Genomic DNA, 72,089 nt, shown 5'->3' on the forward strand with positions numbered 1-72,089 from the left:
AGGTCAGAAAATGTCATTCTGGGGAACTGTAGCAAATAAGAAGAAGTGGCAAATGAATGGGGTGAGCACCCTCAGAGGTGGTTTGTCAATCAATGGATGGTTGAACTAAAAGACTTTAAAACTGATTACTGCAGCGGTCCATCATGACTTTAAAAGGCTAATGGCAAGGCTTGCAGAGAGGGGGTAGACTAGTGGTACAAAATGGGACAGACATTTTCACCAGTGTGTTAATTTCTTGTGTTCCATTTTATATTTATTTGTTATGAGAGGATTCTACTGGAAGTGACAAAAACGAAAAGCATGCCAATAAACTATTTCAAAACAAATGAATATCTGTTATTGAACAAGCATTTATTAAACTCCTCAGTCAGTGGACTAAGTGGGGATGTGTGGTTGAAAAAAATCAAAGTTCTCCTAAAATCTGAGCAAGTGGCTTAAAGTACTTCATCATAAGTAATTTGTGACAATTAGTGTGTGCACATGGGCATGCATGCACACGTATGTGTGTATGCGTGTGTGTGTATGTGTGTGTGTGTGTTTGTAAACTTTAAGGCTGATAAAGCACTTTACAAATATAAACTCATTTACTCTCACAATAATCCTGGGAAGTAAGAGCTATTTTTATTCCTATTTTACAGATGAGAAAACTGAGGCAGACAAAAGTTAAGGGTCACACAGCTGAAAATTGTACAAGACTGTAAGACTGGATTTGGACTCAGGTCTTTCTGGCTCGAAGCTTAGCACTCTATCAACTGGATCTCCTAACTACCATTAGCCAGTTAGCACCCACTAATTATCTATAAGGCCGTTTATAATATCAGCCCTGAAGGTAATGATAAAGGTGGTTAGTAAGAAATGATGAAAAAGAAGAGTTGGATATTCGTCAGCTTGTTTCTTACAACTTTCCAGGGAAAAGTATGCTTTGGGGGGCGGAGCCAAGATGGTGAGGTAGAAAGACGCACATACACATAGCTCCGAACACACAAACCACAGAACGGATAGAGGGGACCAAGCCAGGGCGAATTCTGCACCCAGAGACCACGGAGTATTGAAGCGAGGGAGATTTCTGCTCCTGAGAGACCTGCGGACCTCTCGCAGGGAGTCCTTCGCGCCGCAGACTGGGCGCCGGGACGGGGAGTGGAGTGCGGCCCTGCCAGGGCCACGACACTGAGGGGAGGAGATCCGAGAGGGCTACGGGGACAGGATATCCAGCGGCCACGCGGGTCCCCCCACCCACAGAGGGACCTGCAAACCTCTCGCAAAAGGTCCGTTGCGCTGCAGACGCGGAGCCCAGCCCGGACCTGCGGCGGCGGCAGCAGTGGCCACGGCTCCGAGAGGCACAGATCTGAGAGGGCTCCGGAGGCGGGATCTTCAGCGGCGGCACTGGCCCCCCCACCAACAGGTGACTGACGGGGGTGGGTGAGAGAGTCTCTTTGGCGGGCTGAGAGGGGAGTGGGGTGCCCCAAAGGCTCGGGCCCCCCCGGGAGGTGGGGGCTGAGAGGCGGCTGCGGACGGGGGCTCCCCAAACGGGCAGGAGCCTGGATCCATTGTGGAAGGTCTGTGCATAAACCCCCAGAGGGAACTATGCCTGAGAGGCGGCCCTGCCCCTGACCACCTGAACTTACTTCTCACACTGAAAAGCAGTCCTGCCCCCGCCAAAAATCCTAAGGCGGGAAGCAGCATTTGAATCTCAGTCCCCAAACACTGGCTGGGAGGACCAGGAGGCGAGGTGGGTGTGAGGAGAACATTCAGAGGTCAGGCCACTGGTTGGAGAAAATGCCAAGAAAAGGGAAAAGAAATAAAACTATTGAAGGGTACTTTATCAGAGAAAAGACACTTCCTCCCTTCCTTTCTGATGGGGAGGAACAATGCTTGCCATCAGGCAAAGACACAGAAATTGAGGATTCTGTGTCCCAGCCCACCCAATGGGCTCGGGCCATGGAAGAGCTCAAGAGGAATTTTGAAAATCAAGTTAGAGAGGTGGAGGAAAGACTGGGAAGGGAAATGAGAGGGATGAGGGAGAAGCATGAAAAGCAGATCAGCTCCCTGCTAAAGGAGAACCAAAAAAATCTTGAAGAAATTGGCACCTTGAGAACTAGCCTAACTCAGCTGGCAAGGGAGGTGCAAGGGGCCAATGAGGAGAAGAATGCTTTCAAAAGCAAAATTAACCAAATGGAAAAGGAGATTCAAAAGCTCACTGAAGAAAATAGATCTTTCAAAACTGGAATGGTACGGATGGACGCTTTGGACTTTTCGAGAAAGACAGATATCTCAGAACATACCGTGCAGATTCGAAAAATGGAAGATAATCTGAAATATCTTATTGGAAAAACAACTGACCTGGAAAATAGAATCAGGAGAGACAATGTAAAAATTCTGGGACTACCTGAAAACTATGATCAAAAGAAGAGCCTAGACATCATCTTCCATGAAATTATCAAGGAAAACTGCCCTGAGATTCTAGAACCAGAAGGCAAAATAAATATTCAAGGAATCCGCAGAACACCGCATGAAAGAGATCCAAAAAGAGAAACTCCTAGGAACATTGTGGCCAAATTCCAGAGTTCCCAGATCAAGGAGAAAATATTGCAAGCAGCTAGAAAGAAACAATTCAAGTATTGTGGAAATACAATCAGGATAGCACAAGATCTGGCACCCTCTACATTGAGGGATAGAAGGGAATGGAATAGGATATTCCAGAAGTCAAAGGAACTAGGACTGAAGCCAAGAATCACCTACCCAGCAAAACTGAGTATAATACTTCAGGAGAAAAAATGGTCTTTCAATGAAATAGAAGACTTTCAAATTTTCCTGATGAAAAGACCAGAGCTGGAAAGAAAATTTGACTTTCTAACACAAGAATGAAAAGAACCATGAAAAGGTGAACAGCAAAGAGAAATCATAAGGGACTTACTAAAGTTGAACTGTTTACATTCCTACATGGAAAGACAATATTTATAACTCTTGAAACATTTCAGTATCTGGGTACTGGGTGGGAGTACACACACACACACATGCACACACGCACACATACATAGAGACAGAGTACACAGAGTGAATTGAAGAGGATGGGATCATATATTAAAAAAAAAATGAAATCAAGCAGTGAGAGAGAAATATTGGGAGGAGAAAGGGAGAAGTTATATGGGGCAAATTATCTCTCATAAAAGAGGCAAGCAAAAGACTTATTAGTGGTGGGATAAAGAGGGGAGGCAAGAGAAAAACATGAGGTCTACTCTCATCACATTCCACTAAAGGAAAGAATATAATGCACACTCATTTTGATAGGAAAACCTATCTCATTATACAGGAGAGTGGGGGACAGGGGCACAAGCAGGGTGGGGGGGAGGATGGAGGGGAGGGCATGGGGAGGAGAATGCAATACGAGGTCGACACTCATGGGGAGGGAAAGGACCATAAGAAAATAGAAGTAAAGGGGGACAGGATAGGATGGAGGGAAATACAATTGGTCCTATACAACACAACTAGTATGGAAATCATTTGCAAAACTAAACAGATATGGCCTATATTGAATTGCCTGTCTTTCAAGGGGAAGGGGTGGAGAGGGAGGGAGCTAAGGAGGTTAGAACTCAAAGTGTTAGGACCAAATGTAATGTTCTTACCACTGGGTAACAAGAAATACAGGTTAAGGGGTCAAGGAAGCTATCTGGTCCTACAAGACAAAAGAGAAGACGGAGACAAGGGCAGGGAGGGAGGATAGAGGAGAGAGCAGATAGGTCACAGGGGCAATTAGAAAGCTCGGGTTTGGGGGGGGGGAGGGGATAAAAGGGGAGAAAATTTGTAACCCAAAATTGTGTGAAAATAAATGTAAAAAATTAATAAAAAAAATTAAAAAAAAAAGAAAAGTATGCTTTGATTCTAGATAAATAACATTTATTATTTTATTCAGAAATATCCCTAAAGTGGAAAAGGATAATTAATCATCATGGAGGTGAGGGGAAGAGGATGGAAAGAGTACTGACCCTAGAATTAGGGTACCTGGTTTCAAATCTCACAGAATACCCATGTGACCTTTGCCAAGGGTCTTGGCCCAAGGCTCTTCACTTCAGTAGACCTTAATTTCCTTAAATTTAAAATGGGTTGCACTAGACAGTCTCTCATATCTCTTTCTATGGCTAGATCTATGATCCTATGATAAAATTACCTTAGTTTCATGGACCAATGCATTTAAATGGAAATGAGTATTGGATCAGGTGACTGAGGTTAGCTATATAAGTCCTTTCCACACTCTTGTTCTCAGTTTCCTTATCTGTGAGAAAAGTGGATTAGATTTGATCTCTAAGGTTTTTTCTAGTGCTAACGTTCTGGGAAGTTCTGTTGTTAAGAACAGAAAACTTCCTTGTCTTTGACTCTGTAATCACGAAACAACCTTTTGATGCTGTAATCTGGTCTCCTGTAATGGACTTCCCCTTCAGAAAGAAGTGCCCCATACAGATGGCCAGTACTAGTGGTGTTGCCAAACATCTCTCCCATTATTCAACAAATCAGCACATTTCATCTAATTTATCAGTATAATCCTAGTGAGTTTGGTTAACGTACATCAATTCCTTGGAGCCTGCTGACTCTCCCCTGAAACATATGAGCTGGAAAGATCAATATTCTCCACCTGCAAAACTGATGATTAAGTTTTGGGCTCATGGTGACCTTATCAAATCTCAAGAAGCCTTGCCTGAGCAGCTGGCCAGTTGGTTTCTCCACTTAAACACAATCTCTTTATTGTAACCCAGAATGGCTCAAGTGAGAGCTTTGGGATATTTTTAGGTCTACTCCATTAAAAGAGGTTTTTGACCTTCAAAGATTGGTCTGTATTGCCTCCTCCCACTCATAGATCAGAGGTCCTGGTATGCAAACAATAGGCTGCTTACAACCATTTGGGGATAGGGCAATGTGCTTGAAGCAAATATATGCAAAGAGGTGTACCACACACGCACATAGCAATGGGATCAGAAGAAAGAATTAAGGAGACAAGCATTTATTTAGCACGTAAAATGTACCAGGTACCATGTTAGGCACTTAAATATTACCTCAGTTTATTCTTACAACTCTGGAAGGTATGTGCTGTTATTAACCCTGTTTGATATTTGAAGAAACTAAGGCAGACTGAGGTTAAGTGACTCCCCCAGGGTCACACAGCTAGTGTGTGTTCATCCTTCATTGCTGAAGAAGACCATGCCATCAGAGAAATAATGACATGACTTGCACTTGACCTTGTTTTTTTTGTGTGTGTGTGTGAGGGAGGGCTGTGCAGGTCACCAGCCTCAATTCTCCTCCAGAACCATCTGAATCCAGTGACTAGATATTCATCAGGATGACTGGAGATGACCCAGGATGAGGCAATTGGGGTTAAGTAACTTTCCCAAGGTCGCACAGCAAGTGAGTGTCAAGTGTCTGAGGTGAGATTTGAACTCGGGTCCTCCTGACTCCTGCACTGGTGCTCTATACACTGCAACAGCCAGCTGTTCTATAAGGGCTGGTTTTGAACTCAGTTCCTTTTGACCCCAAACCCAGCACTGTATTCACTGCACCACCTAGTTGCCTTTGTCAGAGTCATAATTACCAACCTCTGTCCTTGGGACAAGCACCATAAAATTCTGATGACAGAGAGGAGTTGCTCACCTGAGGGAGATAGCTCTAGGGAAAAGAAACTCCTGTAGCTTCCTATTTTAGGTAATTATTCTTGCTAACTAGTTTAACCTCCACCTTAGCTACCATTCTGCATAGACATAATGGAGAAGGCGTGAGCAAAAGGGAGGCAGGAATTAAAAGATGGTGACTCCCCTCATGCAACAGGCATTGACTTCTAATGATGGAGAATTTCTGTTCCCATAGGCCCATTCCTGCTAAATCCATTCTGACTCTTAGAACCTCCCTGGATTCTGATGAGCAAGTTTTTCACTTTATTGTACCTGAATCAGGCCTCCCTTCCTTCCTTCCTCCCTTCATTGGTTCCTTGCACAGCCCTTCTCAAAACAAAGTCAAGTGCAAGTCATGTCATCATTTCTCTAATGGCAAGGTCTTTTTTGTCAATGAAGGACATACACAATCCTGTGAGTAGACTCAGCTCCTCCTCTCCTGTCTGCTTCCCCCTCCCCTACCTTCTCCTCTACAAAAGAAGGTAAATTTGGATGGCCAAAAGATGCCCATATGACTTGGGTTTTACTGGCTACTTTCCCTTCCCTTTCACATTGCCCTTCTCCCTCCCTTTCCCTTCTCAGAACCTTAAACCTACTGCGCTGTGAAGCTCAGACATCATGGGGCCCCTGCCCTCTGCCCCCTACCTAAAGGCTTTACAGTGATTATGTAGTAGCTGTTTTTGTTTCCCTCCCTACCTGATGTCTTTCTTTTCTTTGCCTCAGTAAAGGGGCCATGCCCTGGCTACCTCTTAAACAGGCCTATTCAATGAATAGGGGTTACCTTACCCTAAGTGAGTACCTGCATAGAACTTGGCCCCTTTAGGCCAAGGTCTCCCAGTGTATCCTGGGTCATCGCCAGTCATCCTGATGAATGTCTGGTCACTGGACTCAGATGGCTCTGGAGGAGAAGTGAGGCTGGTGACCTGCATAGCCCTCCCTCACTCAAAACAAAGTGAAGTGCAAATCATGTCATCATTCTCTGATGGCATGGTCTCCTTCGGCAATGAAGAACAAACACAACCCACTGGTTCCAGCCTCCTTCCCTTCCTCCTTTTCTTTTATCCCTCTTTCTCCCTTCATCTATTTATCTTTAATTCTGCTCTTGGAATTTAATTGTCTGCTCCCTCCTTCCTTTTCTTCCTTCCTTCTTTCCTTCCTTCCTTTCTTTCTCCCTCCCTTCATTGGTTCCACCCTCCATCCCTTCCTCCTTTCCTTTTTTCTTTCTTCCTCTCTTCATCTATCATCTATTATCTATCATCTATCTACCTATTTATCTCTCTCTCTCTCTCTTTTTAATTCCACTCTTTTTTAACCTTCCTTATCCTGGCAGATAGCTGTTGGATACCTTCTGGAGAGCTATATCTTGGAGCTATGGAACCAGAATTAATTTTTAAAAGTATTGCTATGTTTGACGAGGTAAACATTGTTCTTCTCATTAGCTAGAAGACTGAAGTGAGGCCACAGAGGAGCTAGGGGATATGTTGGGACCACACAGCATCTCAGGGAACAAGCCAGGTCTTCTGTTTTCTAGTAAACATTCATAGTTGCTTTGTGTTGTATAGAGAGTAAGGGAGCACAAAGGGCTAGGGCAATATAGAGAAACAGCCTTGAGGATTTTACTTTTTTTATTTGAATGTATTCACTTCAATCTGACTGTCACCTCGCTTTATTTCGTTGGTAAATCCAGTCCGCTACCATTTCTCTGGTTTATCATCTCACTCTCCATCTCTTTTACACGCTCCAAGTCACTTTATGTTGTATAGTGCCATTGACTTATCCCATGACAAATACATGGCATCAGGTCACTGAGATTTCTGTAAACAGTGGCTTACAGTGACTCCAGACTGAATTACCATCAGTCAGGTGATAAAACTTACTCCAATCAATACCTGTGTAAGTCTTTTTTTAAAAGTCTTCCATTTTTAATTTAGTGAAATTCCAATTGGTGATTACTTTGCAAGGCCAACGAGTGTGACTCTGTCTCCAATTAAAGTCTGAGTAAATGAAGTCTAATAACTCACCCTATTAAAGCAGACCTACAGCTTCCCTGGGGTACTTCTCTAGTGATGAGAATCTGGACTGTGATGAACTGTTTCCCCAAGTTATCCTTCAACCTGGTAGCGGTGATCAATTAGCCACAGGAGCTCATGCATTACTAGCATTCTTAACGATGCCTTTTCACAGTGAGTTACGCATAGTAGGCATTCAATAAATGTTTGTTGCCTGTTGTGGATGTTGCACGAGCTGTCCAACTTTGGTGTTGACCTTTTCACACAGCCTATTAAAAGGTCTTTTGCCAAAGACCCCAAATCCGCTCTTTAAGAAGTAGTCAGGACATGGCCCCTTTAATGAGGCAAAGAAAAGAAAGACATCAGGCTGGGAGGGAAACAGCAACAGTTAATATTGATAATCACTCTAAAGCCAAGAGGGTCCAGAAGAGCGCCTTTAGGCAGGGAGAAGAAGGCAGGGGGCAGGGGCCCCACAGTGTCTGAGCTTCACAGTGCCGTAGGTTTAAGGTTGAGGGAAGGAAAGGGGAAGGGAAGGGGGAAGGGCAATGGGAAAGGGAAGGGAAAGTAGCCAGTAAAACCCGTTACGTGAGCATCTTTTGGCCATCCAAACTTACCTTCTTTTGTAGAAGAGAAGGGAGGGGAGGGGGAGACAGACAGGAGAGGAGGAACTGAATCTACCCACAGGGTAGACTTCCTTTGTTGAGGAAGAAGATCATGCCATCAGAGAAATGATGCCATGACTTGGACTTAACTTTGTTTTGATTGAGAGAGGGCTCCTGAGGAATATCAGGTTACTGGATTCAGATGGATCTGGAGGAGAAGTGAGGCTGATGACCTTGCACAGCCCTCCCTCATTCAAAACAAAGTGAAGTGCAAATCATGTCATCATTTGTCTGATGGCATGGTCTACTTTGGCAACGGAGGATGAACACAACACCTCCAGTATCCCCCTCAAATCTGTTAGCTAGAAGCTGGATGGTCTCTGTGTTAAGCTGTACTTGTAGAGTGAAATAAGAAACACAGAATCTCAAGAGATGGTAAGAGTTTAGAGTTTAAGTAGAATCGCAACATTGTTCTATCAGGGCCATCCATTTTAATTGGTATCTGAATAGTAATTCCTTCCACAATGTCCAGTTCAATCCAATACAGTCCAACAAACATTTATAAAGAACCTAAGGAAAGTTTGTGGCAACATAGTATGGTAGAAAAATAAAAAACACTGGCTTTGTAGTCTGAGGATATGGATTCAAACCCTACAGCTGTCACTTACTACTTATGTAATCTTTGCCAAGTCACTTAACATCTCTGTACCTCAGTTTCACCAAATACAATATGAGGAGGTTGAATTAGATGGCTTCTAAGGTCCTTTCCAACTCAGGATGTCTATGGTTCTATTATTTGCCAAGTGCTGTGTTAGTTGCTGTGGAATAGAACTATCTTCCTTCCAAAGGGGTTATAGTCTACTCGTGGAATAAAGCACGTGTGCAGATAAACATGTGAACAATAATTCAAAGAGGAGAGAGCATTAATAATTAGGGAATGAGGCAATGTTTTCCATGGAAGATGAGCTTTAAAGGAGCTAGGGATTTTAAGAGGTAGGGATAAGGAGAGAGTGTGTTCTAGGAATGAGGGGAAACTTATGTGAAAATACTGAAGTAGGAGATAGTATATCCCATTTGGGAAACAGCAAAGAGGCCAGTTTGCCTAGGATTATTTGGGCGAAGGGGAGTAACGTGGAATAAGCATGGAAGGTAGGCCAGAGCCAAATTCTCTAGGACTTTAAACTTTAAAGAAGAGAATATATTTTATCCTAGAAGGAATAGGGAGCCACTGAAGGTTGTTGAGGAAGAGAGTGGCTTGGGCAGGTGTGTTTTCAGATGATCATTTTGGTAGCTGTGTGCACAAAGAATTGGGGAAGAAAGAATAAAATCTTATTAGAAAAAAGTCATCAATCTTATTAAGAAACTCTTGAAACATTTCCATGATGAAACATTTCATACTCAAAGACCTTCAATGAAGAGGGACCTTGCAAGGGAGCCTGTTCTATTCTACAACACTGATTGTTAGGATTTTTTCTATTCATCAGATGTAAGTCTGACTCTCTCCATCTTCCACCCAAAGCTCCTGGTTCCCTAGTTCTGACTTCCAGGGCCAAACAGAATAAGTATAATATTTCTTCCACCTGAGATCCCTTTAAGCACTCTTTGAACTACCCCCTTTGGGGTTTTCTTGGCAAAGATACTGGAGTGGTTTGTCATCCTCTCCTCCAGTCCATTTTACACATGAGAAAACTGAGGAAAACAGGGTTAAGTGACTTGCCCAGGGTTACGCAGCTGGTAAGTGTCTGAGGCCAGATTTGAACTAAGGAAGATGAGTCTTCCTGACTCCAGGCCCAGCATTCTATCCACTGTGCCACCTGTCTTCATCCCCAAAATAAACACTTGTCATTTCTTTGATAGTCCACTTGGCGCTGTCTCTGGTCTCTTCACTATTCTGATTGCCTTTCACCATTGCTGCTACAGGTGGTCCATGTACTAAAAATATAACTCCCTGAACAAAGCATAATATTCCAGATGTTATTTGACTGGGGCAGAGTACCATGGACCTAGCATTTCCTTTACTCTGAACACTTTGGCTTCATTTATGTAGCTGAAGGTGGTGGTCATCCTTTTGGTCATCATATTTCACTCTTTACTCACTTAGAACTCACAGGCTACTAAAATCCTCCAGATCTTAGACTACTACTGATAAATAATATGGAGAACTCATAATTCCCTCATACTAACATAACTAAACATAATATTAACTCCAGTACTACTTTCTATAATAAGACATTCTTACATCTTCAAGGTTTGCAAAGTCCTTCACATTCTTCTACGTATTTGATAACTCATAACAATATTGTGAAGTGTCTCAGATATTAATCCAAAATTTATAGATGAAAACACCAAACAAAGTTCAGACAAGTTAAATAACTTGGCCTTGATCACATACCTGGTGGTGTCTGTGGTGGAGCTTAGAACAGAATGCTGTCCTGATTCTGAATCTCTTTCTTCCTAACACATACCATACTACTTCTCATAAGGTACTATCTAGCCACATTCTGGTGCAGTTGTATTTTTGAACCCCAGAGTAGGACTTTCTATTCATCTCTATTTAGTTTCATAGCCAAGTTTGCCAGCCTGTCAAGATCTTTTGGGTTCCTAACTCTTTCATCTACTACATTAGCTACCAATTCCCTGCTTTGTGTCATCTAGAAGTTTTATATGCATACGCTCACACCATGACTTCCACTTACCTTTCCAAGCTTATTATATGTTACTTCCTTTCATGCAGTCTTTGCTACAGCTGAACAGGTCCTCCTGCTGTTCCTGATATGTGGCATCCTATCTTCAATTGCTGTGACTTTGTATACGCTGTCCCCAATGGCTGGAATGCACCCCTTTCTCACATCTGTGTCTTCACATCCCTAGCTACCTTCAAAATTCAGCCCAGGTCTCCCATATGAACTCTTTCCAGATCTCCCCAGCTGCTGTTATCTACCCTTCCTCTAAAAAATGCATTGTATTTGTAGATATCTGTGTATGTATTCATAAAGTGGGAGTCTGGCACATGCCTTAATCCTCTGAGATGGTATCTTTCAGATGAAGAGATTGGAAACCCATTCAACTCACACGTTTACATATCTCTTCCCCTGATAAAATATAAGGTTCTTGAGGACAGGGATTATTTCACTTTATACTTGTATTTCCAGGGCCTAGTATAGTGCCTTCACATAGTAGGCACTTATATAAATACTTGCTAATTAAATTTTTGATATATGATTTTATCTAAATATTCTTGAGGAAAAAGTTTTATTATAGATCTCTACACTCCTAGATAAAGTTATAAAGGATCAGATTTGTGTGTAGCTTCTCTTTAATAGAGATAGCGGATTAAGGACAGAACTGGGAAGCTGATTTATGATCCTACATTAACTTGTGTGATCTCAGTTAGGCCATGGAATTCTATCTCTGACATCCTCAGTTTTATGAGAGGATGCTAAGTAGCACAGGGAATAAATAGTGCTGGACCTAGAGTCAGGAAGACCTAGGTTAAAATTGGATCTCAAACATTTATTAGTTGCGTGACCTTGGGCAAGTCACTTAAGTACTTGTCATCTATGAATTGGGTATAGTAATAGCTCCTACCTCTGAGGGTCACTTTTAGGATAAAAATGAGATAATATTTTGAAAGTGTGTTGCAACCTTTGAAAACTCTATAACTGATGACATCATTATGACACCAATCAGTCAATCAATGTTTGTCCACTATGTGTCAGGCACCATGCTAAGCACTGCAAAAAGAAGCAAATTAGAGTCAGTGCCCTAAAGGAGCTTATAATCTTTTTTTTAATTGAATTTTATTTTTATCATTTACATGTAAAACAATTTTTTGCATTCATTTAAAAATTTTTCAGTTCCAAATTCTATCCCTCTCTCCTTTTCATGCCCTCCCCTGCCAGGAGAAAGTAAACAATTTGCTGTAGATTATACATATACATCCAGTCAAACAAAACATATGATAGCCATGTTACAGGAGAAAATAGACAAAACATTCAAGAAAAATAAATAAAATTTTTAAAAGTATAATTTTGATTTTTATTCATATTCCTTCAGTCACTTCCATGGTAGTGGAGAGCATTTTTCATCATAATTCCTTTGGAATTGTCTTAGATCATTGTAATGCTATGAATAGCTAAGTTCACAGTTGATCATCATGCAATACTGCTATTACTACACACAGTGTTCTTCTGGTTCTGCTCACCTCATTTTGCATCAGTTTCTAAAAGTCTTCCCAGTTTTATCTAAAGCCATCCTGTTTGTGATTTATTTTAGCACAATAGTATTCCATCACAATCATATACCACAATTTGTTCAGCTATTCCCCAATTGATGGACATCCCCTCAATTTCCAATTCTTTATTAACACAAAAAAAGAGCTGCTATAAATATTTTTGTACATATAGGTCATTTCCCTTTTTCTTTGATCTCTTTGGGAAGCAGATCTGGTAGCGATATTGCTGGGTTAAATGATATACACAGTTTTATAGACCTTTGGGCATAGTTCCAAATTGCTCTCCAGAATGGTTGGATCAGTTCACAATTCCAGTAACAATGGATATATGATTTTTTTAATATCTCCTCCAAGATTTGTCATTTTGCCTTTTTGTCATGTTAGCAATATGATAGATGTGATGTAGTGCCACAGGCTTGTTTTAATTTGCATTTCTCTAATCAATAGCTATTTAGAGTATATATATATATAATATATATAAATTTTAATTTCTTCTTTTGAAACTTCTTATTCATATTTGTTGACAATTTATCAATTGGGGAATGACTCATCTTCTTACAAATTTGACTCAGTTCTAATTACATTTGAAAAATGAAGCAATTTTCAGAGAAATTTTAAAAATTCTCAATTTTCAGCTTTTCTTATATTGGCTACACTGATCTTATTGGGAAATCTTCTAGCTTATCCCCATTATAGACAGTGCTTGGTGATGGTTTTAGATAGATACTCTGTGTGTGTGTGTGTGTGTGTGTGTGTGTGTGTGTGTGTTCATCCTTTGTTGCCAAAGAAGACCATGCCATCAGAGAAATAATGACATGACTTGCATTTAACTTTGTTTTTTGAGTGAGGGAGGGTCACCAGCAGGTCACCAGCCTCACTTCTCCTCCAGAGCCATCTGAATCCAGTGACCAGATATTCATCAGGATGACTGGAGATGACCCAGGATGAGGCAATTGGGGTTAAGTGACTTGCCCAAGGTCACACAGCTAGTGAATGTCAAGTGTCTGAGGTGAGATTTGAATTCAGGTCCTCCTGACTCCTGCACTGGTGCTGTATCCACTGCACCACCTAGCTGTCCCAAGATAGATACTACTTATCATTTCAAAGAAAGCTTCAGTTATTACTCTGCTTTCCAGTATTTTTTATAAGAATGAGTGTTGTATTTTGTCAAAAAAGTTTTTTTCTGTTGTTTTTGTTGCTTTGGCTACATCACATACTATTTATTGTTTCTACAATTTGTTCTTTTACTCATTTATTCTTTAGGATTAGTTATTTAGTTTCCAATGAGTTTTCAATCCATGTTTCTATGACCCTTTATTTAACATTATTTTGTTGCATTATAATATGAAAAGGATGCATTCAATATTTGTGCTTTTCTGCATTTGATTGTGAGGTTTTTATGCCCTAATACTTGGTGAATTTTTGTGAAGGTGCCGTGTACAGCTAAAAAAAAGCAAACTTCTTTTTATCCCCCCAGAGGCTTATCATTTCTAATTTTTCTAAAATTCTATTGATCTCCTTAACTTCTTTCATTTAGTTTATGATTAGATGTATCTAGTTCTAAGGGAAGAAAGTTGAAGTCCCCTACTAGTATACTTTCACTGTCTATTTCCTCATTTAACTTTTCCTTTAAGTAATTGAATGCTGTAGCATTTGGTGTATATATGTTTTGTATTGATACAATCTCATTGTCCATGGTCTTTTTTAGTATAATGTTGTTTCACCACTTATTTCTTTTAATTAGATATATTTTTGCTTTTGCTTTGTCTAAGATCGTGATTGCTACCTCTGATTTTTTTTTATTTTCCTTTAGGTGATGCATTTTGCCCTAGCCCCTTATTTTTTATTTATGTATGTCTCTTTTTATAGTCAGGTTCTTAATTTCCCGTCTATTTTTTGACTTATAGTTTTATGTAAAAGTTGGACTCTTCTCCTGCGGTATAAGGGTTACTAGTAGCGCCCTGCTTCAGGTTTTTCATGCTGCTGTTTTCAGAGCTAGTTCTGGAGGTTAATAAGTTTTTGGTTCTTCCAAGATAGTGTGAGGTGAGGTCACAGTTGTCCTTGCCTGTTCTCTGGTTTCTGAATGACTACAAACACTCTTCTCTACCCTGGGACTGTAACTAGGGCCCTTGCTCCCCTGGGGCCACAAGCACTAGTGTAATAGTGTGTTCTTCTTTGCCCTGGGATTGTGTCCTGGAACTGTGTATGGGAAATGTAACAGGATCTTGAACACAGTACCAACAACCTGTGTCTTTCTGGCCAGTTACCCAATCCCTTTACTATCTGTGGGTGAGTGCTGCTATCACTGGTGTAGCTGCCTTCAAGGCCTGAGGCCGACTGCACTCCAGGCCATCATGTGAGTCAGACCTTTCCTGTCAAACTCCTGACTTGTCTTGGGCTAGAAAATTGTTTCACCTAGAGCTTTTGATGTTTCTCAAACTCTAGAATTCAATTTGCTGCACTATTTTAAAGTTTGCTGGAGGGAAATTTGAGAGAGTTCAGGTAAGTTCCTGCTTTTACTCTGCTATCTTGACTCTACCCACTGAGCTTACAATTTAATGGAGGAAATAACATGCCCAAAAAGGTTGGAACAAGCTATAAGCAGGAAAAATAGGAAGTAATTAACAGAAAGAAGGTACTGGAATTAAGAGGGCTTAGGGAAGGCTTCCTGTAAAAGAAGGGGATGCTTAAGAAATGATTGTGGATTGATTGATTGTGCCATCACTAAGGTCCATTTTAGCTCTAAAGAACTTTGCTCAGAATGAAGCTTGTGAGCAAAGATAAAATGCTTGTGGTGCCTATGGATATTTTCTTTGGATTTTTCTCTCAGTCACTGTATTCGAACTGCAGTCAAGCCAGAGCCACTGACCATGGTCATCATTATACCACATCATTTACACTGACCATCCCCTTAATCTCTATTCCCCAGCCCCCTCTCCTAGCCTTGCTCCCCTCCGCTGGAACACCCAGCTCTGATTAGGTTTTTGCCAAATCTTGCCCTGAACCATACTACTTCCTGGCTTTTCCTTACTATGTTGCCAATACCCTAGGCATCAATCTCATTCTCCTTCTAGGAACAGAATCCAAGGTCTCCCAGATAACATAGGTGAGACTTGATCATATATTTCTGGGAACTAAGTCTTGATCCTACTTTATAGATCATCTCCACACCCATGCTATCATGCATGTATATACCCCTTATTTTTTCTCCTTTTTATGTCTTGTCTTCCCCCATTAAAATATAAGCTTCTCAAAGAAACTATCCTGCTTGCTTGAATTTTTATCCACAGTGCTTAGCATAGAACCTAGAAATAGTCAACTCTTAATAAATCTCTATCTATCTATCTGTCTATCTATCTATCTATCTATCTATCTATCTATCTATCTATCTATCTATCTGTCTGTCTGTCTGTCTGTCTGTCTGTCTGTCTGTCTGTCTGTCTGTCTGTCTGTCTGTCTGTCTATACATCCATCCATCTATCTTAGAAATGGAATGAATAATGAGTTTACTAATCATCTTGTTTTCTCCCTTATTATCCAGGAGAGGCTGAAATAACCTGAGAATCAATATCAGCCAGTCAGGAAGCAGAATGAGTGTTGTTGAAATTTGACGTATCAGTGATCCTTTGTAATGTCCCCTGGGTGAACCTGGAACACCTCTGTTATGACAGCAACCACAAGGCTGGCTCAGACTGGTTCATACCAGCCCCAAATGAACAGAACTTGAACAAACATCCTGGTCCCAGGTACGCTGTATTCCTACATATTCTCCTGCCTTCTTTTATTGTAAAACCATATAAACCACTCTCTAAACTTTCAATATTTAGAAGAGTAGACTAAATTATTCTGGGTGCTGTACTCGCCCAACAAACTCTTCCAGCTTTGCACTTGAGTTATGCCTTCTTCATGCCCTTTGTTTAGGCAGACACTGTATCCCAAGTAATCAAATAGCCAATTAATATCTATCTATCAGTCTGTGTTTGTCTGTCTGTCTGTCTTTCTATCTCTGTCTTTGTCCATCTATCTGTCTGTCTGCAAATTTAGAAATATCTGTTTATCAGTCTTGTCTGTCTGTATTTGCCTATCTGTGTCTCTGTCTCTGTCTGTCCCTCTGTCTGTTTGTCTGTCTGTCTCTATCTATTTGTTTATCTATCTGTCCATCCATCCATCCATCCATCCATCCACCTATCCATCCATCCATCCATCTATTCATTCATCTATCTATCCATCATTCTGAAGCCAGGAGTGTCCTCAAAGGAGCTCTCAAGTGGAGTTTGGACAAGGACCTATCAGATTGATTATCAGTAGTAACTTTTGCTCTATTCCTCCCAGTCCACTTGCTTATTTTTGTTCTTTCTTTTGCTCATTAAAGGGGCCATTCCCTGTTTGCTTCTTAAAGGGGTCTATTCACTGAATGAGCATTACCTCACCCTAAGGGAGTACCTGAATAGTCTAAGGTCTCCCAGTGCATCCTGGGTCTTCTCCAGTCATCCTGATGAATATCTCGTCACCGGATCTAGATGGCCCAGGAGGGGAAGTGAGGCTGGTGACCTTGCACAGCCCTCCCTCACTCAAAACAAAGTGAAATGCAAGTCATGTCATCATTTCTCTGATGTCATGGTCCTCTTTGAAAATGAAGGATGAACACAGACCTGTGAGTATCTATCCATATATCCATCTATCTTCTAAATCTCTAAATATAGCATCAGCAGACCATTGTAAACATTCTGATCTCATTGAGGTTACACTCACTGTTTGTATAGTGACCATTACCCTGTCTGTCCCCTTTGTCCAAGATGCTCAGCACTACAATTTTAGAAATTCTCAGAATCCAAGAGTAACTATCTATTTTTACTCAGAACTTGCCTGCTGATTTGGCAAGTGTATGGAGACTTAGCAGGGTACTAAAGAACTCTGTAGGATACAGAGTAATGTGTCTCCTCCCTTAGGAGCTGACAATGTAATTTAGCTAAGGAAGCTGAAAGTAGTATTTCATATCTTCAAAGGCAAAAGAGGGATAAGAAGAGAAATAGGCTATTCTTTTCAGAAAAAAAAATATCGTGGGTAGTGGTCGTTAGTTATGAAGGTGTCTAACTCTCAGTTCTAAGTTTCAGCCCCTTTAGAGGCAGCTGGTGGTATGGAGAGAGTACTGGGCCTGGAGTCACAGAGGAACTGAGCTCAAATCTGGCTTCAGGTATTTGCTAACTGTGTGACCCTGTGCAAGTCACCTAACTGCTGTTTGCCTCTAATTCTCCTCAACTGTAAAATTTGGGGTCATAGTAATACCTACCTCACAGAGTTGTTTTTTTTTTTTTTGTGAGAATCAAATAATATTTATAAGTGTTTAGTGTCTGGCAGACAACAAGTCCAATTTAAATGCTTATTTCCTTCCGTTTGATTCTCATTTTGGGTGAGCTGTGGGAAAATCTCCAAGGATAGACTCTAAGTAATACTTAGGCTCCATTCAGATTATGTATCCATTCTAGATTTTCATTACTTTCAAGTACAGCTAGCATTTAACTAGCATTTATATACCACTTTAAAGGTTGCAAAACAAAATTACATATGTTATCTCATTTGAATATAGGCAAATCACACCTCTTCCCTTACAAGTGATGCACAGAGGAATGGAATCATTGGTCTGAGATTTCACAGTGCATCATCAATTGAGTTCTAACCACTCTCACTTCGCTAATCTTCCACATCCAAATGGTTCCCCAGAGAGCCGAGGATTTAGGAAGGTTGATTAAAAATTTCTCTATGTTATTGTCAGGAAGCCAGGTCAAGTCTAGTGTTCCCAAGGAGCTGATACTCTTTGTAGATCTGGTGTATGGAAAACTTTGAACTCTTCTTCAAAGGGCTCTTTTAACTTAAAAAATAAAGAAGGTAAAAGAAGACAGTGAGCAGGAGAAAGAGAAATGTCTTTGTTTATATCACTTTCCCCTCTTTGCCTTCACATTTACTCCTTTTCTTGAGTACGTCTTTCCTCTGTCCAAACATGGTCTCTAACAGGCCAGAGACATTCAGTGGCTGCTTGAAATTCTGCACCCATGGCCAGTCCTTGGCAGCATTGTAAAGCAGACGGGGCTTCTCTGGTAGAAGAGAATACTTCGGTATATCCTTTCTTCCCTTTCTCTGTTCATGGTTGAACTTGAAGGAAACAAGGCAGCAGCAGGAGCTCTCTAAAATAAAAAGCTCTAAATTTAAAAAGTCAATCTAAGGCTTGGCCCTGCACAATTGCTTTTTTCCTACTTTGTTCAATGTGATTCCACCAGAGTATTTCCCCATTGCAGTGAGGGCTCTAAGAAACCTCTTGATTCCTAATGAAATAAGATTACTACTTATATGGCCTTGGATAAGTCATTTCACTTTCCTGGGCCTCAGTTTCCTCATTTGTAAAATAAGACTGGACTATCTGGCTTCTGAGGTGCCAAGATCCTTTGAATTTTGTGTTCTCTTCACCCACCTCTTATGAAATTTGGCCAATAAAGAGAGATTCTGTTCTTCTCTCAAATACATTCACATGCTGGTCTTCTTCACCTCGTGAAGCGTACAATATAGTGATGAGTCAGTTTGAAGAATGAACAGCGTACTGACTTGGAATCAGGACAACCTAGGTTCAAATCCCACCTCAGATATTTACTATCTTTGTAACCCTGAGCAAGTAAAATGAAGAGGCTTTCATCTAAGGTCTCTTCCCAGTTCCAAATCTATTATCCATATGGTTCATTTTGCCCAGTAGAATAGAAGTTCCTTAAGGACAGGGGCTGACTTTCATTTTGCCTTTTTATCCTCAGTGCCTAAAACAGTGTTTTGCACATGGTAAGTGCCTAAGGTAGCATCTTTACCAACGTTTATATATTACTTTAAGGTTTGCAAAGGACCTTAAACTATTATAATATTATCTCACCTATTCTTTGCAAGAACCCTGGGAGGTAGGTGTTCCTATTGCCCCCATTTTACAGATGAAAAAACTGAGGCAGAGAGAGGTTAAGTAAATTAAGTGCCCGAGGCCATAGGATCATGGGATTATAGGATTTAAAGCTAAGAGGGTCTGTGTTATTGTTGGCCAGTCATGTCCTACTCTTCTGACCCCATTTGGGGCTTTCCTGACAAAGATACTGGGGTGGTTTGCCATTTCCTTCTCCAGCTCATTTTACAGATGAGTAACTGAGGCAAAGAGGGTTAAGTGACTTGCCCAAGGCTACACAGTCAGTAAGTGAGGATGGATTTGAATTTAGGTCTTTCTGACTCTAGGTCCAGCCCTCTATCCACTGAATCACCTAGCTGCCTAAAAGAGGGTCTATGTCATCCGTTAATTAAATTCCTTTATTTTTTTACAGAGAAAGACTGAGAACCAGAGGTGATATTTGTTCCAAATCCCACAATTGGGACTAGAACTCAGGTTCTTTGAATGAGTCGGTATTATACAGTTTATAATGATTTTAATAGGCCTTTAAGGCGAGTGATGGAGTGGCTAGAATGCTTTATTTGAAGTCAGAAACACCTGGGTTTAAATCTTATCTCATATATTTACTAGCTATATGATCCTGCTTCTACTAACCTTAGTTTCCTCATCTGTAAAATGGAGATAATGATAGAACCTTCCTGAGAAGGTGTTGTTTTGAGAGTCAGATAGCATAATATATATATAAAGGCTTTAAACCTTAAAGCCCTTTATAAATGTTAATAATTATCATTAATATAATGGATTAATACAATGGATAACAAAGGCTCATCACACATAATTCAAGAAATGGTCCTTGGCCATCTATCACATTATCTAAATGTCATAACCCAGTATTCAAAGGCCTGTTATATGTATGAAAAGTCATTTTCTACTTGTTTCTCTTTCTGGACCAGGTTGGAATTTCTTCTTAAAAATTCAGTTTATAAACCAATAATCCCTTTGCAAATACTAGGTGCTTTAGAAATGGGTTGAACTAAATTGAAAAATTGCATTAAAAATTATGGAATGAACACACCTGGTACCCATTTTTCATCATGAATGGATGTTGGAGCTCAATACCCTGACAATTAGTATTGAAGGTCCTTCCTTGAGGCTTTTCCAAAATTCATATTAACATTCCCTCCTTCCAACCCCAAAGGGCTCTCAACTGGTAGAATTCATTATTCACTTGAGTAATACTTCTATCCCTGTCCAATTCCCAGTTTTGAAGTTTATGTCCAATAAGTGTACCTGAATATAGCCCAGAATTCCTCCTCAAGGCATCCATAGTCCTCTAACAACAATTACCTATTTTTCTTCAAAGTTACTAGCTGATCAAATGCAGTGCTTTCTAGTTTCCCAATAATGAAAGCCAGTTATACTTGAGTTGATGAAAAGGTATGAGTCTGAGGTTATCAAATACTCTTCCTTCTACTGGAAAAATGGCAGGGATATGCTTCTTGGCTCTTGTAGGGAAACCAGAGTAGGTCTGTCATCGAAATTTAGTTTGAATCCTCAGTCAGTGCCTGTAACAGTTTTTAATTGTTTTCCCAGGCTCTGCACCATCCCAACAAAACTACTTATTTTTAAAAATTATTTGATTTGATTTCAGTGTTGTACAATCACTTCTATATAACTTAGATTTCTCCCCTCCTCATTCTCCTCTCCCTCCACCCTCACTCCCTGAGACGGTATACAATTTTATATAGGTTCTACACATACATTTTCACCTTAGTCATGTTGCATAGAAGAATTAAAATGAATAGGAGAAATCATAAGACAACCCAAAATACAATACAAAAGAAAATGATCTGCTACATTCTGCGATTGATTTCCATAGTTCTTTCTCTGGATGTGGAAGGCATTTTGCCTTAAGAGACCACTGGGAGTTTTTTCAGTCCTTGCATTGCAATGAAGTTCTAAGACTACAGAAAAAATTCTCACATGCTGTGGTTGTTGCTGTGTATAAAGTTTGCCTGGTTCTACTCCTTTCACTCAGCATCAGTTCGTATAAGTCTTTCCAGGACTCTCTGAAGCCTTCATCATTTCTTATAGCTCAGTAATATTCCATTACATTCATATACCACAATTTATTCAACCATTCCCCAATTGATGGACATCCCCTTGATTTCAAAACTACTCATTTTGAAAGAAGGAGGCAAAGTTGTCTCTATAATCAAGTAGAAACAACCATTAAGTTACCTCAGTGTCTTCAGATGTCCTCTTAAAAAGGGAACTAGGAGGATACTCAAATCATGCCATTCAGATGAGCAATACTTGACTAGACCTCATGTCATAGACTCATAAAACCTCAGTTTCTATACAGGTATACATACTGATGTGGTAAACCCAAAGTAATCCCAGGCAGAAACTAAGATATCATTATTGAATTTCATATCTATACCCGGTTATGGGAAGGGATGGATGGGAATGGCCAAAAACAAGGCTAAGACTGGGAGGATAGATTTTGCTTTATGAGTTCAGATTCAAGACCACAAGCAAGGTTTAGAGTACAAGTTTGTCTTCTAGGACCAGCACTCAAATATCTAAACATGAAGGTGCTAGGTTAAATATATGGTCAAAGTCCTGAGGCCCAAAATATGAGGCACCAATAGGCACAGGTTCAAATATATAAAAAAAGTTATAGATCAGAGGTCAAACTAGGGAAAAAACCCAGGAATATTGAACAGGTATATTAGGAGAAAAGCAGATGGGTGATGTTACCAGCTCAAAATTATAATAGTTCTCAACAGAAAAAGATCCTCTGGCCTTAGAATGAAGACACCTATCCGGTACACACACACATACATACACACATACACACACATACACACACATGCCATATCCAATATATCATCACTCTCAATAACACTGTCCATCATAGCAAAGAAGGAACAAGGGCACAGACTTAGAGTAGGTGACAAGTAGGCATACAGATGGCTCAGTTAGAATCAAGGTCTAATCAATGATCACTTAATCCCAAGGCAAATAACCTAGAAATACATATATTTCCTAGAGTTGAAGGCTTTCCCATGCTGATGATTTGAACAATCATCTTTCTTAGCTTTCAAAGAGGCATAATTACAGAGTTACAGACTGTAGGTCTCCACAACCAGTAGCTCACTTGTATAGTATTATATGCTCCAGGGAGTACTATTCCTGTAGTGCCTGTGATTCTGTAGTTGGTGCTTTGGGTAGGCTATATGTACTTTTATTGGCTTTGTATTTTGACCAACAGAGCTGGAATTACTGGAAAAGTGAAGATTAACGTGAGCATCCCAGTACTTATTTGACAGAGTAGTAATACTATAGTAAATACAGAATAATTCTAATTAGGCTTTATGAGTAATGAGGGAAAAAAACAAAACAAGTAATTGACCTAAACTAATGGGACTGATGACACCTACTGATGAAAAATTGTTCCTAAACAAGATCAATTAGGTTCATTTCTGAGAACGTGGCTGTGGAACTCTCCTAGTTCTGCTGGGTTTTCCTGGCAGAAAACAGAGGCAGTGGACTCTCTGTGTCAGGCAGGTAGATAGAACGAATAATTCTAGAATAGTGGTTGATCCCAGAACAAGGACTGCCTGCCTTCTACCCTAACTTTAAATAGTCTTCCAGGTGTGAGTATCTTATTGAAACAAGTATAGTTTCTCTAGATTTTGTTCATTGTTATGAGATCTAGGCACTCTCACTGTTATATCAGCTTGTTTGATTGAAACAAGTGTGACCTTGATGTAAAGTTGGTGGAATTTTAATTGTAATCTAACTTGAGTAAAAGTTCACCTTACGGATTTGAAGGAGCAAATAAATCAGGATAGGATACAGGAACTTGCTGAAGGACAAAGTGATGTGACGGTCAAGAATGCTTCCAGAACTTGATGAGGGCCAGAGATGCATGAGGTTCAGTAGATGTCTCCATCCAGTACGGCTGTGAGGTGACTTTTGAGAATAGCTGTAACCTACATTTGGAGGCTGCAGGTGGCACCTAGCCATAAAAAAGAACAAGATTTAATATGCTTTAGGGACCAGGAGCTAAGGAAAGAGTATAAACCATACTTGGGCTTGTAACAGATAAGGCTGGAAAATCCAGTCATATGTTAAATTGTGTCAAAATGGAATCAGAGATTAAGGTGAGTATTTCTACGTATTCTAGTTTGTTCTTGAAGGTATTTTTGTAGTAAAATAGATTTGCTTTTTAAAGTGATGAGTATTACAATTTGAATGACTCTGTATAGAAAATAGGAGTATGGCAATGGGTTGCAGAGTGGAACAAAAGAGAACTTATATTTGGAACAACCTTTGGTTGTTTCACTGTAATAGCAACCTTTTTTTAGTTTTTTTTTTTCTGGATCTGAGCCTGACGTTTTCCATCTAGAAGAGGAGACAGTGTTACTTATTTATATTCTTAATACACAGCTAAAGAGGCAATGAAAAACAGATTTCTAAAAAGATGGTTAAGTAGATGATGATGTTTATACCCAGATGTCTCCTCATCATCCCGAAATAAGAAATACACTAAATAATTTTTTAAACCAACTATGATATTTCAATGGATCTTTGGTTCATATAGTATGGAGTAATAGCCACAGAGTTTTGTTCTAACAGTACAATTATAGGATTCTTGAGTTTCATCAAGATAGGTACTCCCTCAAACACTGAAAATCACAAGACATCTATGCCTGCCAACTTCTTTTTTTTTATTTCACTGCTTTCCTATAAATAATACATAGAAGTTCTATTAAATATAATGGAAGTATTTATCTAGACTTCCTTAGATTGGAGGAACCATGAATTATCTCTTGCTTTAGTAATGGGACCATCCCCTTTTTATATGTTCATATATCTTTTTCACCATTCCTCCTGAATTTTTCTTTATTTGTATCATTTTACATCCTGTAATGCCAACTGTGCATCTCTCCATTGTCCTTTGCATGATCCTCAACTTTAACTCTTTAGAAATGTTAGAGACTTTGTGATGCCCAGCAATGCAACTAGGATATTATGTAAAAGAGAGGTCTTTGTTTACAGGGGTGCCGTTGGGGACATTGCAAAATATAAGATAATAGGCAAAAAGAAGAGAGAAAAGAAAAAAGTTCTCACAAAGAAATATGAAAAGAAATAAAATGTAACAAAAGCTAAACTTGAGTGAACAAACATTAGGTACTAACACAATAAATAATTACTATAGGTTAAGTAGATAGATAGATAAAGAATATCTACAAATAGATAGAGATAAAGAAATAGTATTGTCAGAACAATAAAATGAAATGAGGATATGACAACTATAAAACTCCACAGAGTTTTTTAGAAGCAATGAAATAATTGAAAGAAGGTATAAGGACTGTAGAGCTCTTACTTAATATTGTGTAAAAACTGATTATTTTTTAAATGAAAATTATAACAAAGCAGTGAGCATACTGACAGAAAAGAATGACAAAGAGACAACATGAAAATTAACATGCCAAACAAGAAATTTCAGCAAAAAAGAGAGTCAGAAATATGAAACATTTGAGATCTTTACAAACCAAAGAAGCTGGTCTTAAAAACAAAGACTAACAAGATAATCTGAAAATCATTGGCCTTCAAGAAATCTCTAATACAACAAAAGATCTAAATGTTACTTTTCAAAAAATGATACAAAAATTACCTGAAATTATTGCTAAGAAAGGGGTAAGTGAGGGGTAAATGCACTTTGCTAGATTCCATAGGATGTCATAATAGGAAACCAAAAATCTGAATCACTCAAAAATGTAGTTTTCAAGTTCCAGGGCTTTAGGATAGAAGAAAGAAGTTTTTCAAGATATTAGAGCATAAGAAGTTCAGATATCAAGTAACTCCCAATTTAAATAACTCATAATCACTCAACCATGACAAGAAAGGGATCAAATGGAATATGGTAAATCAAAAGCAAATAACACTTTCCAGATAATAACATATCATACAGCACTGAATATATACCTCCATGAAAACTAAGAATCTCAAAAAGACACAGATATTTCATCATTTCATCAAACAAACGCAAAAGTGAGAAGGAGGTTTCAAGTAGAAACTCCAAAAACCAAAAAAAAAAAAAAAGCAAGTCTTTATACTATGAAAAAACTAGGTAATGATTCCATTTTAAAATGCTGCCAAGTAGACACAAGACTTTTACGAATCTCATCTTCTGATACGGCCATTGACTGAACAATGAACACCAAAGAAATAATCCCATGAAGAATGATTTGTCAGAGAACTCTGAATGATTGAAGGATGAAAACCAAAGAAGAAATTCCTCAAAATGGAGGCATCACAAATGAAGTTTGGTCAACCAAAAAGGTGAAGAAATATAGGTGTTTAAATAATGATTGAGTGAAAAACATTTTGTAGAAGTGATAAAAAACATATTAAAGAGGACAAACGCTTACTAGCTGTGTGACCCTGGAAAAGTCACTAACCCAATTCACCTCAGTTCCTCAGATATAAAATGTCTTTGGGAAGGAAATGCCAACGCACTCTAAAATCTTTGCCAAGAAATTCCCAAATGGGGTCACTAAGAGTCAGACATGATTGAACAACAACTAAAAGAGAATGAAAATAACAAAATAATGTGCCAACATTTATGAAATACAGCTTAAGATATCTTTGGTATTGGACACATTAAAAGAAGATTAAACTACAGGACTAATATAGGACAACGCAACTGAAAAAACCCTCAAAAAGAAAAATAATATCAAAATAAATTTAATTCAATTTTAAGAGTTAAATAAATGAGAAAACAAAAGAAACACTAATTTTATGATTAATATAACAAACTTATTTAAAAAAGAATAAGAAAAAATTCATTACCTACTTTGAAATGAAAAAGATAGAAGTAAGCCAAGTTATCGAGATAAAATGAGAAAGCAGTTAAAAAATAAAAACAAAGAGGAAATAACATTATCAGAAGTTAATGGACCTAATCATATGCCACCAAAACTGAAATTTTTAAATGGATGAACATTTACCTAAAGATAAAATACACAAATTAACAAAATAAGAGATTGGAAATGGAAACAATCTAATCTAGACACATTGGACAAGTAACATATCAACTCTACATACACACCCCCAAAAATAGTCCAGATGTATTTACTTAAATTTGAATTCTATTAAATGTTTTAAAAAAACAAGCAATCTTTATACAATTTGAATTGCTCTTTAAAAACAAAGACAGCAACCTACAAAGAATTTTTCCTCCATGAAACAAATCAGATTCTGAAATATCCCAAACCAGTGGCAAAATAAAGCAGAGAATGGGACCTTACATTTATCCCTACTGAATTTTTTTCCTTTCCTTTGGATTCAGTCCATTGTTCTAATCTGTCAAAACATTTTTTGATCTAAATACTGTCCTTCAATGTACCACCTACTCTTCCTATTTTCATACCATCTATAAACTTTGTAAGTATTCATGTCTTTATTTAAGCTACTGACAAAAATGTTAAACAATACAAGTCCAAGAATAGATCCCTGGGATGCTCTAGTACAGTCTTCCTACCAGGTATATATCTACCTCAATGAATTATTTTCTGACTGATATTTCTCCATCTCGATAGTGTAAGGAAGGACTACCTAACCCTCTCCTTATAAGTATCTTCAGAGTGCTGCTAATATAATTTTTCGTGTGAAGGAATCTGGGGAAACCAGTTTCAGGAGAACTGTGGTAACATTTGATACAAATATCTTGAAGGAACTTGGGAGCATGCACAGATAGTCTATAACTGGTTCTAGTTCACTTTCCATATGATGAAGAAAATCTTTGATTGGCTATGCAGTTGGAACTGAGAGTGCATACGCGAGGCACTATTCATTCTAATGCCCATTTCCTGGTTTGACTTCTCTTTTTTGTCTAATCCTTTGTTGTTTTTAGCATTCTGATGAGAAAAGTGATACAATATGGTAAAGAGAGAGAACTTGAGCCCCTACTAGCCCCGACTGTCATGTGGTCCATAAAATGGCCCCAGTTTTGTGGCTTGATATTTGTCCTTTAGTTTAGCATGGTGAAGAGTTAATGTAGAGGCTATAACGTTGTGATTTTCAAAAAAGTCAGGAGAGTGAGTCATCCTAACAGTGGGGTCTACACTAGTTTTTGAAATGTCAACTCCCTGAGGCACAGTAAGTAACCATTGATCTTTAGGATCCAATCTGGTGGCAGCTTGTATGAGGAATCTATCAGCAGAAGGTGCATTTGGCAGACTTAATATTATAAAATGTGTTAAGGCTGAATTCACCGAACCCCAAGATCAAACTTGTTTAGGTTCCCTCAAAGGGGGTGTTGTGCTTTCATGCTTGATGTATTTTTAAAGTAATTATTCCATTGAAACAGGGAATTGATGTTCTATAGTTGAATAAAATTGGAGAGTTAGTCACTGACAGCTAACAGCAGGGGGAATGCACTGGTATGAGGGCTCAAGCAAATGACTTTACAGAAAGACTCACAAATCCTCAAGGGTACCACGAGAACATTGCAGATGTTTCCACCCTAGTTCTGGAATTGTGAGACCAACAAGTATTTACTTCATTAACAAGCATAGCATGAAAGACTTTATCAGATGTCTTGCTAACGAGATCTATAACATTCTTCTGATCTACCAGTCTAGCAATCATGCCAAAATGAAAATTAGCTTAGGCTGGCACTTACTTAGAATTTGGCTAAAAACTAAAGTGAAGGTCATTGGGCTATAGTCTAACTTCAATTTTTTCATATTTTTGAAACCAGGACAACATATGTCCCCCCATCTTTCACTACTTCTCCTATTCTTCTTGAGCAATTAAAGTTCACTGACCTCTGGTTAAGTAAAAATCTCTATAAGGTTGTTATATTTTTAAATTGCATTGTGTGAACTTGTGACTTGTAGCCATTAAGAGTCACTAGATATTCTCTTACAGTTTCCCTAGTTATCTTGGGAATTAAATTATTGTCTAGAAATTTTGCTCCATTCTTTCCACTTCAAAGATCTGAGTTATACTTCCTTCTCTCTTGCATTAACCTATCCACTCCAAGTAGTGGTCCTAGCCCTTCTTTGATACTTTTTTCCTTTTCTCCCATCCCCAACATAGTTCAACAGCAGTAGCAGCAGCAAAATAAAAGCCTTTCTGTTTGTTTTATCATGCCTTGACATTTTGTATTTTTAGCGTTAACAGTCCTGAAACTGCCATGCTTTTATATTCATTCTTTCTTATCTTCTATTGCTTACATCTTCTTTATATGTCTTTTTAAAAAATCTAAATTGTTTGGTGATTTCCTTTTAACTCCAAATTGTTCTTGATTAAAAGCTTCTTGGGGGCAGAGCCAAGATGGTAGAGTAAAAGCAGGGACTTTCTATAGATCTCCCTCCAAACCCAGCCAAATACCTGTAAAAATGACTCTAAACGAATTCTAGAGCTGCTGAACACACAGAATGACAGAGTGAAGCAAATCTCCAACCCAAGACAACCTGGAAGGTCAACAGGAAACATCTATCATGCTGCATTGAGAGAAGAATGCAGTCCAGCATGGGCCCCACCAGCACAGCTGAGACAGGTCCCAAGCAAGTCTCAGGTGGACTGAATCTCTGGCACCTGTGGTTGTTTCCAGGCTTCACAACCCCCAAAAGCCAAGGAAAAATTTGAAGGTCAGTGGAAAAAAACCTGCTGGACCTGTGTGAGAGAGTAGAGTGGTTGGGCCCAGCTCCAGGGTGGCAGAAGGGTTGAAAGAGCCTGCCAAGGCAGCAGCACCAGGGGCAGCTGCAGTGACTGTTTCTGGAGCTCTAGGCCCATAGGCTGTGGGGGAATCAAGGAGCTGACAGTACACTTTCCCACTCCCACTGGAAGGAGAGAACTACCTTGACAAAGAGCTCAAATGTTAAGTAAATGACTGGGGAAATGAGCAAAAACTGGAAAAAGAGTCAGACTGTAGAATCTTACTTTGGTTACAGGGAAGACTAAAATATACAAACAGAAGAAGACAATAAAGTCAAAACTCCTATGTTCAAAGCCTCCAAGGAAAATATAATTTGGTCTCAGGCCATGGAAGAGCTCAAAGAGGATTTTGAAAATCAAGTAAGCGAAGCAGAGAAAAAATTGGGAAAAGAAATGAGAGTGATGCAAGAAAATCATGGAAAATGAGTCAACTACTCGCTAAAGGGGACCCAAAAAATTCTGAAGAAAATAACAGCTTAAAAATAGACCTACCCAAATGGAAAAAGAGATCCAAAAATCCAATGAGGAGAATGTCTTAAAAATCAGAACTGGTTAGATGGAAAAGGAGATCCAAAAGCTCACTGAAGAAAATAATTTCTTAAAGATTAGAATGGAGCAGATGGAAGCTAATGACTTTATGAAAAATCAAGAAATTATCAAGCAAAACCAAAGGAATGAAAAAAATAGCAGGCAATATGAAATATCTCACAGGAAAAACAACTGACCTGGAAAATGAATCCAGGAGAGACAATTTTAAAATTATTGGACTACCTCAAAGCCATGATCAAAAAGAAAGAGCCTAGATATCATCTTTCAAGAAATTATTAAGAAAAAAATGCCCTGATATTTTAGAACCAGAGAGTAAAATAAATATTGAAAGAATCCACTGATCACATCCTGAAAGAGATCCTCAAAGGAAAACTATTAGGAATATTATAGCCAAAGTCCAGATTTCCCAGGTCAAGGAGAAAATATTGCAAGCAGCCAGAAAGAAGCAATTCAAGTATTGCAGAAACACAATCAGGATAACATAAGATCCAGTAGCTTCTACATTAAGAGATTGGAGGGTTTGAAATAAGATATTCCAGAGGTCAAAAGAGCAAGGATTAAAACCAAAAAATCACCTACTCAGCAAAACTGAGTATAATACTTCAGATGAAAAAATGGTCATTCAGTGAAACAGAGGACGGAAAGCATTCTTGATGTAAAGACCAGAACTGAATAGAAAATTTGACTTTCAAACACAAGAATCAAGAGAAGCATGAAAAGATAAATGGGAAAGAAATTTCAAGGGACTTAATAAAGTTGAACTGTTTACATTCCTACATGGAAACATTATATTTGTAACTCTTGAGACTTTTCTCAGTATTAGGGTTGTTGGAGGAATTATATACATATAGACAGAGGGTACAGGGTGAGTTGAATAGGAAGGGATGATATCTAAGAAAATTAAAATAAATAAATAAAGGGGTAAAAGAGGAATATATTGGGAGAAATAGAATGGGGTAAATTATCTCTCACATGAAAGAGGCAAGAAAAAGCTTTTTCAATAAAGGGAAAGAGGGGTGACAGGAGAAAGAAAGAGTGAACCTTACTCTCATCAGATTTAACTTAAGGAGGGAATAGCATGCACATTCAATTTGGTTTGAAAATCCATCTTACACTACAGGAAAGTAGGGGGAAAGAGGATAAGTGTAGGTTGGGCGGATGATAGAAGAGAGGGCACATGGGAGGAGGGGGTAATTAGAAGTAAACACTTTTGAGGAGGGACAGAGCCAAAGAGAGAAGAGAATAAATGGAGGACAGGATAGGATGGAGGGGAATACAGTTAGTCTTTCGCAACATGACTGTTTATGGAAGTGTTTTGCATGGCTACATATGTATAACCTATGTCAAATTGCTTGCCTTCTCACTGTGGATGGGTGGGGAGGGAGGAAGGGAGAGAAGTTGGAGCTCAATGTTTTAAAAATTAATGTTTAAAATTGTTTTTACATACAACTTGGAAATAATACATACAGGCAATAGGGTATAGAATTGTATCTTACCCTACAAGAAAATAGAGAGGAGGGAGATAAGGGAAGGGAGAGGTGTGATAGAGGGGAAGGCAGATTTGGGGAAGGGGTAATTGTAATGCATGCTGTCTTGGGGTTGGGGAGGGGAGAGATGGGGAGAAAATTTGGAACTCAAAATCTTGTGGAAGTGAATGTTGAAAACTAAAAATAAATAAATAAATAATTTTTAAAAAGCTTCTCATTTTCTTCCTCATTGGAAATAGGTTTTGTGTGTGTGTGTGTGTGTGTGTGTGTGTGTGTCTTCAGAAATTCATTATTTAGTGTTTTGCAACCCTGCTAGATTTACTTTACCTTCAGAATTTTAGTCAATGGGATCCTACGTCTTTTTCCTCTTAATGTTAGGAAATCTCTCCTAAATTCAAGTACATGTCAGACTATTCCATTTTCCCTGTCCTCTACCAATTATTCTAAGATGGACTGGTCACTTCCCTAAAATATTTTTATTACTGTTACCCCAGGACCAGTTCCCTGATTTTGGCTAAAAATCAAATCCAGGATGGAGGTCTGCTTAGTTGGTTCCTTCAACTTTTGAAGGATAAAATAACCACTAATGGCAGTCAGGAAACTGTTACATCCTCTTCTTGAAGTAGTATGAAATTGTCATTGAATGTCCAGATAATTGAATTCTCTTATCACCACTATGTTGTTCCCCTGTGCTATGCTTTTAATCTCTTTCCTCAACTTGTCTAGTTCTTTGTTCTGTTTTAGTGATCTATCAAGGAATGGAAGGGGGAAATAATTTATTAAACACCTACTGTGTGCCAAGCATTGTAGTAAGTGCTTCCACACAAATCTTATTTCATTTAATATTCACAATTTGTGACTTCAGTTGCAGCTTTCTTCCCTACTTTTATGGTTGAGGAAACTGGAGCAAACAGAGCTTGAGGAACTTGCACACTGTCCAATGTCCATTGGATGTTATTGTCAGAGGCTATATTTGAAGTCAGGCATCTTCCTGACTCTAGGTCCAGAATTCTACCCACTGTGCTACCTAGCTGCCTATTATATATCAATAACAGTATTGATTCATCTGCTTTAGTTTATCTTCAGCCAAATGCTCTTCACCAGAGGCATCAATCTCAAATAGATATGAAAGCTACTAAAACCTACGTAAGGATTCCCAGCTACCACACACTGACTTAGCTTTAAAATGTAATGCTATCTATATTTTATTTTATTTTAAAATTATTTTGTTCAATATTTCTCCATTACATTTTAATCTCATACTGGCCACACGTAGGAGTTTCCTATCTACATGTAGCTGTGTATTTGTCACCTCTGCTCTTCAAGTTTTCCCCTTTGATTTCTGTATTTTTTTTACTTGAGTTTGTTATTTTCCTGCATATTTTATCTATTCCATCTTTTTAAAATAAGACATTCTTTTCTAGGACTGTATTCCTCTCCTATTCTTAGACTATACAGGAAGGCTATGTTTTTCTTTTCGTTTTTACAACTATAGATAGAAAACAAATACAAAGCCAGACATCAGATGATGAGATTTCTAAAAAACACAATCTAATTTATAGAAAATTAAAAGCTTTTTCACAAAAAATCAATGCACTTAAAATAAAAACATATATAGATTGCAGAAAAATCTTTTCATTATCTCTGAAAATATGATAGCTAAACTCTATAAGGAATTTGTATAAATATATCAGATTGATAGTCATTTCACTTTAATTCTGGAGTGGAAGTCATAATACTTCTTTGACTTCCTTTGAAGTCAGCAATATCAAAATTTTCCATCCAATCCAGATAACAGTTACCATTTTATACCAGTCTCTATGTGTTTCTTCCTCTTTTCTCAAGGAGTTTAGCATCTGGCTTGGAACTTTCTTCTCCAACTCTTCCCTTATTCTATAGGACTTCAAGATCCAAACTTCCTAAACTCTTAATTACTCATCTTCTTTACATCTTTTAATATACTTCTTCACGTATAGGGATGGTGGCACAGTGGATCTCACCACTACAGAGCAATGTTCCATTTTTATAATTAAAAATTGATATTCCTCTATCTGGCCATAGCCATCTAAGCATTTTATCTCTTCCTATACTTCACGCTTCCTAAAAAAATTCTTTGCCCTCATCAAGACTCCAGTCCTTCCACCTCCTAGGACTGTTCCAGAATATTATATCTGCTTTAAATATACTTTCCTCACCCTCTAATATTGACTCCATATTTAGTCCATTCAACTCTGTCCTCTGCTTTTCTAATCCCTTGTATCCTTGTCATTCAACTCAAACTAGTTCTTGACTTGTAGTTTTTATTCTTCCCTAATTGATTCTTTATCTTACTCCTCACAAAGGTTTTTCTAAACTTTCTCTTCTCAAATCTCCCACACATCCATCTCTCCATTCTCTCATAGCTGAGGAACTTACCTCCTACTTCACTAAGAAAATTAAGGCCATCTGTTGTGTTTACTCTTTTCCCTATGGTTCATCTCAAAATCTCTAAGCATTATTTCCCCCCTTCTCTTCCTTTCCCCAGTCTGACAATGCGGCGATGAGATGGTCTTTCTTCTTGCCAGGAAAAAAATCATTACATGTACCCTTGATATCATTCCCTTTCATCTTTTTCAGCACATTGCAAACTCAAACATTCACACTCCTAATCTTCAGCCACTCATCTACTAGTTCCTTCTATTCTCCCTTCAAACATGCATAACTCTCCTTCAGCCATAAGAGCCTTCCTTAGATCCCACCATCCCCTCATGCTTTCGTCCTATATCTATCTTTCCTTTCCTTAGCCAAAACTCTTTAAAAACCTATCTATACTCACTACATGCACTTCTTCTTCTCACTCATTTTTTCAGTTCTTTGTAATACGGCTTCCAATCTCATCACCCAAGTCAAACTGCTCTCTCTACAAGATTTTAATTGTACCACTTGTTTGCCAATCTGATTTTTTCCCGTTCTCATCCTTCTCAAACTATTTGCTATAGTTAGCACAGTTGATCACTCACCTCTTCCACATGCATGCTCTCTTTTCTGTAGACTTCATGATATAATTTCTCTGGGTTCACTTCTTACTTTCAGAACCTCTCTTGCTCAGTCTCCTTTTTTGATTTGTCATCAAGAGATCAATCCTATACCTTTGTTCGCCAAAGTTCCCCTATTCTTTTTCTATGCTCTCTTGATCTTGAGAACCTCATCACCTGTCAAGGGTTTAATTTAATCTCCATGCAAATTAATTCCATATCTATACATATATCCAGCCCCAGGCTCTTCCGTGTTGTGTAAAAATAAGATATATCAATAATTTTAATAAGAGATAATGAAGTTCTGCAGCTAGATTGTGTTTGTTTAATTTTAAAGTATGATACATCAATTATCTTCACCTAGGAGCTCCCTCTCCACTAGTTTCACTAATATTGGTTCTAATTATAAAGATCATATCAGCTGTCTGAAAAAGTAATGAGCATATAATATGCTTATATACAAATACATGAATATATAATATATACTTACATAAATTTATTAACATAAATACATATATACATACACATATGTATGTATACTGATATGTGTATATATGTGTATCTATGTGGACACACACACACACACACATACACAAAGTGAATTTATGTATAGCACATTAGATTTTTCAGAGTGCTCTTCTCAGAAACCCTGTGACACAGACCAAGTAGTTTCCAAAGTTGGGGACATGGATTGAGAACAGAGGTACCACAGCCCTTTTTTGGGGGGATATGGAACGGGAACAAAAGACCTGTGGCCTCAAGGTATGTATGATTAACCTGTTGGAAGGTGGGAAGATGGGTTACATTTCACCTTCCACTGGCCCCATACCTAATTAAAGGCTTGTCTTCAATTTAACTCCCCAACTCTCTTCAACATATTATTCTGTACTCTCCCTAGTGTGACACCTAGTGTGGCTTCCTCAGGGTTTGGGCACCTGTGGGGAGGAAAAGGAGAGTAGGAAGGAAACAAGCACTGTTAATTAACTACTGTGTACTAGGCACTGTGCTAAGTGCTTTACATATATTATCCATTTGACCTCAGGAAGATTGTAACCCAGTCAACCAAAGCAGCTGTCAGACAAAACCCACCCTTTACCCATCCCTATCTCCTGTCTCAGGATCACCATAGTGGTAAATTCTACCAGTGTCGAGTGGGGAACCTATCTTGACCCTATTTTCAATTTTCAGCAAAAGAGTTAACAGCACAGCCTGAATAGTCATGGATGAGTTGCAATTAGATTCCTATTCCCCTCCATAGGCTACAAAGAATTTCCTTGAGGACACCACCATTCTCCCAATCATGTAGCTTTGTACTCTTAATGTTATGCTTGACTCCGCTCTGTCTCTCATCTACATTTCCCATCAGTTGCCAAATCTTACCATTTGTACTTCCACAGTATCTCTAACCTCCGACCCTTTCTCACTCTTCACATTTTCCCCATCACAGTTTAGGTGCTCATCATCTTTTGCCTGAAACATTACAATGTTTTCCTAATTGTTCTTCTTTTATGAATTCTCTCTCTAATCAAACTGAAGTAATCGTATTGATTTGGTGTCTTTTTTAATTGATCCTATTTATAGTTGATTGATATTGTCTTATAATTACCTAAGTCATGTTTGTTTTTCTCTGAACTTAGTTCATAAATTAAATTGCCATGTAATGAGTAAAGTTTAGAAATCTAGTCATATTAATCACTGTTTTTTACTACCATCAAAGCAATCTGCTACCTTTGAAGGAGGTAGGTGGATATCAGGGGGTCTGATCTAGTATATTTGTACCACCAAGCTATCTTTCAAGGCTATGTGGTTTGTTATCCAAAGAAGTCTGGTCCATTATCTCTAACCTTGCAGGTGAATCCCAATAGTGAATATTTCTTAGTCACAAGAGGGAAGGAGGAGGCTGTGGCTACCCCCTCATTCCCAATTTCCAACCAATCATGTTGTATCCACCCCCATGAAGCTGTCTGCTCTGTAACCAATTGCGTTGTTTTCCCCACCTACCCAGTTCTGTTCTTTGTATTTCCCCAAACTATAGAAAAGGTAATAAGCCTTACCTCATGGTCTTTGGCCATTGATAGTGTCCATTGACTCAATTTATTGTGCTAACCTAACTAATAAATCAGTCATGCTAAAACTATTGTCTCTCAGTTTACCTTAAGTTTCAAATGTAACAGATCCATTCTCTTCATAATCGCAAAAGTGATATTCCTAAAGCTGTTCATGTCACTTACTTCCTCAACAAACGTCAGTGACTCCTTACCGACTCTTAGACCCACAATTATTTCATCTTTATCACATCCTTTTGAAATTGTTATTTTTGTGTACACTTTATAACAAATATTAATGATAGTTCATGTGTATAACATGTATAATTAACTACGCAAATATTAAAATGGTATGTCCACATTTTTTTAATGATAGGGGTGTGCAATAACAAAATTTTGAGACCTCATAAAAATTTTAGAGACTACATAGTTTGATGATGAAAGTTATTGTACGTTCCATTTTATGAATTAAGAAAAGGAGGCTTGAGAAAGTTGCATAACTTGCCCTTGAGTCACATGGCTAGATAGTGATGATTATAGACTTGAACCCAAGGCTTTGGATTCTAAGACCAGCGCTGTGTATTAGTACTATATCAGACAGCTTCCTAGGGCTAAGGGCAGAATTTTCAATTTTCTATCATAGTTCTTCCTTATCTCTCTGCAGTATGATTTATTTCAAGCCCAAGAGCCTATAGGTTGACATTCATTTACATGGATTAGAGAGGGTTCAAGTGATTCAAACTCCTTAGGTGGTGTTTGAAATCAGTGTATTGGCCTGTTGAATGCCACCTTAAGGTGTGAGTCTCTTCCCTGGCTTTATACAAATCACACATAAGCGTCAGGTGTTATTAACAGGGGAAACAACTTTTTAATGAAATATGCTCCTTAACTTCTTTTTATATTTGGTAATACCCTGAACTCTTTATCCAAATGAAGCATAAAGCACTTACAACTGTGTTTTGCCATTGCACTGACCGAGGAGTATATTCATTTGCAGTAACATGGCATTCAATGGAGTGGAAAATAAGCTCTGAAAATTGCTCTTGCCATGAAATTGTATCAATAAATAGGAAAAACCCATTTAGATTTCACTGACCAATCTCCCCCTGTGTGACAAAAATGAATGTGGCTGGGTGTTGGAGGTTGGAGGTAAAGGAAGCAAGAGGTATCTGAGCCCAGAGCTAGCATTGTAGGTCCTGACCAGAGTGAATAATTTCATTGTTCAAAAAGTCAATTGGAAAGGAAATTGGGAAGCGTAAGCCAACAGGGGATGAGGGGTAGGAGAGGTATAGGTGAAGATGTGAGAACACTGACAAGGAAGGGGCCATCTACCACTTTCTTCCATTACTTTTATTGAATCTGTAGATTGAATGAAACCCTTATCCTCAAGTATATAAGACAAATTAAAGAGGTAAAGGGGGGAAGATCATATAATTATTTTCCTACATGGAAGTAGGGAAAGATATTTGCTTGCTGATTTGGATACTTCATATCCGCATCATTAAATTGTAGCAAGTAATCCCAAAATGCATGTGTGGTTGGCCTTTTATCTTATCAATATGGACATTAATGAAGAAAGTTCAAGTATAAAAGAAATACTCTTGATATTGCAGATCTGAGGAAAATAACCTTTAAAATTTAATGTGATACAGTCTTTAAGTTTTAGGTTCAAGTTACAAAAGTAAATAATTTTCATAATTCATAGTTAAAACATGTTTTGGAGAATAACTTCACAAATCATCACTGTCATCAGAGGCAATGTGGTAATACTAGAAAAAAACTGGGTACCTGAAGGCTTGAAATCTAAACTTTCATGAGATTTTGGAAAGTTACTTACCTTCTCTGAGCCTCAGTTTCCTCAGTTGCTTTAACAGGAACACAGTAACTAGAAGGTGATAAGTATAACGCTCTCCCTTGCCATGACACACCCTGCCTTAGATCTGGAGTATTTGTTCAATTCTAGATAATGCAATTTAAGAAAGTCATTTAAAAACTGAGATAAGTCCAAAGGACCACCAGTGTCAAGATGACTTTTAATTAAATACCTACTCTATATAAGACGCTGTATTAAGAATACCAAGATGAAAATTTACACCATTTTTAGCTTTTAAAAGTTGATAATTTAGTAGGGAAAGATTATCACAAACAAAAGTACTATAATATGAGTTATGAGAGTGTTTTAAGTGCAATTTTGCTTTATTGAGTCAAATGCTTTAAAAATAATTAACAAGAACAATGAAATCTTGTAATTATTGTATATTTAAGTCATTTGTGCGCTAGTAAAGATGTGATCTGCTGTGGAATATCCCTTGTAGAAAACTACTTCTTGTCAACCAATACCCTCATAGAGGACATTTTCAATGCGTGCAAATAAGATTTTCATAAAATTTACAAAGACAAGAAAGTAGGCATCTCTGTCAGTGGCTGATGTTAGCTTCATTGACCATTTTAAATATTAATAATTTATGATATATTCACTATTCCTTTGGTATCTTTTCTACCTTTGTATCTTATGGAAGACTAGTACCACTGGTCTGAGGGATGCCAAGCACTTTTCACAGCTACTTTCCACCTTTGGTGTTCACCTGACTTACCCAACTCTCACCTGTGGCTATAAGAAGCTATAGCATGTATAATGGCCACACCTCAGTAAACTGTTTTGGCAGATAGGCTAAACCTGATTGAGGGAAATCAACAGATCTCAAACCCATTGATGAGTTACAGAAGTGTCTACCTCAAGCATTAAAACATCCCCCCTTCCACCTTGCCCCAACAGAATGGCCACAGAAGAATTTGTTTCAATGACCACAAATGTAGCTAAAGCAAATGCTATGGAGAGCTTAAAGTAGATTATACACTGAAGACAACAAGGTCATCCACTGCATCCTGAGCCCCCAATAGTCATCTTGACTTTGTCTCAACACTGGACTTTGATGACTCTAGAAGAGAAAGTGAAGCTTACAACTTCATGCAATTCTGCCTCACATAAATCCAGTTTAAGCATGAATCATAAGACATCACCCATTACATTTTACCATTTCTATTTACCTCAAAGTCCCATGACAACAGACAAGTGACACAGCAGCAGGTGCAAATATACTGAGAACTGTAAGCACAACCCTGCACTTAGGTGACTGAAGTCTTAGGGTCATTTCCCAGCCTAGTGTGAGGAAGGGGCTCAACAAGATGCATTAAAATTGTCTGATTTACCCAATGTTGGCTTGCAAAACACAGCAGGCAGGGATCTCACCTTGTGGTCAACACACACACATGCACACGCACATGCATACATGTACAAAAACTTTCACAAAGATGATTCCACTCACCATTGGTACATGGAATGGCACACGCTTATGGACAATGTGAAATATACTAGATCTGAAAGACAAGCAAGTCATGTTGCAAGAGAACTCAGAAGCACTGAGTGAAGCAAAGCTGGCAAATTAAGCTAGTTTACCAAGGTCAGAGCTAGATACACGTTTTTCTAGAGAGTCTGTACTAATGAGAAGCATTGTGAAGCCAGCATTGGTTTTGCAGTCAAAACTAATCTGGTCTTTTGTAGGCTTATATGCCTACCAAAAGGAATGAATGACAGTCTCATGGCAACATGATCACCACTTGTAGGAGAGCACCACACCACCATCATCATTGCATAAGCTTCCATCATGACAAACACTAATAAGGTCAAAGAAAAATGTTATGAAAACCTGGAAATCCTTATTATCGATGTGCTGAATGAGGACAAACTTTCAATTCTGGGTGACATTAATGCAAGGATAGGCACAAACTACCAGACATGAGAAGGAGTCCTCAGCAGGAATGAAGTCAGAAACAGAAACAACAATGGTCACTTACTACTGAAGGCTTGTACATCTCATGACCTTCTCATCCCCAACCCTGTCTTCTATTTATATAAGTGCAATACAACTTTACAAATTACCCTTGCAGCAAATGTTGGCATATAATAGACTATGTCATGGTAAGGAGAAGAGATAGAATATGAGACTGATTAAGGCAACATGTCATGCAGAAACCTATAATGATCATGGGCTTAACCTCTCCAAGCTAAATATTCAAATTCAATAAAAGTGGTGGCCCCAAGGCAAGACAATGACCAAAAGACTTAATGCCAACAGATTAGAGCACTTCTTTGACCATAAACAGTTCACTGATAACTTGGAGGGAAAGCTTATCCAGCATATGGTTGGCAACCATGGAAAAGAAAAGGAGTAGCCAGCTTTGAGAGTTTTAGTGTACAACACTGTACTTACTCCTCTGGGTCAGAACACTTGCAAACATTAAAACTGGTTTGATAAAAATGATGGCAAAATTCAAAACTGAAAAATGAAAAATTAGAACTCCACATAGCTTAGCAGTAGGACAGTTTGTCCATCTCTAAGAAGGCAGTGTTTAAGTCCATCAAAAGTAAAATGCAAGGGGGGCGGAGCCAAGATGGCGGAGTAGAAAGACGCACATACACATAGCTCTGAACCCACAACCCATAGAATGGCTACAGGGAAGTAACTCACGGCGAATTCCGCACCCAGAGGCCACGGAATATTGGAGCGAGGGAGATTTCTGTTCCAGAGAGACCTGCAAACCTCTCGCGGGGGGTCCTTCGCGCTGCGGACTGGGCGCCGGGACTGGGAGCTGAGCGCAGCCCTGCCGCGGCCGCGGCACCGAGAGGAAAAGATCCGAGCAGGCTTCACAGACAGGATCTCCAGCGGCCACGCGGGTCCCTCCACCCACAGAGGGATCTGCAAACCTCTCGCAAAAGGTCCGTCGCGCTGCAGACACAAAGCTCAGCCGAGACCTGCTGCGGCCACGGCTGCGGCACCGAGAGAAACAGATCCGAGCAGGCTTCAGGGACGGGATCTCCAGCGGCCGCACAAGTCCCTCCACCCACAGGTGACAGGGGTGGGTGAGAGAGTCTCTTTGGCGGGTCGAGAGGGGAGTGGGGTGCCCCCATAATTCAGGCCCCCCCCGGGAGGTAGAAGCTGAGAGGCGGCTGCAGACAGGGGCTCCCCAAGCGGGCGGGAGCCTGAATCCATTGTGGAAGGTCTGCGCATAAACCCCCTGAGGGAACTGAGCCTGAGAGGTGGCCCTGCCCCGATCTCAGCACCAGATCATAATCTCATACTGAATAGCAGCCCTGCCCCCGCCAAAAGCCCTGAGGCTGGAAGCAGCATTTGAATCTCAGACCACAAACACGGGCTGGGAGGATCAGGAGGTGAGGTGGGTGTGAGGGAAATATTCAGAGGTCAAGTCACTGGCTGGGAAAATGCCCAGAAAAGGGAAAAGAAATAAGACTATAGAAGGTTACTTTCTTGGCGAACAGGCATTTCCTCCCTTCCTTTCTGATGAGGAAGAACAATGCTTACCATCAGGCAAAGACACAGAAATCAAGGCTTCTGTGTCCCAGCCCACCCAATGGGCTCAGGCCATGGAAGAGCTCAAAAAGAATTTTGAAAATCAAGTTAGAGAGGTAGAGGAAAAGCTGGGAAGAGAAATGAGAGACATGAAGTCAAAGCATGAACAGCAGATCAGCTCCCTGCTAAGGGAGACCCAAAAAAATGTTGAAGAAATTACCACCTTAAAAACTAGCCTAACTCAATTGGCAAAAGAGGTTCAAAAAGCCAATGAGGAGAAGAATGCTTTCAAAAGCAGAATTAGCCAAATGGAAAAGGAGATTCAAAAGCTCACTGAAGAAAACAGTTCTCTCAAAATTAGAATGGCACAGATGGAGGCTAATGACTTTATGCAAAACCAAGAAATCACAGAACAAAGAGAGAAGAATGGAAAAATGGAAGATAATGTGAAATATCTCATTGGAAAAACAACAGACCTGGAAAATAGATCCAGGAGAGACAATTTAAAAATTATGGGACTACCTGAAAGCCATGATCAAAAGAAGAGCCTAGACATCATCCTTCATGAAATTATTAAGGAAAACTGCCCTGAGATTCTAGAACCAGAGGGCAAAATAAATATTCAAGGAATCCACAGAACACCGCCTGAAAGAGATCCAAAAAGAGAAACTCCTAGGAACATTGTGGCCAAATTCCAGAGTTCCCAGGTCAAGGAGAAAATACTGCAGGCAGCTAGAAAGAAACAATTCAAGTATTGTGGAAATACAATCAGGATAACACAAGATCTAGCAGCCTCTACATTAAGGGATCGAAGGGCATGGAGCAGTATATTCCAGAAGTCAAAGGAACTAGGACTAAAACCAAGAATCACCTACCCAGCAAAACTGACTATAATACTTCAGGGGAAAAAATGGTCTTTCAATGAAATAGAGGATTTTCAAGTATTCTTGATGAAAAGACCAGAGCTGAAAAGAAAATTTGACTTTCAAACACAAGAATGAAGAGAACCATGAAAAGGTGAACAGCAAAGTGAAGTCATAAGGGACTTACTAAAGCTGAACTGTTTACATTCCTACATGGAAAGACAATATTTGTAACTCTTGAAACATTTCAGTATCTGGGTACTGGGTGGGATTACACATGCACACACGCTCACATACATAGAGACAGAGTGCACAGAGTGAATTGAATAGGTTGGGATCATATCTTTAAAACAAAATGAAATCAAGCAGTGAAAGAGAAATATATTGGGAAGAGAAAGGGAGAAATTGAATGGGGCAAATTATCTCTCATAAAAGAGGCACTCAAAAGACTCATTAGTGGAGGGATGAAGAGGGGAGGTGAGAGAAAAACATGAAGTCTACTCTCATCACATTCCACTAAAGAAAAGAATAAAGTGCACACTCATTTTGGTAGGAAAACCTATCTCACAATACAGGAAAGTGGGGGATAAGGGGACAAGCAGGGTGGGGGGGATGATAGAAGGCAGGGCATGAGGAGGAGAGTGCAATTCGAGGTCGACACTCACGGGGAGGGATAGGATCAAAAGAGAATAGAAGTAATGGGGGACAGGATAGGATGGAGGGAAATATAGTTAGTCCTATACAACACAACTATTATGGAAGTCATTTGCAAAACTACACAGATATGGCCTATATTGAATTGCTTGCCTTCCAAAGGGAAGGGGTGGGGAGGGAGGGAGGAAGAGAAGTTGGAACTCAAAGTGTTAGGATCAACTGTCGAGTAATGTGCTTGCCACTAGGAAATAAGAAAAACAGGTAAAGGGGTATAGAAAGCTATCTGCCCCTACAGGACAAAAGAGAAGATGGAGACAAGGGCAGAGAGAGATGATAGAAGAGAGAGCAGATTGGTCATAGGGGCAATTAGAATGCTTGGTGTTTGGGGGGGGAGGGGATAAAAGGGGAGAAAATTTGTAACCCAAAATTTTGTGAAAATGAATGTTAAAAGTTAAATAAATAAATTTAATAAAAAATAAATAAATAAATAAAAAAGGAAAAAAAAAAAAAAAAGTAAAATGCAAGCATAGCTTAGAGAAATGCAGGATTCCTTGCTCAATAATAAGGCAAATGAAATTTGACTTTTGATGACAGTAACATTCCAAAGCACTTTTATGATGCCTTGAAGGTTACTTATAGACCAAACATCTATGCTGAATCTCAAATACTCATCAATGATGGAGCAATATTAATTAGTAATAGTGGCATGAACCTGAAAAGATGGGCTGAACACTTCCATTGTGTTCCCAGCAGATTGTCATCAATCAATACTGGAGCCATTGACGATATACCTCAAGTTGAAGTCAATCCCTCTCTAGTCAAATTTTCAATTGAAGAAGAGATTTTGACTGCCCTTAGGCTCCTCTTATGTGGCAAACCTCCTGGCACTAATTCTATCCAACTGAAATTTACAAAGGAGGGATTCCACTGTTCATACAAAATCTGATAGAAAGTTTTGGGTTATACAGCAAGAGAAAGTTATCTCCCAGCAGTTCAAGGATGCCTCCATTGTCCATCTCTATAAACTTAAGGGAAATAGATTGTCCTGTGACAATCACAGTGTGTGTGTGTGTGTGTGTGTGTGTGTGTGTGTGTGTGTGTGTAGGGGGTGTCTCTCCTCTTAGTCATTGCTGACCATACTCCTCCTTAATAGGCTGATCCTTCACCTGACAGCCATCTACCTGACAGCCAGTGTTTCAGAAAGGGCCGAGGAATGGTCAATACGGTGTTTGCTGACTGACAACTCTAGGAGAAATGCCAAGAGCAAACAATATTCAATGATCTGGTCACAGCCTTTGATATTCTCAGTCATGACGGCTTGCAAAAAATTAATTCAAAATTTGGTTGCCTGGAGAAATTCATCAATAATGTACATCAATTTCATGACAGCATGCTTGCCCCAGTTCTGGATAAAGGATGATGCTCTCATGGTTTCCCAGTTACCAATGGAGTGAAACAAAGCTGTGTGCCTGCTCCCATGCTTTCTAGCATGGTCTTTTCAGCAATATTGTCACACACCTTCAACAAGGTCAAAAATGACATCAAGGTCAGCTACTGCATTGATGGTAAATTATTTAATTTGCAAAGGCTACAAGTCAAGACTAAAATGGAAGAAAAGTTGGTGCATCATTTTTTTTGTTCCCAAATGCTTATGCACTTTAAGCAGTATCAGAGGCTGAGATGGAACAAAGTATGGAACAATTCTCTGCTGCTTGTGGTAATTTTGACCTAACGATTAATACCATGAAAACACAAGTTCTACAACAGCCAGTAACACTCCATTCTTATATGGAACCATTAATTATAGCAAATGGAGAAAGCTTTTTTCTTTCTTCCTCCTTCCCTCCCTCTCTTCCTTCCTCCTTCCCTCCCTCTCTTCATTCCTTCCTTCCTTCCTTCCTTCTTTCCTTCCTTTCTTCCTTTCATTCTTTCTTTCTTTTTCTTCCTTCCTTCCTTCCAGAATACAATTTCATAAGTTAGGGAATTTTCACTGCAGAAACTCCTGCCACCCATGCAGATTGGCAACTCATTTATAAATTATGGTCTTAGAAAGTTTTCCAGGGCAATGGGAATTTAAGTTATTCAGGGTCTGAACAATGATCTTCTTGATTTTAAGGTCAAATCTCTAACCACAGTGCAAGGCTGAATATTTCTAATATCTGTGAGGATTTCATGTTTAGAGTAATGAGAAAATATTGCTTGATATAATGGGAAGTTTCCTTATGCATCCTGATTTCCAGTTAAATTTTCTGTGCAAATACTTTCTATCTGAGGTAGATTTGACAAGGGCATTCATTTGTGATTGACGTTTTTACAAGCTGCATGAAAAGATATGGCCTGTTTGAGCAGGTGTGTTGTAACCTAGGCAACTTATGGGCATATATTGCTCAAATTCATACATAGGAGCAATCACAGTCAGAGTGATAAGAGTGGACACAGTTCAAGACAAAATATACATCAGAGCTACTACCAACAAAACCTAGGACTAAATAATAAGGAACCATCCAAGTATATTCTAGGACCCTGGACAGCTCAGTGTGAGTGTTATTTCACTAGGTTTAATACGAGGTTTAAAAGGACTTTCAGATTTGAAGGGTACTAGGATTTTTATTATAGTTTCTGACCTTCTGGGAGAAGAAGATCATCTTCATTTCTCTAGTACTTTAGAGCCACAGTTGGACACACTGTACCTTGACTCCCACATAGCTATGTCAATGGTAGTGCTGTATCATCTGACCTAACAGGAGTTCTTAAGCTTCATGAGATTTCCATGGTTTGGATCTCCCCGAGATGAAGGAGCAGCAAGGTTTGGCTGAATATGGAAAAAAATCTTCCTTGAAGTTCTTATTTCTTAGAGTCCCTATGTCTCTTAAGTAAGAGTTACAGCTCTGATACATTGCCAATGATTTCCCATCTTCATGTATCTGTTTTGCCAACCACAAAATTAATATTAGATCATCTGATCCTGACCTTCATCCTACCCCATACCACCAAAACATAGGCTTTGTACAAAATAATTGTACAATGTTATGAAATTATTATGAGTTCCTTAAAGAGTAAGTGGAATAAAAATACAGAGCATGATTAACCCAAATTGTTTCTTATTTAAGTAGAAAATGGCACACATTTGATACTCACCATACACTTTACTTTTTATTGTGTATTTTTACAGTTCCAATCATTTATAAAATAAAAAAAATATTTTTCTTGTGATATTTTGCTTCATTGCCAGTAATTACTGAAGAGATGTAAGTGTATCCAAATAACTACATGCAATATTAAACATGTGAAACTTAATGCATATGGCATTAATGATATCACATTTTGCAGGGCTATAACCCTCATGGTCAAATATCCATAAACACATCTTAAAATTCAGAGAGATCTTCCTCCTCCCTACTTAATATTTTATTGGCCCTTTTATAGTCTCCCTTGTTTTGTTACACTATAATGTTTCTCTGAGATGAAAGGAGTCAAACTTTCATACTATGAAATTCTTTCCAAAGTCTTTTCTTTCTAGAGCTTTCTATGAGGGTAAAATCTGTCCCTGCTCTTTCTTTCTCTGATTGTTCTAGCAAGTTTTATTTGCTCCACATTTTGCCTTTTTCTTAGCTTCTTTCCAGGATTCAAGACTTTGGTGTTATTATTAATAAATTATTATCTTGAATAATGATGGTAATGATGATGATGATTGACCAGGCTGATTGGCAACAAACAACCCAGAAAGTCCTGAATATCAATCCCACCTCAGATACTTAGAAACTGTATGACACTGGGGGAGTTATTCATTTCTCTGGTTTTTACTTTCTTCATATGGACCATAAAGGAAGTGGACTTTACAGCCTAATTCTAGCTCAAAATTTCTGATCTATGATCTAGAAGAATACCTTTTCCAAAGATGATCTCAGACCTTTCTGACTTTAATTACAGTGCTTTATCCACTATGCTATGCACCTTCCAAAACAAATGATAACAAATTGGATCAATCAGACTTGTCCCTGACAAGTAGCTCCCGCTAGACTCAAACCACCAACCTTTCAATTTATAGCAGAATAGTTGTATCATGGCGATGGCCACATTCCTGTCCTAAAGTGTTAGTTTTTTTGTCATCAAAATGGATATTATGCTCACATATTAGAGCACTGGACTCTCATATGTAAGAAATGACTTAAGATGTTTTTCCCCCAAATAACTAAGCTGTTGCTAGACTTTAGGTTAATTCCCTCAGAGGAAAACAAATCCATATGCCCATGGCTCAATTTCTCTAACGACTTTATATCTGAATGATTCATAGATCCACAAAACCAGAAGTTCAGCCCTCTGCTTTTGGGCAGTTCTACACGTAAACCATCCCAGATCCAGTTGACTCCATTCTGTCTTTATAGGCTTCTGGAGAAAGGCATTCTTCAGTTCCCCTCATCGTAAGCAATTCTGGCATTTAATAACCTTTTCTGCCAGGAGGTTCTTCCTTATATCTTCTCTAAATCTCTCATGCAGTAACTCAAAGCCATTTCCTCAAGGGAAATGGAATAACTTGTCACTATTCTCTCTGTGCTCCCACAGAACTTAGCATAGTGCTGGACAAATAACAGGTTTTCAATAAATTCTTGTTTGCTATCTCATCTCTTTGACTTCAATTGTCCAGTTGCCAAATTCCAGTAAGCTTGCTCCTTTAAAAGATAGGAAGCAATTATTCCCCTATCTGCTATTAAAATGAAATAGCGCAGAGGTCTTTTGTGGTCATCAGACAAACTTCTGATTTGGGTCAGCCAAGATATTTTAAGAAGGATGTCTCTCTTCTTGCCTGACATCTTCTACCTGCTTGGTGTCCCCAACCTGTCCATTCTCCAGGATCTTCTTTGCTGGAAACTTCCAACTTCTACATCTAATTGATGCCACCTCATCTAGCCCCTCTCTATAAAACATTTACTCCTTTTCCATATTGAGGAGGAATCCTGCTGAGCAGAATTGACATAAGCTTGCTGACACAAAAAAGGGAACAAGTGACAAGTATTCAGTATAAACTCACAGATCAGGCTAAGTGGGTGCCTCCCACATTTTAATTGATCCTCTTCCTCCTTCCATCATGATCTTAAGTTCATTTCATCCAAAACCTGTACTCTTCTGTGCTATCAAAGTCACAGACACCTATTGCCAATCAGGAAAGCAAGGATTTTCTTTGTGAACCTGAAATATATTTATCTCTTCTTCCTTCCTTCCTCCTTTTCTTCCTCTTTCCTCAATCTTACTTGTGCATGTCTCAGGTCAAGTGCCATCTAAAGTAAAATGCCCTAGAAACAAAGTCCACTTTTTTAAAAAAAATATTTTTGATTGGTTCACATCTGTGAAAATCTTTTATAAAAACAACAAAACAAGCAGCTGCTATTGGGACAAATGTATCAGGACACATATTCTCTTGCCTGGCAACATGGGCAAAGTCTTTTCCCCATCTGACTCTTTAGGTCCTAATTTTGTCTCCTCACCATTTTTTTTTTGCCTTGTCCCATCTGCATTTTTAGCTACCAATTCATCTAGCTTTGAATTAATCTGCATCTAAATATATTGTCTTTTCTAACCCCATTTTCTGACTTTTAGGCTTCCTCCTTACTCTTTCAATGCCAGGTACTTTTGCAGCTTTGGCAGCCTGATTCCATTCAAACTCATTCAATTTGCAGATTCTGAAGTGCCTACCTAGCAATGGTTGCACTGTCCATTCTGGTCTCACTCATCACTGACCCTAGAGCACTTGTATTACCAATCAGACATTTTCTTCCCACTAACCTTATGGTAAGTTGTGACCAAAAAACAATAATAAGCTTGTTTCCCATGTTTTCACATTTTGAGACCCTTTTCTATACCTTTCCAAGTCTTCTGTGTCAGATCTAGGAGGTTGTCCCAAACAATTCAATATAGGGGGCAGAGAGAACCAAATGCCAAATAGAACCCCAAAGACTTTCTAACAATAGGTGCTTGTGGAGAAGACAGATGGCTTCTTTTGTACCTAAGAGATTCCCACTGACTGAACATCTGTCATAGAAATGGAAAGTATTTATTCTGGGAAGTCAAATGCAAACTTTTGAACATTTTCCATATTGGAGGTCATAGAAATGGAAAGCATTTATTCTGGGAAGTCAAATACAAACTTTTGAGCATTTTCCATATTGGAGAAGCCAGGAAGGCCTGGATGATATTGTCCTGTGTTCCTCTCTATTCACTATTTCTATCACAGTAGATAAGCTAATGGAGCAAGCACCTATCCCTGCTTATGATACTAACAACACTTTTCCTTGTTATTTCATTCCTTTTAATGTCAATAAAAGTTCCTGAGACATCATGACCATCTGAGCACCAATCTTTTATTAAACACAATTCTAGAGGGAGTCATTTTAGTGTAAATGAAGACTGGCTGGCTGCTTAAGATAGTCTTGTATAATAGAAGTAGCACTGGTCATTGTATCAGAAACTATGAGTTAAAGTATAGGGTATTGTTGGGGGTGGAAGCTCAATTCCATGTGGACAGTCTTGGGCGGGTAAAGGTGGGAACTTCTAAATCTTAGAGTTCTCATGAGGCCCCCCAGGAAACAGCAGGGAATCGAGGAGTGAGACCGAGCTATCTCGTGTATTTCCGCCTCTTCCCGTGAGAACGTGATGGGAGAGGCATCCCTGCCCTCGAGACTGTCCCGGATCTGGGCACACCTATTGTTATCTAACAGGCATGGTATTCAGGTGCAAACTATGCTGCAGGAGAGCTTAAGTAGGGTCAGGAAAGCCTGAAGGCGCTCTTAGCGCGGGAGGGGCCCTTACAGGACAGAAAGCGCCTCTTCCCTTTTCCTCTCTTCACTCTTCCCTCCCCCCTCTCTCCCCACTTCCACTTCTGCTTCCAATCTCTTACTGTAAGATCTTTGCCTCCTTGGGAGATTTCTCTCTCCCTCCTAAGGAAGAGTTCCCCCTGCACATGTAACCGAGACCCTGAATAAAGGCTAACCTTTGTTCGACTCCGGAAAGTCTCTTCTCTCATACGTTTATCCGGTTTGGCCAGCCGAAGACCTGCGAGGTAAGGTAAGACTCGGGTAGCCCTCAGGCCTCTAGGCCTGGCAGGGTATGATATCTGTGTCCTTGAACAAGTCATTATATCTCTTTAAGCCTCAGTTTCTTTATCTGGAAAACTTTTGCAGCATTTATATCACAGGGTAATTGCAAGGACCAAATGAGATAATACATTCAAAGTGATCTATAATCATAATGGACTATTTAAAAATAGCAAAGAAGATTCTTAATGATTTTGGCAGGGAAAGATACAAATTATATGATCAAAGAAAGGAAATTGGGCAGACACAAAGAATTACCAAAGTGTATGCACATCTGATCATTCCTCCCAATTTTTATGAGAAAGTTCTATACACATATATTAAAGAAAAATATGTAAAGAGAAAAGATAGGCTTTTGCATTCTCCAGAAAAAGGATAAATTTTCTCAACTCCTGTTCCAGAAGAGAATTAGTTGCAATAATTATGCAAAATCCAGTTTAATTGTGTTTTTTATTTACACTATTACTTGTCATCATTGTGAACTTTGTTTCCCATTCTACATATAGTTCATAAAGTTTATAGTTTATAGTTCATAAAGTATTCCCATATTCTTTTGATTTCTTTCATTCATAATTTCTTATGGTTTGTTAATATCCAATTACATTTATGTACCAAAATTTGCTTAGCTAATCCCCAAACTATGGGTACCTGTTTTTTTTCCTTACTACATGTACAATTTTTGTGATGGTGTGTGTGTGTGTGTTTATGTGTGTGTGTGTGTGTGTGTGTGTGTGTGTGAGGTGGTGAGCAATAATCTCTAATGTCCTTTTCATCTCTAAATCTATGAACTGATGATTCCCCTATATAATGGATGACAGATATTGATCAGTAATATTTCATAAGATTCTCCTCCCCCACTCAATTGGAAATATCTTGTCTATTCCAAGTAGCATTGATTTGATTCATGCAAAAAACTTTCAAATATATATTATTGAAATTGTCCATTTTATTCTCTTTGATATCTCCTTCATTTCTTGTTTGGTTAAGAATTCTTCCTTTACAGGGGTGGAACCAAGATAGCAGAGAGAAGCCAGGAAGTTGCCTAAACTCTCCCCAGTTTCCTTTAGAAACAATGTTAAATTGAGCCTCTAAAAGAATTCTGGAATAACAACATCCACAAAAAGACTGAGTAAAACAATTTTCCAATCCAAGGTAACTTAGAAGAACTTCTGGAAAGGCCTGTCTCATTTGTGTAGAAGGTCATCAGAGCCTGGCAAGGTGGTATCCAAGCAAGCCAATATCACCACAGAACAGATCAGCACCTGAGACCTCACAATCTTGACTTTGGAGGCCTATGGTACATCAGACTAGCTGTGAGGTTTCCATCCCCAGTTTGGCAGGCAAACTGCTAACCTCATAACCAACAGGTATGACTATACTGGGCCACCCTAGTGCAATGGGGAAGCCACCGGCCCTGGGACCCTAACTCAGTAAGCCAGTGACCAGGTCCCTAGACCCCAGCACAAGAAGCTTGGGACAGTGATCTCTCTACCCCAAGAGGAGCGGTCAACTTTAAAAAACAAAAAAAGATCACTGAATACAGAAAGCTATTATAGTGACAGGGAAGAATTAAACACAACTGTGGAAGAGGACAACAATGTCAAAAAGCCTGCAAGCAAAACCTCAAAGGGGTATACGAGTTGGCCTCAAGCCCAAAATTCTTCTTGGAAGAATTCAAAAAGGATTTTAAAAATCAAGTAAGAGACATAGAAGAAAACTTGGGAAAAAATGAGAATTATGAAAAAAAGAATCAATAGCTTGGAAAAGAAAGCACAAAAATTGACTGAAGAAAACAACTACTTTAAAAGTAGAACTGGCCAAATAGAAAAATGAGGTACAAAAGTTTACTAACTGAAGAAAATAATTCCTTAAAAATTTTAATTGGGCAAGTAGAAGCTAATTACTCTATGAGACATCAAGAATCAAACAAAATCAAAAGAGTGAAAAATAGAAGAAAAGGTAATATACTTCACTGGGAAAATAACTGACCTTGAAAATAAATCAGGAGAGATAATTTAAGGATTATTGAATTACCTGAAAGCCATAATAAAAAAAGAGACTTGGCAGCATCTTTCAAGAAATTATAAAGGAAAACTGCCTCAATGTCCTGAAATCAGAGGGTAAAATAAAATTGAAAGAATCCATAGATCACCTCCTAAATGAGATCCCCAAATGCAAACTCCAAGGAATATTGTAGCCAAATTTCAGAGTTATTAGGTCAAGAAGAAAATATTGCAAGAACCCAGAAAGAAACAATTCAAATATCAAGGTGTCACAGAACTTAGAAATTTCTCTATTAAAAGATCAGAGAACCAGGGATATGATACTCTGGAAGTCAAAGGATCTTGGATTACAACCAAGAATCAATTACCCAACAAAGCTGAGCATAATCTTCCAGAATAAAACATGGACATCCAATGAAAGAGAAGACTTTCAAACTTTCCAGAACTGAATAGAAAATTTGATCTTCAAAAACAAGACTCAAGAGAAATATAAAAAGGTAAACAGAAAAAAACCCCCACATTATTCAATAAGGATAAACTGTTTATATCTCTACGTGGGAAGATGATACTTGTAACTCTTGAGAACTCTATCGATATTAAGGGAGTTAGAAAGAGTATAATTAGCAAAGAGTGTGGGTACAAGTTGACCTTGATGTGATAAAAAACTATTAAGGAATGAAAAAGAACTGTACTGGGAGAAGAGGAAAGGTGGAGGCAGAATGGAATAAATTATATTACAAGAAGAGGACCAAAAGTCCTATTACAGTAGAGGTAAATAAGGGTGGGGGAGAACATTGTTTGAATCTCACTGTCATCAGATTTGGCTCAAAGAGGGAATAATATATACACTCAGTTGGGTAAAGACATCTATCTTACACTACTGGGAAGATGGAGGGGAAGGGGAAAAGCAAATGGGAGGTGATAAAAGGGAGGGCAGATTGAGGGAGGTGGTAGTCAAGAGCAAAATAATGGTGAGGACGGACAGCATGAGAGGGGAGGGAAAGTATAAATAGGGGGAAATAGGATAGAGAGAAAGACAAATCATAACTGTGAATGTGAATGGGATGAACTCTCCCATAAAACAAAACCATAACCTACAATGTATTATTTACAAGAAACACATTTGAGGCAGAGACACATAGTAAAAGTAAAAGGCTGGATCAGAATAATTATGCTTTAGCTGAAGTAAAAAAAAAAACAAAACAAACAAAACCAAGGTTAGCAATCCAAATCTGAGACAAAGCAAAAGTAAAAAACAGATCTATTTAAACAAGACAAGGAAGGAAATTACATTTTGTTAAAAGGTACCAAAGACAATGAAGAAACATCAATACTAAAATATATATGCACCAAGTGGTATATCATCCAACTTTTTAGAGAAGTTAAATGAGTTACAGGAAGAAATAGACAGCAAACCTATAGTAATGGGGGACCTCAAACTCCCTCTTTTGGAATTAGATAAATCTAACCATGAAATAAAAAAAAGAAAGAATTTAAGTAGGTGAATAGCTTTTTTCAAAGTTAGATATGGAAGACTCCTGGAGAAAACTAAATGGAGATAGAAAGAAATGTACCTTTTTTTCTTAGTGGTAAATGGCATCTACACAAAAATGGACATAAGGACATAAACACCTCACATTTAAATGCAGAAAGGCAGAAATATGAAATGCATTCTTTTCAGATCATTATGCAATAAAAAATTTATATAATAAAATAATTGAAAGAGATTAAAAATTAATTGGAAACTAAATAATCTACTAAAGAATGAATGGGTCGAAAAGCAAATCATAAAAACAATCAATAATTTGATTTAAAAAAACAATGACATTAATGAGAAAGAATACCAAAATTTATGGGATGCAACCAAAACAACACTTATGGGAAATTTTATATTTCTAAATGCTTACATGAATAAAATAGGAAAAAAACAGGTCAGTGAATTGAGCATGCAATTAAAAAAGTTAGAAGAACAAATTAAAAATCCTCAATTTAATAGCAAATTAGAAATTCGGAAAAATCAAAGGAGAGATTAATAAAATCAAAAGGAAGAAAATTATTGAACTAATAAGTAAAATTAAAAGCTGATTTTGTGAAAAAAGAAAAATATAGATAAATCTTTGGTTAACTGATTTAAAAAAGAAAGAAGAAAACAAATTACCAATACCAAAAATGCAAAGTGTAAGTTCACCACCAATGATGAGGAAATTAAAAGAATAATTAGGAATTATTTTATCCAACTGTATGCCAATGAATCTGACAATCTAACTGAAATGGATAAACATTTACAAAAATATAAATTGCCAAGATTAACAGGAGAGGAAATAAAACACTTAAATAACCCCATTTCAGAAAAAGAAATTGAGCAAGCCATAAATAAACTATTTTCAGAAAACATCTCCAGGGCCAGATGGATTTACAAGTGAATTTTACTAAACATTTAAAGAACAATTAATTCTATTTCTATATGAACATTTTGAAAAAATAGGCAAAGAAGAAATTCTATCAGATTCTTTTTATGATACAAATATGGTGCTGATACCTAAGCTGGGAAAAGTAAAAATAGATAAAGAAAACTATATACCAATTTCCCTAATAAATATAGATGCAAAAATTTTTTAATAAAATATTAGCAATTTATGATCAAGATAATACACTATGACCAGGTGGAATTTATAACAGGAATGCAGGGCTATTTAAATATTAGAAAAATGATCAGCATAACTGATCATATCAATTACAAAACCAACAGAAAAATATATAATTACTTCAATAGATGCAGAAAAAGCTTTTGACAAAATATAGCACCCATTCCTATTAAAAATACTAGAGAGTACAAGTAATAAATGGTGCTTTCCTTAAAATGATAAGCAGTATCTATCTAAACCCATCAGCAACAATCATCTGTAATGGGGATAAGCTAAGAGCTTTCCCAGTAAGATCAGGAGTAAAACAAGGATGCCCATTATCACCACTGTTATTCAATATTGTACTAGAAATATTAGCTTTAGCAATAAGAGAAGAAAAAGGAAAAGAAGGAATTATATTGGGCAACATGGAAACAAAACTTTCATTTGTATATGATATGATGATATATTTACAGAATTCTAGAGAATCAACTAAAAAAAAAAACTACTTGAAATAATCAGCACTGTTAGCAAAATAGAAGGATATAAAATAAACCCACATAAATCATCAGTATTTCTGTATATTACCAATGAAGCCCAGTAGCAAGAGATAGAAAGAGAAATTCCATTTAAAATCATTGTAGACAATATAAAATATTTGGCTGTCGACTTGCCAGAACAAACCGAGGAATTATATGAACAGAATTACGAAACACTCTTCATACAAACAACATAAACAGCAACAGCTGCTCATGGGTAGGCCATGCTAATATAATAAAAAGGACAATTTTACCTAAATCGCTTTTCTTATTTAGTACCATATAATCAAAACTACTGAAAGTATTTTGTAGAGCTAGAAAAAAAAGTAATACAATTCATATGGAAGAACAGAAAGTCAAGAGTATGAAAAGAATTAGTGAAAATAATGCAAAGGAAAGTGACCTGTCCATACCAGATCTATATTTTAAGGCAACAATCATGAAAATGTACTGGCTAAGAAATAGTATGGTGGAGCAGTGGACTAGATTTGGCATGTAAGACATAGTAGTAAATGACAATGGTAATCTACTATTTGCTAAACTCAAAGACTCGAGCTTCTAGGAAAAGAACTTACTATTTGACAAAAATTGCTACTAAAAATGGACAATAGTGTGGTAGAAACTAGGCATAGGCCAACATCTCATACTATATACCAGTATAAAGTCAGAATGGGTACATGATTTAGACATAAAAAGTGATGCCATAAGCAAATCAGGAGAGCAAGGAATGCTTTATCTGTCAGATCTATCGGAGAAGGGAAAAATTCATAACTGAATGAGAGATAGAGAACATCATGAAATGCAAAATGGATAATTGTGATTACATTTTAAAAAAGTTTTGCACAAACATAACCAAGGCAACCAAGAATAGATAGAAAGCAGAAAGATGGAAAGCAATTTTTACAGTCAATGTTTCTGATAAAGGCCTTATTTCTCAAATATATGCAGAACTGAATAAAATTCATAAGAATACAAGTCATTCCCCAACTGATAAATGGTCAAAGGATAGGAACAGGCAGTTTTCCAATGAAGAATGCTCTAAATCACTCTTTATTTGAGAAATGCAAATTTAAACAACCTAACAGATTGGCTAACGTGACAGAAAAGGAAAATGATTAATGTTGGAGAAAATGTGGGAAAATTGGGACACCATTGCATTGTTTTTAGAGTTGTGAACTGATCCAACCATTCTGGAGAGCAATTAGGAACTATGTTCAAAGGGCAATAAAACTGCCTACCTTTTAATATAGCAATGCCACTACTAGGTATGCATAGCAAAGAGAGAATATAAAAGGGAAAAGGATCCACATCTACAAATACATATATAGCATCTCTTTATGTGGTAGAAAAGAATTGGAAATTGAGGGGATATCCATCAATTGGGTAATAGTTGAACAAATTGTGGTATTAGAATGTAATGGGGTACTAATATTCTACCAGAAATGATGAACAGGCAAATTTCAAAAACAACCTGGAAAGACTTATGTGAACTAATAGTGAGTGAAGTGAGCAGAACCAGGAGAGCACTGAGCACAGTAACAGCAGCATGTGTGATGATCCACTGGGATTGACTTAGATCTTCTCAGCAATACAGTGATATAAGAAAATTCCAAAAGTCTCATGGTAGAAAGTTCTATCCACAATCAGAAAAAGAACTATGGAGCCTGAATGCAGATCAAAGCATGCTAGTTTCACTCTTTTTCATGGCTTTTCCCTTTTCTTCTGTTTCTTCTTTCACAACACAGCTAATGTGGAAATATATTTCCATGACTGCACATATATAACCTATATCAGGTTACTTTCCATCTTGGAGAGTGGAGATAGGAGGAAAAGAAGGAGGAAACAATTTGGAACTCAAAATTTTATTTAAATATGTATGTTGAAAACTACCTATACATGTAACTGGAAAAAAATTAAATATTTTTAAATAGAATTTTCCTCTAGGGGGTGGAACCTAGATGACAGCATACAGGCAACAACCCAGCTGAACTTTCCAAATATTTTTCTCCAAACAAGTTTAAAAAACTCCACAAATCAAATTTTGGGGCAACAGAGCCAACAAAATGTCAGAGTAAGGTTTTTACCAGTTTGATTCAACCTAGGAGGTGAAAAAGAGATCTCTGACACCAGAATGGGAGCAGGCATGGAGCAAGGCAGGAACTGTAGTGGTGGGCCTTAGAATTGCCTGTGACAGTGGTGCAGTAGAAGCTTCAGGAGCTCATAGATGCAAAGGGGGTAGGGCAACTCATCAGGAAAAGATTCCAAGGGATCCTTTCCTGGCATTGGGTGTAGCTAGCACTGATTGGCAACTTTATTGTCCATAAGCAGTTCTGGGTTACAGTTCCAAGGCCAAGAAAAGCGTTAGTTCTATTAACAAAAGGCTATAGATGCATGCATACTCTTTGACCCAGCAATACCACTATAAGGTCTGTATCACAAAGACATCTCAGAAAAAATGAAAACGACCTATAATACAAAAATATTTACAGCAGTTCTTTTTGTGGTGGCAAAGGGTTAGAAATTTAGGGGATGCTCACATGTGGGGGAATGGCTGTACAAATTGTGGCATATGACTGTGATGGAGTATTATTGTGCTATAAGAAATGTTGAGGACGGTGCTTTCAGAGAAAAAGCAAAAACAAAATATGGCAAGACCTGTATAACCGATGCAAAGTGAAACGGGAAAACACTGGGAGATCACTGTGCACAGTAACAACAATGTTATAATGATGATCAACTGTGAGAGGCGATTACTCTGATAAATACAAAGATCTGAGACAATTCCAAATAACTCATGATGAATGTTTCCTACCGAGAGAGAGGGAGGGAGAGAGAGAGGGAAGGAGAGAGGGAGAGGGAGAGAGACAGAGAGAGAGAGAGAGAGAGAGAGAGAGAGAGAGAGAGAGAGAGAGAGAGAGAGAGAGATGGAGAGGGAGAGATAAAGGGAGAGAGAGATGGAGAGGGAGAGAGAGGGGGAAGGAGGCAGAGGAAGAGAGGGGGAGAGAGAGAGAGAGAGAGAGAGAGAGAGAGAGAGAGAGAGAGAGAGAGAGAGAGAGAGAGAGAGATGGAGAGAGAGAGATGGAGAGGGAGAGATAAAGGGAGAGAGAGATGGAGAGGGAGAGAGAGGGGGAGGGAGGCAGAGGAAGAGAGGGGGAGAAAGAGAGAGAGAGAGAGAGAGAGAGAGAGAGAGAGAGAGAGAGAGAGAGAGAGAGAGAGAACTGATGAACTCTGAATGCAAATTATAATTCTCACTTTCTTAATGTTTTTGCTTTTTGTGATATGGCTAATATGGAAATATGTTTTTCATAATTTCACATGTATAATTAACTGATAATATTTTGCTTACTTTCTCAGTAGATAAGGGAAGGGTAAGGAGGAAAGGAGGAAATTTGGAACTCAAAATTTAAAAAGGAAAGAATATTTAAAATAAATGATAAATTAAAAAATAATTCTTCCCTTAAACTTAGATTTAAATATCTTTTTGCCTCCCCTCCCTTTGCCTGTCCCCACTCCCACATTTTTTAAAAGGATGTGACATTTTATATTGAGACTGAATATATGTATACTATTTGGTATAAGATTCTATTTCTGGGGTTGAGGTAGGTAGGAGTCAAAATTCTTACTAGTTTATCCAGTAATTCTCAAAGAAGAAATCCTTGGATTATTTATAGTCTTTGGATTACTGAAAGCTGGGTTTTTGTATTCAGTTTTTTTCATATGTTCGCTTTTGGATTCTAGGTCGCTGATCTACGTTTCTATTTTTGAACTGATACCAAATTTCAAAAATAACTGTTTATAATGTGAGACTCAGAAGTTCTGTTTTCCCTTCAACCTTATATTGTTTTCTTTGTTTCTTTTGACATTTTAGACTTATTTCCCCTACAAATGTAATTGATTTGTATAACTTTATAAAACAACTTTGTAGCTTGAAGTAACACTAAATCTATAAAATAATCTGGGTAATAGAATCAATTTTAATATGTTGGCAAAATCCTGCCATGAACAATGGATATCTCTTGAATCATTTGTCTTTTTTCATTTCAGTAAAGTGTTGGATGATTGTATATTGTGCACATACACAAAACTGAATATATTTTGATAGCTTGAATACAGCATAATTTATATATTTAAGAGTTATTTCAAATAATGTCTTCCTTTCTATAATTATCTCCAAGTTTTTGTTATTGTGCATAGAAATGTTAATCATTTTGGTTATTGATTTTGTATTCTACTAATTTATTGAATGTATCGTTGTCTCAATGAATTATGTGCTGATTTTCTGGAAATGTAAGTTATATTATATGCAAACAAGAATACTTTATCTTTTTTGGACTAGTGTTAATGCCTTTGGTATATTTCTTTTATCTTAATACTATTTCTGGATGTCAAATAATAGTGGAATAGAGAGTATCATTGTTTTAATCCCATATTTACTGGGAAATCTATTGTTTCTTACTACAAATAATGTTGACTTTTAGACAAAATTTTTTATGATGTCAAAAATGGTCCTTCTATGTCTAGGCCTAAATATCTTTTCAGCACGATAGCTAGAATTCATCAAAGATTTTTTTCCCCTCTAGCATTTATTGATATAATCATGTCTTTTTAGGTTGCTATTATTTTAATAGCTAATAGTTTTTAAAAATACTTCATACATATTTTCGTATAGAATTCTCACAATAACCTAGTGAAATATGTTCTATTATTAATTTCACTTTACAGATAAAGAACCAGAGGTTGCGAGAGGTTCCATGAATTGCCTAAAATGACATAGTTAGTAAATATCTAAGGTGGACTCAAACTGAGGTCTTCCTAATACCAAGTCTACTTGCTACCTCCTCATTGTAATTTTTAGTAGGATTCTTATATGAATTGTTTTACTAACTTTAACTCATCTTTACACAACCAGCATAAATGTAACTTGGTCATTGTGACCAATTTTTGGATACATAGGTGTAGTCATTTTGATAGAAATTTATTTTAACACTTTTATACTACTTTTGACTACTGATATTAAACTATGATTTTTTTCCATATTTTATTCCTCTTTTGTTTATATTTTCAGACCACAGTATTCACATACAAGAAATTTTTGCAGCTTTTAAAAATTTCTTGATTACTGAGAATAACAGTGTTGATGAGAAATGTTAATTTTAGACAGCATAGTATAGTGGATAGAGGGCTGTTCTTGGAGTCTGGAAGACCTGGGTTTAAGTTTTGCCTTTGATATGTACTGGCTTTGTGATCCAGAGTCAATTATATAACCTCTCCATGTCCCAAGCAACTCTCTAGTATTATCACTTGAAAAGAATGTATCTACCCACATTGGTAGAGGAAATTCCTCACCAGAAGCTTCCTATATTTTTTCAGGTCTAATCTAGAAAATAAAATTTTATTCCATAAAGCATTTAAATTATGTGGTGTTTCTGTTTTTTGAGTTTGTTGATAGAGTTTTAATTACTCTTAGATCTGGTCCTTAATTCTTTGTTTTGAAGCTGTTAGGTTGAGGAATTATGCTGAAAGTGACTCTTGCTGGTTATGTGACAATAGCAACCTCCATCTTCACAGTCACAATTAAATGAGACTAAGAATTATAAAGAATACAGGATTATATTTTGTTTCTTATTTGTTGAATTTTGAAAAATGGTTCAATAGAGTAAAATCTACCTTTAGAGTCAAATCTTCAAAAACATGTCTTCCATGTGTGTATATATGTATCTGGACATAAATGTGCATATGTAATACAAATGTATATGTACATATATATACTGTGCTTAGAGTTTAGCCAGGCATCAACAATGCCAAAGTTGTCCACTACATCCCAGACAATCACCAAATATCTCAACTTTTGTTGAGAAAATGTCACTAGACTTCAATGATTGAGGACGAAAAAGTGAGCTTCATGACTTTGAGAAACTCTGCCTCACTTAAATGCAATTCTTGTACAAGTGAAGATATTACCCATGATGCCAATGGTCTTCTTCAAAAATGAAAGAAAAACAACAGACTTATAAGGTTTCTTAGCCGGTATAACAATAGAATTAATTTTATTCAATAATCCTTAGATTATCGTAATCAGACAAAGCATAGAATAAGGATATGTATGTTTCCCAAAAAAACATTTTAAGCACAAAGTCTACTGGGAAGATTAAAGATCTTTCAGATATTCCTATTTGTGATAACACTGAGTTGATTGTATTTGAAGCCAGATTACGTTGGATTCACAAACACTCAGAAGAGGTCAGCTTAACTATCCACAATGCAAAATCCAAATGGATAAAGAACAAAGGTCATCCATCATTATAACACAAGCATTTTGAAAAGAAGCTTTACATGAATGGCAAACTGAACAAAGAATCAAGATGACATAAGGCTTTCACCGATATCAAGATGGTCTCTGGAAATAATCTTTCTAATACTGATCTGCTTGCAGTGATGCTATATTGCTATGAATTATGGAATGTCATAAACTCAGAAGAATCAAAATAGCATATTACTGAAAGGGTACCAGAGAGACACATGGTATGTATAGAGAAATTTTTCTTAATCATGATTTTCATGTCAGAAATTGTCTGCGTATTCAAGGAGATGAGTAATTGGAAAAGGAGGTGGACTATTCATGTAGTCAGAGGGAGGGATAAGTGTTAGAAAACCTTACTATTGCGCTCATTTCCATATAATGTTAACATACTTTTCATATTAGGTGAACTCTCAATGGGGGGGTCATGGAAGGGCATAGATAAGGGTAAGATGGGATAACAAGACATTTATGGCTTGTGAGCTTCACCTTTGAAAACAGAGTCAATGAGGTAATAAATTAAATGACGTATAGCAGCCGCAGCAACAACAGCACTGTTTCCAGCATTATCTAGAGAATTTATGCCAGGCTAACATGGAATATAGAATATATATTAGAATGGTAGGAATATATTCCTTGTAGGAATGTAGAACATATTTTATAGCTTGAAAAGAATTAGGAATATAGAAATATATTTTTAGAGTTTGAAAAGACCTTTAAAGTTATCTAGCCCAACCCTTTACCATTGAGGAAACTGAGGCATTTTGACACTGGATGACTCCTTGTCAGGAATGGTATAATAAGAATATAGTTCACATATAAGTTGAACTAGAGGGCCCTAGAGGTCCCTATCAATTCTCAAATTCTGTGATTCCATGAAGTAACTTGCCCAAGGTCATAGAGGTAGTAGGTGGCCAAACTAATATTTCCAATTCCAACTTCAACTTCTAACACTAATTCTGAATTCAGCAATATTTTTTTTTTGCTTTATTATGTTGCCTCCCAAAGTGGAAAGATTGCTTTATCAATAATATTCTAATGTATTAATTTGCAGTGGAAGAGATGTTTACTTTGTGCCTGTGATACTTGTGTCCTCTATCCATAGAATCCCTTGCCCATACCAAGGTTCTGGGGAAAGTGAATTCATAATCAAATGGCTGCTTGATAAGCAAGGAATCAGAGCCAAGGGAGCCAGATAGCCTTGAGAGGTTTCATTTAAATTGTGGTAGAGCCTGATAAACTATCCCCCTTCTATTCATTCTGGTTCTATTCCTTCCTAATGGCTAGATTATGCCTCTCTGCCAAATATAGTGACGTAGATAATGCTGGATAGAAATTCTTCAATTCTTACTTTTCTGTAAGATTCATTCAGCAAAAAAGCATTCTTTATCATAAGAGCCCCACCCTCAGAATATATTGTAATTTCTAAGATTATGATTTGACATTAGTTATGTATTGTTTTGATTTGTTTTATTAATAAAAGAATATTAATGTAGCATAGAACAGGGTAAAATGTGTGGATTTGGAGCCACAGAGGCACAGATTTTGGTAACTGGGTGGGACTTCAGCACTCATCTAGTCCCATCCATCCTCTGTTTAAAAATTTCCAAGGAGTCCAATGAATTTTAAAAAATGAATATAGGAACATTAATTTATCATTTTTTCTGGGTCAAGCACTGTGCTATGTCTCAAGGATACAAATACAAAAACAAATCAGTTCTTGCCATCAAGGAGTTTATATTCTAATAGAGGAACACAATATGCATAGGTGAGTCATGGCTAAGGAGAAAGTATTTTGGTTAGGAAGGTTACACGGTTGATGTGTGGAACCAGAGAGACAAGTTGTTAGCAGTTAATTTATGGTTCCAGAACTGGAAAGGCTGGAGGCAGGAGCAGTGAATGGGATATATGGCAGTATCATGAAGGCATGGTGATTGGAGAGATATCTAGGGAGTAAGGTGAAATGTAGCTAGTAGATTCTAAATGTATTGGACACCTGAGACAATCACCAGTCAGCATAAATGGGGTCCAACTCAGGATGGGAATTACAGAAACCCACTCCTTCTTAATGAAGGGATATAGGTTCAAATTCTGACTCAGCTCCTTAATCAATGTGTGACATAGGGTAAATCAGTTACCTCCTCTGTGATGCAATTCTTCAAAAACTGAGGTTTATGGTTATGGCCTCTATAATCCCTTCTAACCCTAAATCAATAAATTTATGATCTTATGATTCTAACAGCAATCAAAATGATACCTTTTACTTGTCTGCCACTTTATCTTTACAAAGCCTTCCCCATTTGTTTTCTCATACAGGGAAGCACCTTAATCTTCTAAGGAAGGTATCTTCAAATCACTGGGCAGGCCAACTGACAACTAATGTCATTCTTGTCAACTTCAATTACAGAGAGTGACACATCCTGACAATGTCCTTTGATTTGGAGGGTCATCATATTTTTTTTTTAACCTCTCTGGCCCTCTCTGCGCTTGCTATAGGAACCACAGTCTCTGATACTTGCATCACAGAGTTGTCTGTGTATTAGTGTATTAATAATATTACATAATACTGTATAAAATAATTATACTGTTATAAAAATATATATGTAACATATATGCCATTATATAAATATGTAACAAATAAATGTCATATATAATAATAAAATAATAATTATGAATAATAATCTATATTTGCATAGTACTTTATATACCATACAGAAGAAGGCTGCAGTGGATTGAATGCAAGTATGGATTGAGAAAATGCTGGCTTCAACGCTTGCCTTTAATACCTAGTATACCTGGGGCCCTGGGCCCATATATTAGCCTCTGTGTGCCTTAGGTATCTCCCAACGACTTATCTACTAAGCCAGAGATAGGCTAAGAAAATCATAGCTCTAATTATGCTTCTGATTCTTTAAGGTGTATATGTCACTTTCCTTATATCAATTACTATTTCTCCCCTGCACAGCTACAGGCTACTGTAAGTACAAAAAGCAAGGAGAAGAAGCCCTCTCCAAACTTGGCTTTTACCAGCTGCCGAAAGAGGAGCTTGGGACTCTCAGGGAGAAAAAAATATATTGAAGATATTTTTTTGGAGCATGCAAATATTAAACACAGTGCAGAAAGCGTGGATCTCCTGATGCGGATGGATTTGAATGTTCTAAGGGAGCAACCACTTGAACAGCATCTGTGCGTCTCTCCTTCCTCTACTGCTTGGCTTCCCTTCGAGCCCTGGGAAATGAGATGACTGAGGGAATTCAGCCATGGGTCTTGGAGTGCTAATCTCTCAAGAACTTTCTCCTCTCTCCTGAAGTAAATTAATGTTGAAGAGCCTTCCACAGTGCAGGTGGCACAAGGGAATGAAACCACAGTATCTAATCAACAGTCAGTGCAAGGAAGTCAAATTCAGAATGCCTAGGACTTCCCTATGGGGTTTTGAAATGGAATTCTTGGTAAGCTCTGTTTCTAACCTGCTCTCAGAAGTTACTGGGGAATAGTGTACAATCAATTAATCAAGCAACAAGTATTTATAAAACACCTATTGTAAACAAATAACAGTCTCTGTAAGGAAAACAATTTGTAAACTTGTGCTAAGGACTGGAGATTCAAGGAGAGAAGTGATAGAATCCCTGGCCTTCAGGAAATTACTTTTTTTAATTTAAATTTATTTATTGAAGTTTTCAACATTCATTTCCACAAAATTTCGGGTTCCAAATTTTTTCCCCATTTCTCTCCTCCCCCACCCCAAAACGCCGACCATTCTAATTACTCCTATCATCAATCTGCTCTCCCTTCTAATATCCTTCTTTCCCCTTATCCCCATCTTCTCTTTTGTCCTGTAAAGCAAGATAAATTTCTATACCCCATTACCTGTATTTCTCATTTCCTAGTTGTATGCAAGAACAATACTCAACAGTTGTTCCTAAAACTTTGAGTTCCAACTTCTCTTCCTCCCTCCCTCTCCACCCATCCCCTTTGGGAAGGCAAGCAATTCAATATAGGTCATATCTGTGTAGTTTTGCAAATGACTTCCATAATAGTCATGTTGTGTAAGACTAACTATATTTCTCTCCATCCTATCCTGTCCCCCATTTCTTCTGCTCTCTCTTTTGACCCTGTCCCTCCCCCCATTGCTCTCCCTTCCTTCATCCCCCCCACCCTGCTTATCCCCTTCTCCCCCACTTTCCTGTATTGTAAGATAAGTTTTCATACCAAAATGAGTGTGCATTTTATTCCTTCCTTTAGTCAAATGCGAAGAGAGTGTTTCATATTTTTTCTCTCACCTCCCCACTGTTTCCCTCCACTGAAAAATCTTTTGCTTGCCTCTTTTGTGAGAGATAATTTGCCCCATTCCATTTCTCCCTTTTTCCTCCCAATATATTTCTCTCTCACCACTTAATTTCATCTTTTGAAGATATGATCCCATCCTATTCAATTCACCCTGTGCTCTCTGTCTCTGTGTGTGTGTGTCTGTGCATGTGTGTGTGTGTGATACCACCAACTACCCAGATATTGAAAAAAGTGTCAAGAGTTACAAATATTGTCTTTCCATGTAGGAATGTAAACAGTTCAACTTTAGTAAGTCCCTTATGATTTCTCTTTGCTGTTTACCTTTTCATGCTTCTCTGCATTCTTAATTTGAAAGTCAAATTTTCTTTTCAGCTCTGGTGTTTTCATCAGGAATGCTTGAAAGTCCTCTATTTCACTGAAAGCCCATTTTTTTTTCCCCTGAAGTATTATACTCAGTTTTGCTGGGTAGGTGATTCTTGCTTTTAGTCCTAGTTCCTTTGATTTCTGGAATATCATATTCCATGTCCTTTGATCCCTTAATGTAGAAACTGCTAGATCTTGTGTTATCCTGATTGTATTTCCACAATACTTCAATTATTTCTTTCTAGCTGCTTGCAATATTTTCTCCTTGACCTGGGAACTCTGGAATTTGGCCACAATGTTTCTAGGAGTTTCTTTTCTTGGATCTCTTTCAGGAAGTGATCGGTGGATTCTTTCAATATTTATTTTGCTCCCTGATTCTAGAATATCAGGACAGTTTTCCTTGATAATTTCATGAAAGATGATATTTAGGCTATTTTTCTAATCATGGCTTTCAGGTAGTCCCATAATTTTTAAATTGTCTCTCCTGGATCTACTTTCCAGGTCAGTTGTTTTTCCAATGAGATATTTCACATTATCTTCCATTTTTTTCATTCTTTTGGTTTTGTTTTGTGACTTCTTGGTTTCTCATAAAGTCATTAGCCTCTATCTGTTCCATTCTAATTTTTAAAGAACTATTTTCTTCAGTAAGCTTTTGAACTTCCTTTTCCATTTGGCTAATTCTTCTTTTTAAAGCATTCTTCTCCTCATTGGCTTTTTGGACCTCTTTTGCCAATTGAGTTAGCCTATTTTTAAAGGTGTTATTTTCTTCAGCATTTTTGGGTCTCCTTTAGCAAGGTGTTGACCTGCTTTTCATGCTTTTCTTGCATCTCTCTCATTTCTCTTCCCAGTTTTTTCTCCACCTCTCTTACTTGATTTTCAAAATCCTTTTTGGGCTCTTCCGTGGCCTGAGACCATTGAATATTTATTTTGGATGTTGGGGATACAGAAGCCTTGACTTTTATGTCTTTCCCTGATGGTAAGCATTGTTCTTCCTCATCAGAAAGGGTGGGAGAAGATATCTGTTCACCAAGAAAGTAACCTTCTATAGTCTTATTTTTTCCCCTTTTTTGGACATTTTCCCAACCAGTTACTTGACTTTTGGGTCCTTTGTCAAGAGTAGGGTATACTCGGAGAATCTGTAAGATCTCAGTTCCTTCTAGGTGGAACAATCAAGCGTGTACACTGGTCTGGGAGGAGACAGAGAATTTTGTGCCCAGAATCTTAGCAGAGTTTCCTCTCCACAGGAGATTACTTTCTATATACAATTTAGTGCTCATCCATTTACCCAGTTTAAGTATATTTGGAGGCAGTTGCCATTAAAACTTTAACCCAAGTTATGCACATGGTGATCTACCTCCTTGTTCTCATTTTACCAGAAAATATATGTCTCAGTATCATTTGTGACTCCCCAACAAGTACACAGAGAGAGAGGCCACCTGGGGAAGTCAAGTGAAGGCAAGTGTTGACATGAAACATCTACTATGTGTTAAGCACTGTTCTAAGGACTGGGGATAGAAAGAAAGGGGGAAAATATCCAGGCCTGCTCTCAGGGAGCTTACAGTCTAGATGGGGAGATACTATGCAAATGACAATGTTATGACAGCCTTTGGGGATTCAAGACTGACGAGTTAACCTGACAGCAGCACCAAAAGACTTTCTACATCTATTACTTTAAGATTATGATCATTTAGCTTACTTAGGTGGTTTATCTGGATTATTTCAGAGTTCTAGCCTCAGAACTGGAAAGGACCTCCTCATGGGATAACTCTGCTTTATTGCAGGCAAGGAGTTGTCCAATCTTTTCTGTAATATTTTTGGTGAGAGGGACCTCACTGTTTCTATTGCAACCAACCTGCCTTGCTATACCTCTAATTAAGAAGTTTATTTTCTTCTTTACATAAGGGCTAAACCCCATTCAGTGCAGTTTCCACTCCTTGTTCCCAGTACTGCTATTTGAGATTGAGATATCATTCTCTCAACAGCAAAATTATCCAGGTCCTTTAACCCCTCCATGAATGGCAGGAATTACTGGGTTTTCTCACTTTCCTGGTCATCCCCTTGCAGATGTCCCCTTTTCACGTCTCTTCTAAAATATGAAACTCCAAACTGAACACAATAGGCTAGATGTGTTCTGACCAGGGCAGAGAACAACAGGATGAACATCTTTATAGTTTAAAAATTATTTTATGCTTGCAGGTCACTGAAACAAACAATTCCCTCCTCCCCAACCCCAGCAGCTGTTGTCTGGCTATTTAACCCTGTCCTGTATTTGTGACTGAATTTTTTGAACTCTCACACATACAAAAACAAAGAAACAAAAAACTGTACATTTATCCTTATTAAATTTAATCTTGTTTAATCCAGCCCATTCTTTGAGCCTGATAGGGACTTTTGGATATAGACCCTGTCATCCAGCATGTTAACACTCCCAGCTTCAAGTCACCTACAAATCTGAAACATCTCTTTTGTGGCTTCACTCAAGTCATTGAGATAGGAAATAGGAGGCTGGTCAATGAAAGCCTAGTCCTTGTTGTTCTGTCATTTTTCAGTCATGTCCAACTTTCTATGTCTCCATTTGGTGGTTTTTTGGCAAAGATTCCTGAGTGGTTTTTCATTCTACAGATGAGGAAAGCGAGGTAAACAGGATTTAGTGATTTGTCCAGGGTCACATAGCTAGTAAGTGTTTGAGGTCAGTGTTGAACTCAGGTCTTCCTAACTTTTGGCCTGGTTCTCCCTCCACCGTACCAACAACTACCCTAAACAACAATAAAAATAAGAGAACTCCCCTCTACTAGGCCAACTAATGAGCAAATGGAAAGCCTGTTTCTAGAATGTCACCACATATTGGTTCATGTCTCCTTTCATTTCGTTCAGGACCCCATAAGATCTTGTACAAATTAAAATCAATGAGATTTTATAAGTGAATATTTGCTGAACAGTTATAGTATGAACCAAAATATTAAAAAAATCCTCTTTCTCTCCCTCCACCCTAACCACCTCTAAGTGAAGCACACTCTCTTCTAACAATTTACTCTGATGAGCTCAAGCCCAAGCTTAAAACAGTTACTATAAAGCATACACACCACCAGCTTCATTTCCAAAAAGATCATAGCCAATGAATAAGTCCATTACTTTGCTTCCAGGACAGTGACTTAGCTACTAGATTGATCCATGGATGGCCTGCATCAGTCAGGTTGCTCCTGATGACTAGCATATTTTCAGGCTCAAGTCACTAAAAAATGCTCCTATGGACTGCAGTCACTGGACCCCTGGTAGCTTTTTTCCTGACCTTTGAAGATCTCACAGGGCCCTGTACCAAAGGAAAGAAGACAGAAACAGAAGGAGGCTCAATCCAGACATTTGCTCATAGGCCAGCCTGGGGAGAGGCACATGACCTCCCAGTATCACTCCAGACCTCAAAGAATCATACTTATAACTTGTGGTCAGCAAGGAGAAAATTCCTCTTGATGCCTTCTGTATACACTCTTTGTTCTACTTCATCCGTCAAGAAATGAAAAAACCCCTCTTCACCACAAAGTAAGCAGACGTCAGTCACAGAATACCAGTATATGCTCTGATGGTGATGACAGGTCCTTCTATTACTTGTGACCAGAAACCAAGTCCTCTAGCTTCTACTTGGACTGGCACAAGATAGAGCAGACTCTGTGTACTTATAGGACTTGGTCCTCACTGACTAGATATACATAAAATTGTTTTTACATAAAATTACATAAAAGTGTTTGGTAATATGGCTAAATGTGGGCTTACCTTTCAATGGCACCCATCCATTAAGACCTCTTAGAGCTGGTCATTGTAGACTGACTTTGCATTCTTTTCTTCACATACCCTATGTTGTATCCCAGTAGTCTCACCTGTTATTTCCCCTATGTGGTGCTCTATCACTTACCTCTATATATGTCACACATACCTGAAATGTTTTATCTTCTGATTTCTGTCTCTTGAAACCCCTCACCCCAAGTACCATATACTAAACAATAGTTTTATGGATCTCTCCAGTTAATACTCATGCCTTCCCTACAAATTGCCTTTTATTTACTTAGTATATATTTTGTATTTACTCATCACTATGCATACTATTTTCTTTCATTAAAATGAAAGGTTTTCAAAGTTAGAGACAGTTCTGCTTTTGTTTTTGTATTTCCAGGTCCCAGTACAGTGCCGTACACAGTGCAGACATTTAATAAATGCTTGTTGATGTGAATTGAAAGTTATAGAATGACTAATTATCAGAATTAACAATCCTGGGGTTTTAATTTCTATCTTTAAATAGCCATATCCCATCAAGTTCATGGTATCCCAAACAACTAATAATAGTCCCATGGGATGCGACTGCCTTTAGCTGGGGAGTCCAATTATTTTTTTGTCATCTTTGCTATGAGTCCTTTCCAATATCTTTTCATATGACAGCATGCCTCCAAAGTCTGTAAATCCTGACCTTCTGCATCATTCTTTATTCATTACATAATTCTGCAGAGAGGTTTTTGCATCTTGTTCTTTTTATCACATGCTGGGTGACCTTGAATTTCTGTTCTTTTGTTTTCTTGTGGATCAGTCTTCCAATGTTGAAGTTATGATAGGTGGTTCAGTTAACTTTTTCTGCCCTTTTCTGTAGGAATACTGACTCATTGATCAAAATGGTGCCAACATGGCTGAAACTAATCCATGAATCTTTATATCCTCTGGTTTGTTTTTATCAGTGATGTAAAGTTAATGACTGTGGTGTATACATTCCTCCATATCCTTCTTCTCCAAACCATATCTATACATCTATATCAATATAGACTGGGCCTTACATCTACATACATTTTTTCTATAAAAATTTATTTCTGAGGGCGTAGCCAAGAGTAGAAGGACGGACTTGCTCTAGTTCTCCCCCCATAGTCCATAAAATACGTGTAAAAATACCCTAAGCAAATTCTAGAACAGCAGAAGCCACAAAAGGACAGAGCAAAAGAGATTTCCATCCCAAGACAGCTACAGGAAAGGTCTATTGCACCTGGCTCAGAGAGGAGTGCAGCCCAGCCTGGGCCACACAGTGGACAGGTCTGGAGCAGGTTTCAGGGCATGGAATCATGGGTAGCAGCTGCAGTTCCCAGATTTATCAACCCATAAATGCCAAAGACAGCTTCAAAGGTCAGTGAGAAAGCTTTCATCTGGGTGAGAGAGGTGTGCTGTATGGCCCCAGCCCTGGCCCCAGGGCAGCAGCAGTCACTGCAGCAGCACCTTCCACTTTTGGAGCTCTCAGCCTAAAGACCCTGGGGGAACCAAGCAGCCAATCTAGGTCTCAGTTCTGAGTGGCAATCCTGGGAAGAGGAGGAGTGTTAGAGTGGTAGAGCTGGTGGCAGCTGTGGAGAAGGAATTCTACTCTCAGATCCCAGGGAAGAAAAGAGTGCTTGTGGTTGCTCACAGACCAGAGCACAGGCCAGGAGAGGAGTAAACTCCTCTCCCTTGATTGTGCCACCTTGGAGGAACTGAGAACTTACAGGTCCCTAGAGTATACCCTGCACTTGACAAAGGATTCAAAAGTCAAGCAACTGACACAGAAAATGCCCCCAAAAGGGGAAAAAAATAAGGTTACTTTCTTTATGAAAATGAACTTTCTTCCATCCTTTCAGTTGAAGAAGCATGAAGCATACCATCAGAGGAAGACCTCAAAGTCAAGTCTTCTACATCCAAAACTACCAAAAAATGTGCAATGATCTCAGGCCATGGGAGAGCTCAAAAAGAATTTTGAA

This window comes from Notamacropus eugenii, chromosome 2, assembly GCF_028372415.1.
Source record: "Notamacropus eugenii isolate mMacEug1 chromosome 2, mMacEug1.pri_v2, whole genome shotgun sequence".
In the NCBI taxonomy this organism is placed as follows: Eukaryota; Metazoa; Chordata; class Mammalia; order Diprotodontia; family Macropodidae; genus Notamacropus; species Notamacropus eugenii.